General features: G+C 42.2%; 1 long non-coding RNA gene across 1 annotated transcript; it reads left to right on the top strand.

Annotated features, from left to right (window-relative positions):
- Positions 1–28244: 28244 nt before the first annotated feature.
- Positions 28245–53269, top strand: LOC120638601. Its single transcript, XR_005660333.1, has 3 exons — positions 28245–28339; positions 50937–51014; positions 53205–53269. It is a non-coding gene; the product is annotated as an uncharacterized LOC120638601 (long non-coding RNA).
- Positions 53270–72089: the final 18820 nt, after the last annotated feature.

Raw genomic sequence — 72089 nt, 5'->3', positions numbered from 1 at the left:
TAATCCCCATTTTACAGATGTGGTAACTGAGGCACAGAGAAGTTAAGTCACACAGTTGACAAGTGGCAGAGCCGGGATTAGAACCCATGACCTCCAACTCCCAAGCCCGGGCACTTTCCACTGAGCCACGGTGGGTGTGGAGAAGTAGAGAGGAAAGGAGGGGACGTGGGGAAAGAGAGACCCGTACTTTCAGTGCACGTGGACAAAACCCCGTGCTTCTACTGTTCTTACATCAACCTTATCAGTCCCCTCCGCTGGAACTGCAGGAAGCAATGGACGGATCCTGGCACAACGTCCGAATTCCGGCTCTTAGTATAGTGCCTGGCACATAGTAAGCACTTGAAAATACTATTGTTATTATAATTATTAAATTAATAATGGTTAAACCAGGGAAAGTCTTGTGGAGCAAAGGGATAGATGAGAAGGTGATTCTAGGAGAAAGAAGAGTTCTAGGAGCTAGATTTGGCCTCGGGTCATTGCCCTCCCTTTGTCAGGACCCCCCCTCCATTCACTAAATAGCTCTTATCTGTGCTGGCTGTTGCATAAAAAGGTTTGGTAGTTTAGTCTTCAAGGACTATGCAGTCTAACACACTGCTGACATAGGCAGACGCGTTGAGGACAGTCAAACGGATACATTTTTAAACAAATGCAAAAGTAAACCTATGGAAAAAAATTAGTACATTAAGGCGGGGCGGGGCGGGGCGGAGTTGGGGGGTAGGCCTAAGGGAAGTGAGCATAACAGCTACAGATTTATTATAGGATGGGTTGCAGCGAGATAAATGTTTCTCTTCCAGTTAATCGGGCGGAGACTGCATGTGAGTAACCTTTCCACAATGCAGCCCCTTAATCTGTCAGTTTTACAGCAGCAAACTTTTATGGGAAGATTTAGGCTCACAGTAGCTGGTCAGCACCTAGAAATTTTTGCTGTTGCTCAGGTAAACAATTTTCTTTTTTCTTTTTTAAACTTGCCTGCCTTCCTTTGGGCATCCTTCAACCTCTAGCCCTCACTGGTCTGGCCCACTTAAAAATTTGTGTGTCTCTTCCCACATCCTTGGGGAGTCCCTACTCTCCCAGATGTTCCATGATGCCAGCTCCCATTTGGAAGGGTCTCTTCCCTTCCCAGGTACCCTAAATCTGTGCAGAAGCAGAGATGGAGCTGGGAAAAGAAGGGGGTCTCGTGACTTCAGAGTTCGGGGTTTCTGGATGAGACAGGTAAAGTTGTAGTGAACTGGTGTTGGGGGAAGGGATCTACATATGCAGAACATCAAGCATTTCTGTAGTAATTCAAATTTAATGACTTTCCTAGCCCAGGGGGACCTGCGTAGGGCCCGGGGGATTGGGGAGGTGGGTGGAGTCTGTGTTGGAACTGCAGAGAGGGAAATGGAAATAGTGGGAAGCATTGGAGAAGCAGCATTGGACTGGGAGTCAGGTGGTCATGGGTTCTTTTCCTCACTCTGCCACTTGTGTGACCTTGGGCAAGTCACTTCATTTGCCTGTGTCTCAGTTCTCTCCTCTGTAAAATGGGGATTGAGACTGTGAGCCCACGTGGGATAGGGACTGTGTCCAACCCGATTTGGTTGTATTCACCCAAGTGCTTAGTACAGTGCCTGGCACATAATAAGTGCTTAACAAATACCATAATTATTATGTGGACTGTGCGGGGTGGCTGGAGGCTGAAGGTGCTGGGGGATTAAATTTGGACTGTGGAAAGCCTGGAACACTGGAGAGGAGGAGGAGAGGGTGGGACAAAGTCTGGGTGGATATGGGAGCTTTACCCAGTTCAACTGGAAAGGAATTAACTCTAAATTCCCCCTTTAGACTGTAAACATTTTGAGGACAGGGATATTATCTACTATCTCTATTATATTTGTACTCTCCTAAGTTTTTAGTAAGGTGCTCTGCACACAATTAGTACTCACTGAAAACCACTGATTGATAGGTTTATCTGGAGAGGTTCCTAAATCAGCAAAATTGACCCTGTGCACCTGCAGTGGGTTGTTTTTTTTAATGGTACTTGTTAAGTGCTTACTGTGTGCCAGGCACTGTATTAAGCACTGGGGTAGATAGAAGCTAAGCAGGTTGGACACAATCTATGTCTCATGTGGGGCTAATCCCATTTTACGGATGAGGAAATCGAGGCACCAGAAAGTGAAGTGACTTCCCCAAGGGGTTTTCCCAAATTGCTGGATGAGGCACAGATTTCAAGGAGGATGGGATGAGTGGGGTTGGGGGCAAGGTGGGATGAGAAAACAAAATTACATAGTTTGGCAGTTGACATTGTCAAAGGGATTCCCAGTGACCTAGTGTCATCCTAGACACATCTCGAGTATCCATCCAACTGACATGGTACTGTGAAGGGTACTACTCGCAAACTTCAAAATCGTCAGGAACAGTTTCTATACGCTACGTTGCACGCTGACTGGAAGGTTATTTTACAAAGTTATCTATATTCAAGACAGCATTTCAGACTTGATATCCTTTTAGTGAGAAATGGGCAGAAGAGCTGGAAATTGTGTTCTCAGCTGATATTTGGCTACTTGCATTATCTTTTTCCTCTAATTTGTGTTTAATATTATGAACAATGTCTCAAATGTGATTTTTGGAAAGATTTGCATATAAAGATTGTGTCTCAGAACTGCAAATCACTTAGTTGTTAATTTCCCAAGTGTGTCAGCTTGTTGTGATTTGACCGGCCTGCAACAGGTGTAGCTGTTTTTAGCTTTATAACGATAGTGTGTTTCAACTCTAGTCCTTAGATAAATTGAAAGTCAGTGAATGACAGAATCAGTGGAGACCTCAATATCTCTCCCTACCCACTACCCTTGCTGCAAACCTTTGCTCTAGAGCAGTGAATGAGTATAATAATTATGGTATGTGTTAAGCGCTTACTTTGTGCCAAGCATTATGGGACAAGGAACAGTATGGCCTACTGGAAAGAATGGAAACCTGGGTAATAGTCCCAGCTCTATCTGTTGCGCAACCTTGGGTGAATCACTTAACTTCCCTGTGACTCAGTTTCCTTGTCTGTAAAATGGGGACTAAATACCCATTTTTCCCTCCATTACTTAGATTGTGAGCCCCATGTGGGATATGGACTGTACCTGATCTGATTGTTTTGAATTTACTATAGTGCTTAACAAATACCACAATTGTTAAAGGTTCTTTGGGCCTTCAAAATGGGGATTAAATACCTGTTCTCCCTCCTACTTAGACTGTGAACCCTTGAGGGACAGGGACTGTATCTGCTCCAGTGCTTAGTACAGTGCTTGGTCTGTAGTAAGCTCTTAACAAATACCACAGTTCTCATTATTGGTATAGACCTTTAGAAGAAAAGTAGAACCACTTTCTGCTGTTCTAGACACTGGGGAACAGTTCTTGGAGGAAACCTTCATTTTTAAAAATCATTTTTAAAAAAGATTGTGGAAGGTTAGATATGGTATTTAGCATTTATTATATGTGACAGGTATTGGAGTGGATACAGATATTCTGATCAAACACAAGAACTGTCTCACCTGGGGCTCAGAGTCTGAGACGGGTTAAACAGGTATTTTATTCATAGGTGCCAACTCCATGGAGGAGTGGTGGGGCAGGGGAATCACCTCCACACCCTCTGGAGCTGAAGTTGTCACTCATCCCTGGTCTCTGACAAGACCTGAGAATTCTAGATCCAAAATGGTGACTTTCGGGCTTGATAGTTCTTTGGAGCCTGTCTCATCCCAGCCCACTTTTTGCCCCCATGCCCACAATGAAAAGTTCGGCACCTAAGTTTGGCACCTCTGAATTTCACCCCACTGAAGTAATGTCAAAAAATTCTGTTTACTGGCATTTTGGGCTCTCCTTGCACACTCTTGGGAGACTTCTTTCCACACCAGGTGATCATTTGAAGGGCACTTTAATTAATCGTTATCCCAGAAACTGTTATTAAAGAACTCAGTAAAGATTTGTCTAATTAGCGAATACCATCAAGTTTGTGCTAACATCTATCAGTGAAGAAGCTGATCGCCTGCCAGTGTCCTTGGTGGTAAATGCAGTCAATAAGCTATTCATGACTCTAGCAAGTACTTACGTTTTGAAGCCGAGGGGAATTTTGTAGACAATTTCCCCTGGCTGCCCGCAACTACATGGTTAGAATCTATAAGCTTTCCTGCCCCCAGAGAAATAAAGTGCTGAGCTAGGCAGGCCAGGCTGGGAGGCAGAATTTGCAGATAACACCCCTACCAGTAGGCTGTGAAGTACCTAAGGCTCTAGGATTTCCTTTCTTTAAGAGGCTTGAGAATGCCTAACCTATTATATTGTTGTGGGGTATTTCCATTTTACAGACCATGTGAAATAGCAATCCCAAATCATTTAGCTTTTAGTCTAATTGACACAGTGACATGAAGTTCATTGGGTTTTCAAAGAGTCTATAAAGTAGAGGAAACAGGACTCGCCTCTCCTAGTAAATCGGAAGGTCAAAATACCGCAAGACAAAAGGACATTAACACTTTAGATATAAAGATTTCTGAGGAAACTAATGTTTGCTTTTGCTTTAGATAAAGCAGAGACCTTATCTTTGTGGAGTTGAGGAAATGGAGCCAAATAATACCGTGGCCACTTTTAACTAGACCAAAGCCTGGATCTTTCTGCAGCCTGTGGTTGTTAAAGCTAGCAGAGACCCTCCCAGGAGTCGGTGTGCTTGCTGAAGTCTGTGCTGTAAAAAGTCCCCGAGATTTACAAGGAACTGCTCCATGCTAAACGAGGCACCATCTGATAAACAAGCAATTTTAGCTTCAGGCTAAATGATGCTCTTTGAGGTTTTGATTTACAATGCTGAAGATGATCTATCTATCTGCAGTTCTAGGGGAGGTTCCAACGTGGACCCTGCTGTGATCACTCATCCGTAAGTAGAAGTCCAGGCCCAGATCTTCAACTTAGGAGGTCAGAAAATTGCCAGTGGAGTAAGACAGGTTTGATTAGGTTTATTTGGATGCCAAACATACTTAAAAAAAAAAAAAAGGAAACTTATTTAGCAGGCATTTTTGAAGCCTCTTAAGCTTTCTAGGGACTTGGATCTTCGTTACTCTGCTTTTAGAGGCATTTGAAATCCAGAAGATAGGAAGATAACCTTCAAAATTGATTTTGTGGGGTTAATTTTACTTTCATTAGTTTATATTTTGAAAGCAGGGGATATGTAGTGCATTACCACTGACACTTAAAAAACAGGAAATTCTTCTAGTTTAGCACATGTGTAATTATTCCAAGGCTGGGAAATCTGAAACATGTCTTTAAAGCAAATCAAATTATAATCAAGAACATTCCAGTACTGGTTTGAGGCATTAGAAACCCCTGGAACCTGTCGTCGGCATGGCAGAGTAGGTTTTAAAGCTTGAAGCTCTGACATATAGTTTAAGATTTAATAGTCTGTAATATTTGAGAAGTAGTTGGCAAGTTGGTTTGCTTGACTGCTTTGTATTCTGGAAAAGGCCACGTGGAAGAACAAAATTAGCCAGCTGCATTTAACTAGGATGCAACTGGCTGAGCCAGGGTTCCTGGGAATCAGTGTGACCTAGTGGAAAAAGCCCAGGCCTGGGAGTCAGAGCTCCTGGGTTCTAAATCCGGCTTTGTCACTTGCCTGCTGTGACTTTGGGTAAGGCACATAGCTTTTCGGTGCCTCAGTTTTGTCATCTGTAAAATGGGAATTCCATACCTGTTCTCCCTCCTACTTAGACTATGAGCACAGTGAAAGACAGGAACTGTGAATGACCTGATTATCTTGATTCTACCTTAGAGCTTAGTACAGTGCTTGGCACACAGTCTTCTAGATTGTGAGCCCGTTGTTGGGTAGGGATTATCTCTGTTGCCGAATTGTATTTTCCAAGTGCTTAGTACAGTGCTCTGCACCCAGTAAGCGGTCAATAAATACGATTGAATATTAAGCAGTTAACAAATACCATGATTATTGTTTCTTATATTATTGCTCTTCTCGGTCCCCAAGGAAACACAGCATGGTGTCACTCAGAAGGTCATGAGTTCTAATCCCAGCTCTGCCACTTGTCTGCTATGTGACCTTGGCAAAGTCACTTCACTTGGTTCCTCAGTTCCTTCATCTGGAAAATGCGGATTAAGACTGTGAGCCCCACATGGGACAGGGACTGTGTCCAACTTGATTTGCTTGTATCCGCCCCAGTGTTTAGAACAGTGCCTGACACATAGTAAGTGCTTAAAGAGTACCAACGTCATCATCAAGGAAGGGCAAAGAGACTGAGGAGGGGGAGATCCTGGGAACTGGAGGGGCAGGGATTGTAGTAACTGAGTGACTTCTACCTATGGATTCTCTCCCTATTTTTGGTTTGGATAGACAGTCCAGCAGATTTAGCCCTTACCACATCACCATTCTCATTTAGGAAAGAACCCAAGACCGAAGTGGGAGACTTGGTTTTTGGGTCTGGACTCTATCACTGACTCAATGATAAACATGGCTGGAAAAGGCAAGTGTATTTTGGGAGCCAGAAATTTACCTTTGGAAAATTCAGTTTTGGCCAGATGTCTATATTAAGGTTCTACCCCACAAATACAGTTCCAGAGCTGGGTAGACAAAACAAATATTATTGGAGCACGACACAGTCACCCTGACACCTCCAAATCCTCTGAAATCAGCTCATCCATGTCACGTACAGAGCGAAGCAGGTTTGCAAGACCGTCCTCTCCTCTTCTTCCCCTGGCCTGGGCCCCTTCCTCCACCAAGGTGGGTGTCCTCAGAGCAGGCAGTTTGGCAGTGGGGTGAAGGAGGGATTGTTCAGGATGACAGAAACACTGGGCCACACCTGCTTCTTGTCTCCCTGTTCCACTGAACTGAAATGTGACTGAAATATTATTGTCATTCAGTCGTATTTATTGAGAGCTTTACTGTGTGTGGAACACTGAACTAAGCGTTTGGGAGAGTACAAGAATGAACAGATACATTCCCTGCTCATGATGAGCTTACAGTCTAGAGGAGGGGACAATTACAATTACAATTTAAATAAATTACAGATATGTGCATATGTGATGTGGGGATGAATACCTGGGGACACGTGATAGGAAAGTGACCACTCTTTATTTGTCTCATAAGCTTGAGGGAGTGCTCCACATTTTGTTTCCAAACTGCCCTTGATAACCCAGTGCCTTACTCATTTTCCCTCTATGTAAATCTGGCGTCCAACTGAGTTGTCAGGTGGACTCTGTGATGTCTTGGATCTGCAGTGTAAGAAATACAAAGATACAGGGCAGAGTTCTTTTATGGGCCCAATTCATTCAGTCAATCATATTTATTAAGCACTACTGTGTGCAGAGCACTGTACTGAGTGCTTGGGAAAGTACAATCCCTGCCCACAAGGAGCTCACAATCTAGAGAATGCCCACAGCTACAGAGCCAGGAAGGGAATGACATTCTCTTCAGCTTTTGTTGTTTGCCCAAATTCTTTCCCAGTATGGTTTGTGAACACCAGAGGCAAGTTAATTTACACTTTCCTAGGAGACAAGCATTTGATCCTGATTATATCTACCTCAGAACTTAGTACAATGCTTGTCACATAGTAAGCAGTTAACAAATACTGCGATTATTAGTATTTGTTTTTATTATTATTATTATTGTTCAGGTTCCACTGTCTCCCTCTGCCCTACCCAATCAATCTCACACCCCCATAATAACTTAGTGCAATTTGACACCCATCTCTGGAAGTCTTACTTGGTGGCCCATGGAAATCCCGTGAGATCATTCTGTGCTTTGAACATCGTCTATAAACTGACAGTGGGACATGGACTGTGTCCCACCTGATTAACTTGTATCTACCCTGTGTTTGACACATAGTAAGCATTAAACAAATGCAATAATAATAATAGGTTTTATCTACATATAAATTTTACACATCCTCATTTAAATTCCATAATCTTCTGGCCAAAATATCTTCCAAGTATTATAATGAAAAGTACAGAACTCTTCTGATCCTAGCCAGAAAACAACCAGAGGCAAAGGGTATTTCATTGCGTAAAGTTGAGGTGAAGCATAATGGTTTCCATGGAATCATTGCTATAGTTCTGAAATAGTGGTACCAATTCTGAAGGAGCCCCAAAGTCAAAGACCTAAGGGATTAGGCTCCCCATGTTGCTCTTGCATAGCACCCCTTAACGCTATTAGAACAAACAAATGCTTCTCTTGGGGAGCATATATCTGCCTCAAAGAAAGGTAACAGGTTTCAATTACTTACTCTATCTCTATCCTGTCGATCTTGTCGTGGACCCCTCGTCTGTTTCTTCCTTCTGGGCTGGAACACCCTCCCTCTCCATATCCCACAGATGATCATTCTCTCCACCTTTGAAGTCTTTTTAAAAGCACATCTCCTCCAAGAAGCCTTCCCTGACTAAACCCTCATTTTCTGTTTACCCACTCCCTTCTGCATCACCCTTGCCCTTGGATTTAATAATAAAAATAATAATAATGTTGGTATTTGTTAAGCGCTTACTATGTGCCAAGCACTGTTCTAAGCGCTGGGGTAGACATAGGGGAATCAGGTTGTCCCACTTGGGGCTCACAATCTTAATCCCCATTTTACAGATGAGGGAACTGAGGCACCGAGAAGTTAAGTGACTTGCCCAAAGTCACACAGCTGACATGTGGCCGAGCCGGGATTCAAACCCATGACCTCTGACTCCAAAGCCCGTGCTTTTTCCATTGAGCCATGCTGCTTCTCATGCTTCTCAAAGGATTTGCACCCTTTATTCCCCCCTCCCTCAGCCCCACAGCTTTACTGTATCTGTAATATATTTATAGTAATATCTGCCTCCCCCTCTGAACTGTACGCTTATTGTGGGCAGGGAGTGCATCTATCAACAGTTATACTGAACTCTCCCAACTGCTAAGTATGGTGCTTTGCACTCTGTAATAACTCTGTAAATTTGGTTGAGTGAGAGTGAATACTATGTGAAATTACACAAAAGAAACCTGCCCTCAGAAGGCAGTGAATGCTCACAACTAATGAGGTATAAACAGTAGCGAGTTATTCATTGCTTTTGTTGTTGTTCCGACATTTGAAAAGAACTGGTATGTCAGGCTTCTGTTGGACATAGAATGCAGGATTATGTTTTTTTTTTAAATCTTCTAAAGCTCTTAAATATGTGCTATGCATGTAAAGTATTTCTGTTGTAGGGGAGAACAGAGTTACTCTGCCTGCTTGTCTGCCTGTTGTTGAAAGAGAAAGCTGGTTAACACTACGCTTTAAAAACAAAGATGCATTGCTAAAGCATCTGGAGCCTGGAATCCCAAGCTAGAGGACAAGGCAAACTGAGTTCTTCAGCCACCTCCGCACATACAGTTATCCCTGGCAGTCATAGCTATAGTCTACTTGCTATTTCACTGCAGCAAAGATATTAGTTGTTCGAGCCCTATTGTAGACAGGGACTGTGTCCAAAATGATTATCTTGTTCCTACCCCAGCGCTTAATTCAATGCTTGGTTTAGAGTAAGCACTTAAAGTCAACTGTTATCAATGTTATTCTTATAACCAGAAAAACAGTGCAAGTTTCAGGAATTCTAATTTATCGCTATCCAGTAGTAAAGGACTTGGGAGAGAGCTGAAGAGGAGAAGTTTTGGGCTTTCTCTTCTCCAACCATTTTACAGTTCCTTTCCTCTTCTTTTTGTACTACCTGCCAAATGGTGAGATCTTAGACTAGGTGGATATGATATGCCTGTGCATACATGGGTCTAGAATCAAAGTAAGGGAATGCAATAAGAAATTTCAAATCAACAGAAGTATCTGGTCACCTGTCTTGCTAAGATTCCCGCTACTGCATTAGAGAGACTTTCTGGACAAATGAGTTAAAGAGAAATGATCACTTTAAAATGGGAGATTGATGATATCTCAGTGTAGCAATGTGAGTGGTTATGCCCAAATGCTGTCTTTTCCATTTATGGTAATGTTGAAAGATCCAAATGTAATTTTTGACTTTGGGAAAAGCCTTTTGATATCACCACTACCATCATTCTGATGGTTCTCTTTTCTTTATTAGTACTGCTTGCAACCCATCCTCAAGGCTAAGGAACTTGATGTGATAGCTGTAGATTGGCTTTGCCCTTGGCTTTCCCCTCTCTGTTTTATACTTCACCCTGCTGCCTGGATCATTTTTCAAAAATATTATTGGCTCATGCTTCCCAAATCCTTACAAACCTCCAGTGTCTGTCCCTTCCTCTCCATATCAGACTGTAATTTCCCTCTGTCTGGTAAGCTTGTAGAGAATGTGTCTACCCACTCTGTTGTATTGTACTCTCCCAAATGCTAGGTACAGTGCTTTGCACACAGTAAGTGCTCAATAAATATCATTGATAGATTGAAGCTGCAACTTCTGACTATTGGCTTTAAGGAACGCAATCAATTCTTGCTCCTTTACTTATCTTCTCTCTTCTCCTAGTAGACTCCAGTGTGCATTCTTCATTCTTCTCAAGCCAGCCTATTCACCCCTCTCCTTGCCAGCTTCTTCCTTACACCCTCCTTCCTGCTTAGAGTTCCTTCCCCCTCCACATCCAGCAAACGGCTACTCTCCTTATCTTCACAGCCTTTTAAAAATCACATTTCCAGGAGGCTTTCCTTGATTAATCTCTCATCTCCTTACCCCCTGACTGCCACTTAAGTACTTCCAAGTCACCTAAGCATATCGGTGAATATATACACACACACACAAACACACGATACCCCTATAGCAGTTATGTATGTCTCTTTAAACTCCACTGCTTCACCTTACCTATAACTTATTGTTAGTGTCTGTCTCCCTTATGAATCATAAACTCCTTGAAGGCAGGGATTGGGACTACTATCTCTAGGGCACTCTCCCAAGTACTCAGTACAGTGCTCTGTAAAGAATAAGTGCTCAGTAAATACCATTGATTTTTAATCTGCTGGGGGAGACATACAGACAAATCACCCACTCCCCCAAAACAAACACCTTACCATTTCTAAACTTTCAAATGGTCCTGCTTTGACCCAACATAAATGAGTTCTCTCTCCCTTATCAATTAGCCAGTAGTATTTGAGTGCCTACTGTGAGCAGAATACTATGCCAAGCAGTTGGGAAAGAACATTGCAAAAGAAACATGGTCCCTGCCCACAAGAGCATAAAAATCTAAGTCTCAAAAGCTGTAAACTGTTTCCTCAGCTCCTGATTCCCCCGTTCATTAACCCCCATGGTGAATGAGAGGCTAATACACAGATAGAGGAACTGATGTTTCCTGACAGTGATTTTTACTGGGCCCTTACTGTTTGCAGAGCATTGGACTAAACACGAGGGAGAGTACAATACAACAGAGTTGGTAGATAAGTTTCCTGACCACGGAGAGCTTACAGTCCCTGGACATCTCTCCACCACTTGTTCCAGTCGTAGACTCTCCCTCACCTCCTGCATTCATCGTTGCTCTGCCGCTGAAATAGTTTCTCAAGACATCTGAGCCAGAAAGGGCAAAAGGGGCAAATGGTAGAATAATATTGAAATTCAGCCGAGAAGGTGGTATTAAGAGACTTGCCAATGGCTATGCAGCCATTAGCCACTGATGTGTTCATTATTGCTTTTCGGTGAGAATGTTTTCTCCTTTAAACTATATTTCAGTTGGTTGCAGTTGTTCAGTTTTTAAACCACAACCTTGTTGGACAGAAAGAAAGTGGTATAGAGCGAGACACACACAAATAGACACTTCAGTTAATAAAATTTTCCGTCTCTAGTATCATGAGAAGGAATGTGAAAAGCACAGCTTTCTCAGACAGATGTAGTCATCTGCAACCATCTAAGAGCTGGGAAAATTGGGCTTAAATGAAATTGTCCTGACAGCAGAGCATATCTTTTGGGGCCACCCTGGAGAAAAGGACATTACACTGCAAATCTCTGAACTGAGTAGATGTGATAATGAATTCATAAACTGAGACTTTGTCTGTGAATCTTCCTGCTTTGCAAGCTGAATACCTGGACACTGTATGCTCGGTATTTTAATATTTGGGGTTAGTGGGAGGAGATGGCTAGCAGGAAGCGATGAAGCTTCCTTTCCATATTTTTATGCATTTTTGTCAACCATACAGTTGCCCTCTCCCACAGTGGACTTCCTCACAGTGCTTTTCAAAGCAAAGTGCTTCCCAGAATTCACATCTGCATAAGTTTCCAAAACGAGGCTGCTACATTGATAACCATGCTTGTCTGTGGCTAATAGTATACTACTGCTTCTGGAGGATCCTGCAAGGAGCTAAGGAATAATTGCCTGTTTTATTTACTGTTCATCTTGTTGGTGCTAAATGCTCTGGGGTTATGGTGGAGCCAGCATGAAATTCCTTTCTGGGGAGTTGGTTAATTCAAGTGTCTTGGTTTTCTGTGGTATTTGAAGAAGAGCAAGACATCTTTCTTGCTTTTTTCCAATTTGGTTACTTGAAGGAGCGACAACTGGTAACTCACAATCAATCAGTAGTTTTTATTAAGTGTTTTCTTGGTGTACAGTGTGGTATAGTGGATAGAGCATGGGCCTGGGAGTCAGAAAGTCATGGGTTCTAATCCTTGCTCTGCCCTTTGTCTACTGGGTGACCTTGGACAAGTCACTTCATTTATCTGGGCCTCAGTTACCTCATCTGTCAAATGGGGATTGAGACTGTGAGCTCCACATGGAACAAGGACTGTGTCCAACCTGAGTGGCTTGTGTCTACCCCAGCACTTAGTACAGCCCCTGGCGCATAGTAAGCACTTAACAAATACCACAATTATTATTATTACTACAGAAAGTGTTTTGGAGAGGACATTAGAGTTGGTAGACTAAAGGGCATTAAGGGACTGTCTTTTATCTCATTATATGTTAGCCTTTCTAGTACCTGGTTAGTACAGTGCTCTATACCTCACACTGTGAGCTCAATAAATGCTAGTGGTACTGTGGGCATTCTGAATCAAAATTGGAGTAAAAGCGGGAAAAGTGTTGCTTTAATCTCTCCTCTCCCTACCTTATTTCTACCCCCTGGCCCCCACCACTTCAGTATCTCTGTGTTACCTAAGCATTTGGGTATTTACACCACTCCCACTCCCTGTAGCATATATGAACAATTGTTTGTAGTCAATTTCTTCTTCTTACCTGTTTTTTAGTGCTTGTCTCCCATGCTAAATTGTAAGATACCTAAGGGCAGAGCTAGTAGCTCTGTTGTACTCTCCCAAGCATTTCATGCCATACTCCGCACACAGAAGAGACTCAGTAAGTGCTACTGATTGACTGTGTGCCACAATTGCAATGACAATGCAAGCCGGTCTTGACCTACTAGCAGCTGGATTTTTTTGTAAGGGCACGAAACCTTCAAACTCTTATTCAGAAATTCCAGTAGTTAACCATTCTACCTACCAGTTAGAAAATTGATGACAAAGTTGTCACCATTGTTCCAATCTATTCCTCTGAGTTTTGTATAACTTGAACCACTTTTACCCTATGTTTTGAGCAATCAGCAAGAAGCTTCTGAAGAATGGTGTTTTTGTGGGAGAAGAAAAAAACAGTGAGGGAATCATTGTGGGTTTTTATTAAAAAATCAAAAAGTAAAGACTGAATTCTGCATCCTCCACTTTGAAGTTGATAGCACAAGGCAGCAGTCACTGTGCCAAGGCAACAATGAGATGCGAGGAAATGTTGAATGGAAAAATGGAGTTTCATGAGTGCTTTGTCAGACACTGGGATTTAGCTTGAGTTGAAAAGTGCATTGAAAGGCTTCTGACCTGCCAAGTCGTGTGTTCAAGTGTGGAAGGATCAACACAGGACTCTGATGACATTGCCAACATCTAAAGGGAACTAGAGCAAGAATTCCCCTGTAGGGTTTCTACATGAGGTGTTGGTAATGTCACTCTCTGTAATAGTAATAACTTTGTGTGTAAATAGGCAATTGGGGGCTTTGGATGAAAGGTATGTTAAGTATAAAGTACTGTAATAACAATTCGTTGCCTCCCAGATGTTTAATGAAATTAAGACATTCAAGGGATAATGCAGAGTCACCCGGCCTCCAGGGTGGAAACCAGCATGTGGAACTCAGTTATGTAAACTACATAACTGTTTAAGTCAGAAGTTAATAGTATTCAATCCAGTGGAAACTACAGAAATAATTTAAGTGGCTAGAACAAAAACATAATTCCCACACCTCCTAAGAATGCTTTAGTATTTCTGGAGACCTCAGTTAGGTAGCACCTCTTGCTTCCTAGCAACTGTAAGATGACCCTTCTAACACTCTCTGACTTCTCCAGGAGTTTTCTCTCTCACTTCTTTCATCAACCCCACTTTTCTCCTTTCTCTTGTCAAGCAAGTATTCTTGTTGTTGTCGTGCCTCCAGTACTTTCTCCCCAGTTCTAAACCATACTTGACACTTTCCCCAAGCCCCCCCTCACTTTCTTCAAGAATCTTCGTCTGGAAACCCTGAAGGCCAAGCAACAACTGGTGAGAGGTAAAGTGCCAAAGTTTACTTGTCAGTCGAAGCTATCCAAAGTGACACTTATTCCAGTTCTTTAAGTACCGTAGATGCAGATCAGATCTTATGGATTCTGTACAGCTCCTTGCTCCTTTGTAAGCCTTTCATTAACATTAAAGAGTAGATCCCATAGGGTGTAGTTAAAATGTGACTCATGAAGGAAATGTTATTTTACAAAATTCACCTAGTAGCAGACTTCAGTTATGAAATTCTAAAGAGCTGTTTTAGAGAATTCTTGAAGGTACTAGGTACTAGGCCTGAATTCTGGAAAAGGTAAATGAAGAGGCATCTGTATCAAAAGGGAAAATGATCAACCCAAGAAATTATAGATTCTGAATTTGATTTTGAAGCCTGGAAAATATACCAATTCAAACTTCCAGAGCACAGTATTCTACGTAACCAAGATTTGCTTCCCCACATTAGAATGTAAACTGCTCATGGGCCAGGAAAGTATATTTTGCTTCTCTTGCTCTTTCCTCAGTGCTTAAAACAGTGCATTGCACTCAGTATGTGTTCAGTAAATAGCATTTCTATTGTTTATGTAACTGATCTTCATTTTTCAAACAATGATGCTACTGAAGGTAAAACTTGCCTGTATGTATGTGTGTGTGGCTGCAAAGATCCCTCTTCTGCTCAGCAATAAAACTTCTCCCCCCTTATCAATTCTCCTGCCCATTGGCCTCACCAACTATTCTAGATCTTTAATTCCTCTTGAAACTCCTGGTGTCCCCATCTGCCCCTTCTCTCACCTCCGACCTTGCAAAATTGACTGACAAAAAACCATTAGACTTGAGCTCCCCCAAATAAATCCTCATCTCCCCAGACAGAAGCTTCTGTCCCATCCTCATAATTTTTCTCTCATCTCCTGGCCTTCTATCAGATCTCCCTGCTTTCAAAATTTGCATCCTCCATTTGCATCTTTAAAACCATCCCTGCTCACCTTCTAAAATTCATTCATTCATTCATTCAATAGTATTTATTGAGCGCTTACTATGTGCAGAGCACTGTACTAAGCGCTTGGGATGAACAAGTAGGCAACAGATAGAGACAGACCCTGCCGTTTGACGGGCTTACAGTCTAATCGGGGGAGACGGACAGACAAGAACAATGGCAATAAATAGAGTCAAGGGGAAGAACATCTCGTAAAAACAATGGCAACTAAATAGAGTCAAGGCGATGTACAATTCATTAACAAAATAAATAGGGGAATGAAAATATATACAGTTGGGCGGACGAGTACAGTGCTGTGGGGATGGGAAGGGAGAGGGGGAGGAGCAGAGGGAAAAGGGGAAAAAGGGAGTTTAGCTGCGGAGAGGTAAAGGGGGGGTGGCAGAGGGAGTAGAGGGAGAAGAGGAGCTCAGTCTGGGAAGGCCTCTTGGAGGAGGTGAGTTTTAAGTAGGGTTTTGAAGAGGGGAAGAGAATCAGTTTGGCGGAGGTGAGGAGGGAGGGCGTTCCAGGACCGCGGGAGGACGTGGCCCAGGGGTCGACGGCGGGATAGGCGAGACCAGGGCACGGTGAGGAGGTGGGCGGCAGAGGAGCGGAGCGTGCGGGGTGGGTGGTAGAAAGAAAGAAGGGAGGAGAGGTAGGAAGGGGCAAGGTGATGTAGAGCCTTGAAGCCTAGAGTGAGGAGTTTTTGTTTGGAGCGGAGGTTGATAGGCAACCACTGGAGGTGTTTAAGAAGGGGAGTGACATGCCCAGATCGTTTCTGCGGGAAGATGAGCCGGGCAGCGTAGTGAAGAATCGACTGGAGCAGGGCGAGAGAGGAGGAAGGGAGGTCAGAGAGGAGGCTGACACAGTAGTCTAGCCGGGATTCTGACTGCCATCTTCATCTAGTCACATGCTGATGACTCCTTCCCCACTGCCTTCAAACATACCATGCCTCTCCCTTCCCCTTAAAAACAGAAAAACCCTCTCTGGACCCCATTGTACCATCCAGATATCATCCTATCTCCTTCCACCTACCCTCCACACTTGCCTTACATTCTACTGAAACCACTCTGTCCTTGCCAAATCTTTTACTCCACCATCATCCCCCTTGACCTCTGTAAACTTGTCTGCACACAGTAGGTGCTCAGTAAATGTTTTGATTGATTCATTGGTGATGTTGGTGAGGATCAGCTCCCTCAAAGATGAATACATTTTCATCTCTTATCAAGTGCTAAAAATAATAGAACAGAGAAGTTGTGCAAGGTACTATGCTCAAATAGAACCATAGGTAGTAATACAAACTAAATAGACTCTTTACAGTTTTCATATTTATTTGACATGATCTGAATCTGGAATAGTTTTAGCATTGCCCTCAGTGGTATGAATGATCGAATAGAAGACCTATGATTAGCAATAATGATAATAAGAATTGTGATTGTTGTTAATCTTACTGTGTGCCAAACACTACAATAAGCATGGGGGTTAGATAGAAGATAATTGGGTTGGACATGGTTCATGTTTCACATGGGGCTCACAGTGTAAGGAAGAAGGAAATAGGTAGTGAATCCCAATTTTACAGATGTGGAAAGTGAAGTGACTTGCCCAAGGTCACACAACAAGGTGAGAACAGCATGGCCTAGTGCATAAAACACAGACTTCGGAGTCAGAAGGACCTGGGTCCCAGGTCCACCACTTATCTGCTGTATGACCTTGAGCAAGTTCCCCTCACTTCCCTGTGCCTGAGTTTCCTCATCTGTAAAATGAGGATTAAGGCTGTGAGCCCCATGTGGGACATGGTTTGTGTTCAGTCTCATTAGCTTGTATCTAGCACAGTGCCTGACACATAGTAAGTGCTTAACAGATACCATAAAAAAAAGTGTCAGCATTGAGATTATAACATAGGTTCTCTGACTCCCGGGCCTGTGTTCTTTCCAGTAGGCCATGTTTCTTTCTTTGGCCCTTCCAGTGTGAGTGGCCCCTAAGGATAAAATGGTTGTTCTCCCTCCCTCCCTCTTAGACTCTGAGCTCCATATGGGGTGGGAACCATGTCTGATCGGATTATCTTGTCTACCCAGTCCTTGGCACATAGTAAGTGCTTAATAACTACCATTAAAAATTGATGTTGTTTGGTATTTTTAAGAAAAAGGATGCTACTAGAGGCAGAAATTTAAAGGGAGTATGTGGTCCATGTAATAGACTGTAGGGAATAGGTTTTATTAAGGTGAAATATTTTGTTCATTTTGATATAAAAATGGATTTTAGCTCGTAGAGAATAGCATACCAATTACATCTGTTGCGCTTCAATGTCTTTGTTATTGCACTAAAGTCGATGCATCACATTCCTCACGTTTCAGGTTAATGATTTGATTGGACTGTAAACATTTTGTTAGACAAAACTTACCCACATTACACTTCAACCTTTTTTTAAAAAAAGGAATATGCAAAAATGAATCCAGATCTCCTTTTGCATTAGCTATTTTATTAGTCATAATGTGCAAGTCCTGTTTTGCATGTTCAACAGAGTGATTGCAAACAGTTTTTGACGTGTAAATTCGCTACTGTTCTGCATGCTACCACATAGTTGGCAAAAGCGAATTGGTCTATTTGACTTATCTTCCTTTGATTTCTCTAGGAAAATCAATATAATAAAGTAATTCTTTCCTGCCATCCTCTTCTTTGCTAAGCTCTTTCGAGAACAGTCAGAAGGTATTTTTCCTTCAATTATTTCAGGCTTGTTTGCATTAAATCCTTTCAAAGGGACTCAAGTAAATGTGCTACCTTAATAAGGATGTCTCCCCTTGAAATAAGCTAAATAAAATTTTACATTTAAGGTGAGTAAGAACCAGTTATGGAGAAAATTGCTCAATATCTGTTCTATCCTAATTTCTTTTTCCATGCAAAACATGCTGTGGCTATCTATTGAGGTACGAATGTGATGATGTAGCATGCATAATTCATGCTTTTGGCCTTCAATATGCCCTTATTTTTTTCCCCCAGAATCCTACGTATTTAGATTAGGTCAAAGATTATTCTTTACTCCTATCAATAAAACTTATTTGTAAGAAGTATGACATAAAACATGTGAATACGATAATAAGGTTGGGGAGAAAAATTCTTAAATGTGTGTAGGAACACAGTACAAGATTTTTCCAGCCTCATAAGGTGTTTTTCTAGCTGGGAGGATTGTATGTATTTATTTGAGTGGCATATTTATTTGAGTTCATGACAAAAGGCAGATATAAGCTGTTTACAGTTTTAAGGCATAGTCTTGTCCCAGCGTCCTCCCAGTGAGTTCATTTGACTTTAGACTGTAAGCTCTACAGTCTCTCCCTGCTCTCCCAAGTGCTTAGTGCAGTGCTCTGCACAGAGTAAAAGTGCTCAATGAATACAATTTATTTAGGGTACTGAGTATTTGGGACTCCAGCCGAGAGTTTGCTTTGTTGGCCAGATTTTGATTGTGTGAAATGAGGACCAAATTCATTCCCCCTAGAGATGCCTTTCCTATCTTGCTCTCCAACATCTTCAATACTAAAGGAATAGAGATCCTTTCTGACTTACTCAATTCTGTCGGTATTTGTACTGGGTGACTTTTCCATGAAAAAATTCATTTGATAAGAGTCGTCTTGAGGGATGCTTTGTTTGAATTGGTGACGTGAGTCTATCTGTTGAGTTAATGAATTAATATTTTTCAGTCATTACAAGATGAGAACTGAAATAGAGAGATGAACTTGTTCAACGTACCATTTTGCCTCCTACATTTGAAAGTAATACCACTGATGATGAGGATTCCTTTGGATGTGAGTGGGGTAGGAAAGGCCAGTGAGGGGCTGGCACTTCCCATCTTGCTGTGCCCATTCTTTGAGAGGCATGGTGGTAGTACAGTTATTTTATTAGATAAACTGAACATTTTCCCAGCGTCTCTCCCTTCAGTCTCTCTCGCTCCCTCTCTCTCTCGGGACTCTGGGGGATTCCACCACCATTGACACTGGGGGCAAGTCAGTGGTTATCTATCTAACAACTCTTCCCATTGAGAATAATAATAATAATAATGTTGGTATTTGTTAAGCGCTTACTATGTGCCGAGCACTGTTCTAAGCGCTGGGGTAGACATAGGGGAATCAGGTTGTCCCACGTGGGGCTCACAGTCTTAATCCCCATTTTACAGATGAGGGAACTGAGGCACAGAGAAGTTAAGTGACTTGCCCACAGTCACACAGCCAACAAGTGGCAGAGCTGGGATTCGAACTCATGAGCCCTGACTCCAAAGCCCGTGCTCTTTCCACTGAGCCATGCTGCTTCTCCGAGAAGCAGTGTGGTCTAGTGGAAAGAGCATTGGTCGGGGAGTCAGAGGACCTGGGTTCTTATCCTGACTCTGGCACATGCCTGCTCGTGATCTTGAGCAAGTCACTTAATTTCTCACTGCCTGTTACCTCATATGTAAAATGGGGATTAGATCCTACTCCCTCCTACTTAAACTGAGCTACATTAGGGACAGGGACTATGCCCAATCTAATTGACTTGTATCTACTCATGCTTAGCACGTACTAAGTGCTTACCAAGTGCCGTTATTACCAAGTCCTATAATTATCTCTCTGCTCTTTCTCTTTCCTTTGCTACCCATCCCATCCAAAGTAGTTTCTGAAATGGCAGAGAAGTGAGGATGAGCAGAGAGCTGGGGAAACGGTGCATCTCAAGAAGGTTGGAAAAGGTTCAATCTTTGGCTTCCATGGCCCAAGAGTCGTCTGACTGGCCCTGCCAGATAGAACTGGGTTAGCCATGCTAAATTCAGAACATGGCTGATCAAGGACTGTCTCCCTGCCGTGTTTACAGATGATATAATTGTAATAAATGATATAAGCTTATGTGCTAAGCACTGTGGTGGGTTCAAGATAATCAGTCCCTTTCTCATTTGGGGCTCACAGTCTAAGTAAGATGCAGAACAGGGATTTCATCCTCCTTTTACAGAAAAGGAAACTGAGGTCCACAGAAATTTGGACTTTCCCAAGGTCATAAAGCAGGTAAATGGCAGAACCCAGATTAGAACCCAGGTCCTTTGACTCCCAGGCCTGTGCTCTAACACTAGGCCACACTGCTTCTTCAAGGAGACTACAATAGTCTCTTTTTTTCTGTTGGAAAATGGGCCAAATTGTCATGTCCCTTAAAATCTGCCTCATCTCAGTTAATGTTGAAGGATGTAAGACTTTGGTTTGCCTCCAGGTGGAAGTTTTGATAAAAGAAACAAACAATTTTGGTTCATATGAAGTAAATTACCCTCTCCTGGTGGTGGTCAACAAGGCCGGGCCAGTACCCAGAAGTCTCAATCCTATGATCTGGCCCCCTGAAATTTGTTTGACTTTAGAAGACAGAGAGAGCCCAATCCCAAATTCCCAGTTGAAAGACCTCCTAAGATAAGGAAAGACCAAGGGAAAGTCTTAAAGATGTCCTTTTGCCTAACTTTAAAATGTGCAAAATGAATGGAGAAATCCTTGGTCAACATCTCCCATATGAAGGAAGATTGTTACAGAGGGACTCGCGCTTTGTGAAGCTTTCTTTGGCCAGAGGGTGGCAGAGAACAGAGTGGGTCAAGAAAAGTAAGAATTTCAAAGCCCTTAAACCACTAATGGTTTTGAATTTACATTGAAATTTACATTGCTAGTTTATGATCAACATTATTAGCCATATATGAGCATGTAAACTGCCCAAATGCTGACAGAACATTCTCATTTACTAGAGGTTTTTCTTGGGGCTGTTCTTCCTTCAGAAAGAGGTAATCTATTTCTGTACTATAAATTGTGGCCTATTATTTGCAGAAATTTAAAATAAGTGCTCAAATACTTTTAGCTGACACGTGCAGAAAATATTTTTCAAAAGCTCAAGCTGCAGGCATAACATCACGACATGAGTGATCATTTAAATATTTCAATAGTGTCTTTTAAAAATAGGAGGTGTAAGACAATAATTCCTCCATTATATCTTAAGGAATTTGTGTCTACTCTTCCTCTCATTGGGAATTCAGTGCCCTAGCTAGAGCAGGAATAATTCTGCTTACTATCCTTTCAAAAAAACAAAAGACAACCCACACCCTTATTAATTTCATTACTTTGCCTCCTGCCATGTTTATAAAATAAGATTAATCCCCAAGATTAGATTTCAAGGGGGGACATGGACTGGAAATGTTTGCTTTCAGAGAAAGCCAAGGGGTCAGCCATGATATTGAAACCGCATCAAGCGTGACTCAAATGTCTTCTGGCAATAATAACTTTCTACCTTGTTCTGTTTCTGTCTGTACTCACCACTGGGGCCAAGCTGAAACTGCTGGGGTCACTGCTTTGAGGCTGTAGCCTCTATGAGACAGGGAACAGGGTTGTGCTAACTGTTTCACTCTGGCAAACATCATGTAGCAGGGGTTTTCCATAGATGTCTCAAGAACAAATGCTGCTCAATTCCATTTTATTCATTCATTCATTCAATCGTACTTATTGAGTGCTTAACTGTGTGCAGAGCACTGTACTAAGCACTTGAGAGAGTAAGATACGACAATAAACAGATACATTCCCTGCTCACAACAAGCTTACAGTCTAGATGAGAGGGTCAGGGGGAGACAGACATTAATATACCAGCTTTGTTAGGAAAAGTTTCCCAGCTTCACAGTTGTCAGGCTACCAATATTTGCTCTCCTTCCCCATCTCCATTTTGTGTTCAGGGTTCCATGAGTCAAACAGCCGTGCTTCCATTAAACCGTAGCAGATAACTCAAATCAAATCTCTGTGGTAAATCGGCTTTTCGGCACCTGGTGCAGTTCCTCTAATGAAGCCTTTTTCTCTCCATGATATGAATCCATTAGACACTGAGAAGCTTGAGTATGTAAAATATTTTGTTTATCTGGCTCTTCTCAAAGGTACTGTCTGTCATCATAGATGCCCGCTGTAAATATAGCAGAAGCATCTCTGAATATGTGAGGCGATTAGATTTATGGTGCACATAAACTGGAAAGCTTCTAATAACCATAATTCCTTACTTCAATCATAATACCAGTATTAGTGTCATGTTTTCCCAAGTATTTTATGTTTCTAAAAATATCTTAATTGTGGTTACCCTTTTCTTCTTAGAATATCTGTAATTTTAAAGTGAAAGAACTTTGAGATTAAAAAAAATCATCTCCCTTATGTGGGACTTGGAGCGGGGGAAGGGAAGATGAATTGCCAGTTGTCTATATTTTGCAATTAAAATGAATAAATTTCCTTGGATAAATAAAAGCCCAAGGTAATCCTGATAAGATAATTGGAAGTGCACAGGAAACAGGTTTGGGGGAGTGCTTCTTTTCTCCCAGAGAGATTTATTGTAAGAAAACCTTTGAAATTAATTCATTATACAATATATATTATTCATCTTTTAACATCATATCGGGAAGGATCTGGAAAAGGCAATTCCTTTCCCCTAACCCACTCTTCCATTCCCTTCCTCCCCTCATTCAGGTTTTCTTTCTCCAGCAGGGGGTTAGGATGCTGTTTCAGGTACCAGGCACACTTTTGCCCAATGAGCTGTGTTGGATGGGTTAACCCTTTCTGAACTTTGGCGGATAAACAACCCGTGTAGAGGCAGCATGTGTGATTTGGCCATTGGAATATATTGTTGACCCTGCATTCCTTTTGAGATATGCAGTGCTTTGCTTGATGTAAGTTTTATCTGCAATCTCTATTTCACTGGACCACATTCTTCCCTCCTTCAAAACACTTCAGTATTCCTGGTCATTACATTCCATTGGCCATTCAGACATCTTGTATTAAATTATTTTGATGTATACTATGTTAATCAATGGTATTTATTAAGCACTTACAATGTGCAGAGTACTGTACTAAGCCCTTCGGAGAGTATAGTACAACAGACATGTTCCTTGCCCACAACGAGCTTACAGTATAGAGGACTGTCTACCTATTTATTCTCACTTATCCAATTTATTATCACTTATCCAAGTTCCTTGATGGCGGGCATCATATCTTTTATATTACGCCCAAGAAGCTAGTTTACTGGCCTGCCTTCTCCTTTAAACTCTCTTGCTTCCCCATACCTGTAATTTAGTTAAATATCTGTCTTCCCTGCTAGATTGTAAGATCCTTGAGGGCAAGGATTGTGTCTTCTAACTCTATTGTACTTTCCCAAGTGCTTAGTACAAGGCTCTGTGCAGAGTAAGCCCTCAAATATTACCGGTTGATTGTTGATATCAATACTTGGTACCACTCCATGTATTTGTGGTTTTTGTTAAGTGCTTACTGTGTGCTAAGCACTAGAGAGGCAGCGTAGCCTAGTGGTTAGAGCAAGGGCCTGCGAGTCAGAGGACCTGCATTCTAACCCCAGCTCCACCGTATGTCCGCTCTGTGACTTTGGGTGAGTCACTTAACTTCTCTGTGCCTCAGTTACCTCATCTGTAAAATGGGGGTTAAGATTGTGAGCCCCAAGGAGATTAAATACCTGTTCTTTCTCAGAGTGTGAGCCTCATGTAGGATAGGGACCATGTCTGATTTAATTGTATTCTAAATACCCTAGTGCCTGGTAACTAGTAATCACTTTATAGATACCACAATTATTATTTTTACCATCAGTGGTTTTGCCAGCTGAGGATTTTGGGCAACAAACTCCATCTCTTTCAAACTCTTCTGAGGACCCACGCCTTCCACAAAGTCTTCCTAGATTAATCTTCCTAGCTTTGAGCATTCCGACTAGCCTTTTGAAGTAATTTTACCCCTAGAAATTGTCTTTATGTGCTCTTGTTGTTGCACTTACACATATTTCATGCTCTATACCTCAGTCACTTGTGGTTTCTGTCTATTTACCTGCTGAGTTTTTGTTAAAATTCGTTCCTACCCTCTCCCTTCATTAGACTGCAAGTTTCTCAGAGGTGGACTGAGTCCTGTTTCTCTTTTGTAATTCCCATAGTACTGAGTACACTGCACTCAAAAGGCACTCACTAAAGCCTGTTGCTGTTAATTCAAAAATCAGTCTTTAAATTCCAGGATGCCATAAGTACATAGGAGCCTAGGAAATGTCATTACTACGTTAGACCAATCTTCTAAGTAGCCTAGCAAGTCTTTTTTACACAGTAGGGACCTAATATCAGGAGATGGTTAAAGATGCATAGAGGGAGAGGAAAAGGTTGTAAACTTCAGGGCAGGGAATGTGTCTTCTGCCATCATTAGGAGTTCCCAAATACCTGGTAATGTGCTCTGCATACAGGACATGCTCAGAGAGTACTTATGAAGATGATGCTAATAATGTTGGATGAGGACTTGGTTCTCCTCTGCTGGATTCTACATCCCTCTTCTAGACTATAGGCAGGGAATGTGTCTACTGTATCAAACTCTCCCAAGTGTCTAGTATAGCACTAGGCAAGCACAGTTCAAAGCACTGGGGTAGATACCAGGTAATCAGGTTGTCCTACATGGGGCTCAAGGTTTTAATCCCCATTTTACAGATGAGGTAACTGAGGCACAGAGAAGTTAAGTGACTTGCCCAAAGTCACACAGCAGACAAATGGCAGAGCCGGGATTAGAACCCATGACTTCTGACTCCCAAGCCCGTGCGCTTTCCACTGAGCCACGCTGCTTCTCTAAATTGTAAGCCGTATTCTTGTTGACCACTCAGTTTTTTCTTTTAGTCCATGATTTGGGCTGAGGATTTAGCAGCTAGAATAATGATTCCATAACAGCAGTGTTCTGATAGAAGCTGGCACATACTTTTTTCCTGGGCGTGCTTAAAGTGAAATACAATTCTTTCAGTTGTATTTATTGAGTGCTTACTGTGTGCAGAACACTGTACTAAGCCCTTGGGAGAGTACAGTACAACAGTAGACACATTCCCTGCCCACAATGAGTTTACAGTCTAGAGCAGGGGAGATAGACATTAATGTAGATATTAATATAATATATTAATTTAAATAAATAAATTATGGGTATGTACATTTGCATAAATGCTGTGGGGCTGGGAGGGGGGAAGAATGAGTCCAGGGCTCTGATTAGTAGAGATAGGGTGGAGCCCAGCCCCAACATGGGATCTGGGGAACTCTAATACCCAGTTTGGAAAGGCCTTGGAGAAATTCACCATTTCTCCCACTCTGGTCAAAAATTATTTTCTTCAACAGATTAAATAATAATAATAATAATGTTGGTATTTGTTAAGCCCTTACTACGTGCAGAGCACTGTTCTAAGCGCTGGGGGAGATACAGGGTAATCAGGTTGTCCCACGTGAGGCTCACAGTTAATCCCCATTTTACAGATGAGGGAACTGAGGCACAGAGAAGTGAAGTGACTTGCCCACAGTCCCATAGCTGACAAGTGGCAGAGCCGGGAGTCGAACCCATGACCCCTGACTCCGAAGCCCAGGCTCTTTTCCACTAAGCCACGCTGCTTCCCCAGGAGGGCTGCAATGGACCATCGAGCTCCCTGTTTAAAAACAGATGGAAAACAAAATCCATCCTTTATTGTCTTGATTACATTTTCTGACCTCTGACTGGATGCTTTGCGGTTTGTGATTATTAGTCAGTCAGATAAGACTTTCAGTGATTAATTGACTCTGTCTAGTAAAAACAATAAAGACCATTTATTAAGAATCAAATAAAGGGCAAAGAGGGCTCTCTTGCTTTTTCCCAAGTACTTTCTTACCTCCTTCCCCACCTGTACCTACTGCTCTACCTGCTTAATGATCTTATTGGGCTTCTTCAAAATGGTGATAAATGAAAGAGCTCTGAAGTAGTTTTCCACGGTAGATACTCTGTAGTCGTCAAGCCCCTTGAGGGAAGGGATCATGTTTACCAACTCTATTGTATTGTACTCTGCCAAAAGCTTAGTTAAGTGCTCTGCACCTAGTAAGTGCTCAATAAAAATGATTGATAATGTCATCCCCCAAAATTGAGGAAAATAATATAAGTATATAAAACAGATAAAAACAATTTCATTATTTTCAAATGGCAATGCAAATATGTACCAGCATTAAAAGATGCTTTAGTAAATTTGGGACGTAGCGTGACCTAATGAAACAAATATGGGATGGGAGTTAGGAGACCCAGGTTCTAGTCCTGGCTCTACCATTTGCCTTCTGTACTACATTGAGCAAGTCACTTAACTGCTATGCCTCAGTTTCCTCCAAGTGGGGATAAAATATCTGTTCTCCTTCCTCTGAACCCTGTGTAGACCAGGAGCTGTTTAATCTTGTCTTGTATCTATCCTAGTGCCTGTCATATAGTAAGTGCTTAATAAAAATTGTAATTATTTTTTGGATGTATATATGTATGCAGTATTTAATGTTACTAAGTAAAAGGGCACCAAAGGTTTGGTTGAATGATAATGCTGCAGAAAGATTATCATGATTGTTAGTCTTGAGAGGGACACCCTTACAAGTCACTAGCATTGTAATCAGGTGCTCTGCAAAGGCTCCCAACCTAGATGTCTCAGGACTGAGGCTCTTCTGTCATTCCTGACAAGAGACTTCATCTGAAGGGAAGGTAATAATAATAATAATGTTGGTATTTGTTAAGCGCTTACTATGGGCCGAGCACTGTTGTAAGCCCTGGGGTAGATACAGGGTAATCAGGTTGTCCCACATGAGGCTCACAGTACTCTTTGGGTACCTCACTACTTCAGGCCATACTAGACCAGCCTTGCCTGGGTTGTAACTCTGATGAAAGTGAACTTCTCTCCTAGCTTGTCTGCAAAACGTTGAATCAGTGTTCCCCCAGTCCTCAAGAACCTCCAGTGGCTGCCCATCCGCCTCCATATCAAACAGGAGATTCCTTACCATCGGCTGTAAAGCACCCGCTCACCTTGTCCCCTCCTACTTTAGCTTACTGCTCTTCTACTTCAATCCAGCCCGCACGCTTAGCTCTTTTAATACTAACCTACTCACTGTAGTCTCAATCTCATCTATTTTATGCCGACCTCTTGCCCACATCCTGCCTCTGGCCTGGAATGCCCTCCCTCTTCCTATCCAACAGACAATTTCTCTCCCCCTCTTCAAAGCCTTATTGAAGGCACGTCTCCAAGAGGCCTTTGCTGACTAAACCCTCATTTCCTCTTCTCCCATTCCCTCTGTGTCACCCTGATTTGCTCCCTTTACTGACTGCCCCGCAGCATATAGGTACACATCTGTAATTTACTTATATTAATGTCTGTCTCTCCTTCCTACCCCCAGATTTGTTGTGGGCAGGGAATGTGTTTACCAACTCTGTTATATTGTACTCCCCAAGTGCTAACTACAGTGCTCTGCAAACAGTAAAAACTCAATTAATACAACTGATAAATTGGCAGGCAGTAGGGAGAGGGTTGATATGGTAATCAGAACCAGTCTGGTGGTGTTGGCCAAAAGGACATGAAATCTGGTCATTGTCTTCAAAAGCAAGTCAAGTGGAAGATGTGACAATTACCTTACATCCTTCAGCTTAGAGTCACCACTGGGGACCCAGCCCCAGAGAGAGAGGACGTGCATGGATTGGGGTTGGAGAGAAGCGTGGAACACAGTGGCAGATCCCTGTCAGCATAGTCTTTTACTGTCACTGTCTCCACTGCAAGCTCTGCTGGCGGCTAGAGGGGAAGCTCCTGGAGATCAGAGGGGATGGAAAGTGATGCTCCCTCTTGCATTTCACCAGATCACTGTCACAGTGGCAACCTAACAAAGCATAAGGGCTTGGGGAATTGTCACCAGAATTTGGGGGGTGGGGGGTAGTCATGTCCTAAATGGTTTCAGTAGTTCCACTTTAGTCCAATCATCCCAGCGTGCTTTCTCCCTCTCTCTCCCGATTGGCCAGAACATACTGACAGTCCCTTCTTCTTAAACAGGCTCAAGGTTAAGGAAGTGAATGCCTCAGATCCTGAGCTGATTTCACCCCGCCGCAAAAGACCCCAGGCTACTGCCAGCTTCCGGGCGATCCGAAGGGCGAGCCTCCCCATTGCGTTAGGTAAGTTTATGGAGTGTTTGATTTTTGTAAGAGAGTGAAGAGGAGTTAGAGGGGTTATTATTATCTTTAGCGGGAAATGGAAAATTGGCCAAGGGAGGGTGTTCTCACCCCTCAAGACATAATCATTCAAAGCAGGTTATTAGAGCTGGTATGGACGTGATGTTCTTCAGGGAATACTGTACTGCAGTTCCTGCCGCCTTGTTCGGCTGCACTGCTGAAAGTGTCTTCATTTGTCCTTTTGTAGCAACTATGCCTTCCCTCCTCCTGCCAGCGAAGATGTACTGGGTATCTGGTGATAGGAGGAAGTAAAGCGTTCAGGCCGTCTGCTGAGCTAGCCCACGGTGCAGAGCTGAGCTGAATGGCTCAAGCTGGCCGGAATATACCAGAGATTAGTTAAACTTCCCAGCAAAGACAATTAAGAAATGTTCCGTGCAAAGCCAACGAGATTAATCTTAGCTTCTAGCCCAGCAGGGCAAGAGTTTAAGTCATTTGGAACAACAGATCCTAAATAACAAGCCTGTTTATGGTCTTGTACTTTTCTTAGAATTGAAAATGTGATTTCCATCTAATGTGACTATCCATCAGTTGTCGAAATGTAAGGTTTTCTTATTTGTTTACATCTTAACTGTGGTAAGACAATGTGTGCATCCAAGGAGTTATTAAAATAATGACAATAAATTACCCTTGATCACTCTGGCCAGCTTCCCATGACACATTTAAAGCAGACAATCATTCATTCTCGAATCCCCTTGGAATTAGGAAGTAGATCAGTGTCTAAGGAACAAAGACAATATCATGAGCAGTAACTGAGAAAGATGAGGAATGCTTTTGACAGTGGGGCTCAGCAGAGAGAGCAGGGCGTGAGAAGCTAAGAGCCCAGATCCGAAACTCAGGTTGAGGTGGTGTGTGAAATGGTAAATAGATTTGGATAAGAAGTCCTGTCCTTTGAGGAAAACAATGAACCACTTCCATGTACCGTGTAGTGTGTCCCCGACAGGGTCCTACTTTCCGTTCTTCATGTTGGTGGGACTGTGAATGGCGGTACCCCAGCCAAAGACAGCCCACCAGCAAGGGATGATGGCATTGGGCCATTGTACAAGGCAGTAGGAAGTTGGATTGTGGCCCTCCTAGGCAAAGACCAGCCTAGCTATCTGGAGGAGGTATGGCCACCATCGGGCAGAAAAACTAGTTCCCAAATAATCCAGGGCAAAAGTCAACCCAAGCTCCCCACAGAGTGATCCAAACTAGGAAAACAAAAGTGGTTGGCCTCAACAACATCTCGCATCTGAGGCTGATACATAGTTGACCTTCATAGTCATACAGTCTGAGCCCTGACTGTGTGCAGAGCACTTTACTAAGTGCTTGGAAGATTACACGATAACAGACACATAACGTGCCCACAGTGAGCTTACAGTCTAGATGGGGAGACAGATATTAATAGAAATAAATAAATGACAGATAGGTACATAAGTGCTGTGGGGCTGGGAAGGGGGGATGAATAAAGGGAGCAAGTCAGGGTGATGAAGAAGGGAGTTGAAGAAAAGGAAAAGAAGCCTTCATCAGAGAAGGCCTCTTGGAGGAGCTGTGCCTTCAGTAAGGATTTAAAGGTGGTTAGAGTCGTTGTCTACACCGCTGTCAAAGAAGATCATCCTTGAGTGTTTGTGTTGTCATGGATGGCCTCCACACCTTAATGAACAGTCTAGTGAGCCATGCTGTTGGCTTCTATGGGACTGGGCAAGAGTGTGTGGATGGTTCAGCACAAACCATCACCACTAATGAAAAGCAGTTGAAGTGATAGTCCTTCTGTCAGTGAGATGCTTCTTACCCTCATTAATCTGGCACGACAGAATGTAGTAGATGAAAGACCAGAGAAGTAATCACCAGATATATGACAAGTGACAATGTGAGCCCGATGTTGGGTAGGGATTTTCTCTGTCTGTTGCCGAATTGTACTTTCCAAGCGCTTAGTATGGTGTTCTGCACACAGTAATGGCTCAATAAATACGATTGAATGAATGAATCTTTATATCATTGGTGTTTACAAAATGAGAGCCAAATGGCTTATGTTCTAGTAGAACAAAAGTTATTGTTATTAGGAGAAATGATATTTGAGCACCCGCTGGGTACAATGCATTGTACTAAATTCTTGGGAAACTACTACGGAAGTGCAAGTTGCATTTCCTGCCCGCAAGGAGCTTACCCTTTAATAGAGGGGTCAGACACATAAAATATTTAGATATAATGGAAGAGTAAATAATTGAATGAGCAGCTGAATATCCATGTACACACAAGTGCTGAAGATTGGTGTAAATTAGTGCCAAAGGTGGCTGCCTCTAAAAGGCAGATAACAGAACTAGAACTGAAGGTGTTGGATTTATTGAAGAAGGATTGGGCAGGAGTGTAGTTTAGTGAGAAGATTGTAGGCCTTGGAGTTAGGGGACCTGGGTTCTAATCCCGGATCTACCATTTGCCTGATGTGTAACCTTGGATAAGTCATTTAACTTATCTGGGCCTCAGTTTACTCATTTGTAAAATGGGTATTCAGTTCCCGCTCTCTCTCCCCCTTAGATTGAGAGACCCATATGGCACTGTTTCTGACCTGATTATTTTATATCTACCCCATCATGTAGTACAGTGGCACATAGTAACCACTTAACAAATATCACAGTTGCTGTTATTAGAGTGATAGGTAGGCCCAAGGATTACAAGCAGTGTCATCCTGCACATTAGTTGTCACAGGATTTTGAAGACAGTATCAGAGCCCTGCAGAATGCAACAGACAAAGGATGAAGATACAGAGAATTCCACGAGGAAGTGGGTGAAACACCTCAAAGGGTTGACGCAAAAGATGAAAAAAGAAGGCAGTGCCTAGCAAAGTTTCACTGGGAGGTTTGGAAAAGTACAGCAAATTGAATTAATAAAGCAGGTGTTAGATAATGTTCAAGACTTGTTTGATCAGACAACTAATAATTAGTTTTTGTTAAGCATTTACTATGTACTAAGCACTGTACTAAATAGTGGGGTTGATAGGTTAATCAGATTAGACACAGTCCCTGTCCCATATGGGGCTCACAATCTAAATAGGAGGGAGAACAGGTACTGAATTCCCATTTTACAGGTGTGGAAACTGAGGCACAGAGACATTAAATGACTTGCCTGAGGTCACACAGCTGGCAAGGGGCAGAACTGGGGTGAGAACCTAGCCCCTTTGATTCCCAAGCCGTGTTATTTTCCCTAGGCCTAAACCCTTCTCAATTAGACCCCAATTTGATATATGTACATTTTCATGGGAGTATTTTTTTTAAATGAGCATCTGTTTAAATGAGATTGTGTGGAGAAGGGTTAGTGGTAGGAGTGAGATGAAGAAGAGTGTGACTTATTCTCCCCCTTATTATGGGAAGGGAATATGTCTACCAACTCTTTTATCTTGTGCTCGCCCAAGTGCTTAGTACAGTGCTCTGCACATAGTTAAGCACTCAGTAAATACCATTGATGTTGATGATTCCTCAGTGTGATCTATCACATGTTCATTTTCCTTGAGGGAGAAAATATTTGTTCCCTGATCCACTGGGAATTTAGGAGGTTTACGGGGCGTAAATTTGGGTTATGCTCAAAACCTTAGCTTAAGTTTCATTATTAATACAGTTCTTGGGCACTTCCCTAAAGAGGTAGTGACGTACATGAGCCTGCTATAGAAGAATGAGAAGCAGCGTGGCTCAGTGGAAAGAGCACGGGCTTTGGAGTCAGGGCTCATGAGTTCGAATCCCAGCTCTGCCACTTGTCGGCTGTGTGACTGTGGGCAAGTCACTTAACTTCTCCGTGCCTCAGTTCCCTCATCTGTAAAATGGGGATTAAGACTGTGAGCCCCACGTGGGACAACCTGATTCCCCTATGTCTACCCCAGCGCTTAGAACAGTGCTCGGCACATAGTAAGCGCTTAACAAATACCAACATTATTATTATTAAGAATCTCTGGAGACAAATTCCTTGAAGAGGTAATGGACCCAGTTCAGTTAGATTCAGGATTTCATATTTTACTATTATACAAGTGCCATGTTTGGGTCTTTTACCTTGTATTTAAAGATTCAGCTGAGGTTTCTGAGGTCTTCATCCTCAGTGGCACTGAACAAGTCAACTTACCATTGTGCCATGATATCATTTACAGTACAGTTCTTTCATGGTATATAGCAGCATGGTATCATGTTAGTTAGGAGCAGCCTCCGTGGACAGTTTTTAGAGGTTCAAATGAAAGTCAAGTTGTCCTTTTCCAAATAGAGTTTTCCCTTGCACAATTTTTGGTGCCTAAAACCTTTGAAACTAGAATCCTGAAAGAGCAGAGCTAGTCATTTCCAAGGTACAAATGACAGGAAATTTCTCACTTTAACGTATTCCGCAAAAGGCGCCTGAGAGAGATGTGATGTAGACACCTGCCTTCATCATTTAGTCTCCACAGAGAATTCAGGAGTTGGATAATAATTTACTGAAAGCTAAAAAGTAAGCAGTTCAAAATGGCCAACTGTAGGCCATCTACTTTATGGCAGTTGTTGTATGCTCAGATGGAAGCAGAAGAAGGGCATAACTCCACCGAGGTGGTTGCTTTTCTCCCTCCACCTCCCCCATTCCCTTCCTCCACCTCCCCCATTCCCTGCCTCCACTGTGTCCAGAGCCTGCACACTTCTCTTGCCCTCCTGCATTGTCTGTGCACTTGTGTCCATACATGATAAGCACTTTGATACCCACTTTACTCCCACAGTCCTTATGTACATAGCCTTATGCTCTTCCACCTTCCCTATCTGTAATTGATTTTAATGTCTGTTTCTCCCCCTAGACTGTATGCCCCTTGAGGGCAGGGATCATCATTTACCAACTCTATTGTACTCTCCCAAGTGCTTAATACAGTTGTGGGCCTGGAATGTGTCTTTCATTTCTTACATTGTACTCTCCCTTGTGCTTGGTACAGTGCTCTACACACAGTAAGCATTCAATAAATAAGACTAGTTGATTGATTCTGCCCCATTGTCTCACTGGGAAGGGCCCCCGGAGTGTGAGAAAAGCCCAAAGGCTACCCGACCAGCAAGTGAAGTGCTGACCACCGTACACACTTCTTTCATCCTTTGTGGTGCATACATCACATCATATTTGAGCGCTTATTGTGTGCAGAGCACTGAACTAAGCTCTTGGGAGAGTAAAATACAACCTTATAACAGACAGGTTCCCTGCCCACAAAGAGCTGATAATCTAGAGGGGGAGAAAGACAGTAATTTGAATAAATAAATGAAAGGTATGAATGTAAGTGCTGTGGGGCTGGGAGGAAGGATGAATAAAGGGATTAAAGGAATAAAGGGATTTGAGCCAGTGCTGGGAAAAGGGGGCTGCCCGCACAGAGCAGTCCACTAGGCCCCCTTGGGAGGCTTTGAGGTGGTCCTTGGTCCTGTTGTCAAGAACATTATAAGGGGAAGAGAACTAGGGGAGCTGAACTTCCCTAATGGAGTCTTAGGGCCTTTGAAGCAAGCTCAACACATCCAAGTGTTGCTTCAATTCTTTTTCTCTCTATAGCGATAATAATGACAATAGCTGTGGTATTTTATTAAGCATTTGCTAGGTGCCGCTTCTAGACTGTAAGCCCGGTGTGGAAAGGGATTGTCTCTATTGCTGAATTGTACTTTCCAGTTGCTTAGTACAGTGCTGTGCTCACAGTAAGTGTTCAGTAAATACGACTGAATAAATGGTGCTGGAGTAGGTACCATACAAGATCAGACAGTTCTGATTCCATATGTTGCTCCAAGTCTAAGGGGGAGGGAGCACAGGTTTAATCCCCATTTTACAAATGAGGAAACTGAGGCACGGGGGACCAGCCTAAAATCATTCATCAAGGGAGTGATGGAGCTGGCATTACAACCCAATCAACTGATTGATTTTATTAAGTCCTTACTGTGTGAAGAGCACTGAACTAAGTGCTCGGGAGAGTATAGTATAGTAGAGTTGGTAGACACTTATCTTGGCCCACAATGAGCTTACAGACTAGTGGGAGTGACTGACATGAAAATAAATTATAGATAAGGGAAATGGCATTGGGCGGTGCGGCCTCTCCAGTGCCGTCTGATTTGTACGCTGAGATGACGTGAGGTGACCGTGAGCCAGGGATGACCTTGGCATACCCCTAGGAACCAGCGGGTAACTGAAGCAAAATTAATTCTGTAGTCTCATTTGGAAGAAGTTGCTCGTAAAACAGCTTGGCCTAATGGATAGAGCATAGTTCTGGGAGTCTGAAGGACCTGGGTTCTAATCCCGGCTCTACCCCTTGTCTGCTGTGTGGCCTTGGGCAAGTCATTTCACTTCTCTGTATCTCAGATACCTCATCTGCAAAATGGAGATTAAGACTGTGAGCCCCATTTGGGACAGGGATCGTATGCAACTTGATTAGCTTGTATCTACCCCAGGGTTTAGCACAGTGCCTGGCACATATTAAGTGCTAAACAAATACCATAACAAAACAAAGCATTCTGTAGCTTCACTCGGAAGAAACTACTCTTAAATGGCCAGAAACATAGCAGTGCATTTCCAAAGGGACATTTGTGCCTAATAAAAGCAAGGCATTGAACATAATGAAAGCAAGGAAGCCACATTACCTTTTTTCTTTCTCATGTATCCTTGGGTGGATTAGGTGGTGACCAAATGATTTGACTTCCTTATGATTTCATGCAGAGGTCACCAGGAATAATTTGTTTCTTAATATTGGGAAGTAAAAGTAGATCACACTGGGAAATCATAGTAAATAGCCCCAATAATAAAGCAGAGCATCACTTTTTCATTTTTAGCCTGCTTTCCGTAAACTTTTGGGAGAAACTGTACATGATACATGGTAGATGTTCTTTTACATCGATAAAATTGATTTGAACATGTTAAATCAAACCCACAATTAGAGTGAAATTGGCAACACTAATATGTGTTAATGATAGGTGGGCAGCCTAAATTTGAAAAACAACGATCGCAAGGCTGTTTTTCAAATTCTAGGCCTGCTTTATTAGTGCACGGGCCTAATTCCTCGAGGATGTGAGTTCTAATCCTGACTCCATCACTTACCTGCTGTGGGACCATGGGCAAGTCATTTAGCTTCTCTGTACCTCAATTTCCTCATCTGTAAAATGAGGATTAAATACCTTTCCTCCCTCCCCCTTAGACTGGGAATCTCATGCTGAGGAGGAACTGTCTGATCTGATTACATTATATCTACCCTAGCCCAGTAAATGCTTAATAAATATTATTGTTCTTGTTTTTATTAAGTAATCCTCTCTTTATACTCTGGTTGATCAGAGCCTAATTAGGACATTAGGGTATTGAATACAGTTTTTCTGGGTTTGTACTTTAAACTCCTCTGGGGTATTGGCACATAAAGTTAGGTTTTTCTTGTGCTATGGTTTTGTCCCAAACAGGCCTGGCTCTGTTTCTGAGGTTGCTTAGGATATCCTAGTCTTGGCTTCTTGTGGGCAGGAAATCTGTCTACCAACTGTTATATTGTACTCTACCAAGCATTTAATACAGTGCTCTGTTCACAGTAAGTTCTCAAATACCATTGATTGACTGATCCTGGAAACTTGGTTCAACACTACATTTTTACCAAAATAGTGCTGAGAAGCAGCGTGGCCTAGTGGAAAGAGCACAGACCTAGGTTCTAATCCCAACTCTGCCACTTGTCTGCTGGATGACCTTGGATATGTCCCTTACCTTCTCTATGCCTCAATTACCTTATCTGTAAAACAATATTAAGACTGTGAGCCATGTGTGGGACACGGACTGTGTCCATCCTGATTAGCTTGTACCTACCCCAGTGCTGAGTATAGTGTTTGGCACATAGTGCTTAACAAATACCATAAAAAAACCATCCCAAATTATGCAATCAATTATAGATGAGTAGTATGGCTAGCTACATTAATGTATTTATATTGGTTCAGAGAAGTTCCACAATAGGGTTGTTGACTTTAATCAAAAACATGTCAACCTGCCCTACTGACTCATCTGGTGGTCAGGTGACATGACCCTTCCTGACCCCTCTTTATGAGCTTTCTCACTCTTCCCACTGTGGATTTTAAAACAGTTTCCTCATTTCCCTTTTTTGATGCTATTTAAACGCTTACTATGTGCCAGGCACTGTACTAAGATCTAGCTTACATACAAGCTACTCAGAGTTAACATAGTCCTTGTCCCATATGGGACTCAGTTTTAATTCCCATTTTACAGAGAGGTAAATTGAGGCACAGAGAAGTTAAGTGACTTACCCAAGGTGACACAGACAAGTGGCAGAGCTGGGACTAGAACCCAGGTCTTTCTGATGCCCAGACCAGTGCTCTGTCCACTAAGCAATGCTGCTTCTCATGATAATCAGGTCAGACATAGTCCCTGTCCCCCACAGTGTACACAGCCCAAGTATGAGGGAGAACAGTTACTGAATCCCCATTTTATTCATGAGGACAGTAAGGCACAGAGAAGTTAAATGACTTGCCTAAGGTCACATAGGAGGCAGGTGGCAATTTATTATGTGCTGATTTATGTGCTTCCCCCTTCTGCCCACCCACGGAGCTGGTGCCATTTAGGAGGTTAATGTTGTAAAATATGAAATGGAGAATTTAGAACTATTGCAAGTGCCTTTAAATCAAAACACCTAAAGTCAAGGATTACCTTTATGAAAGATTTTTCCAAGAGGAGTTGTTTTTTCTGAGTGGTTCCCCATCATCTCAAAAGGCCAAACAAATGGAAATAGGATTAAGGAAGAGATCAGTGTTGCCAATCAAAGGGCCATTGCTTTCTGGAGGCCTGCAAAAGTGAGAGATGTTATAAATGTATTGGAAAGGAGAATTAAATACCCCAAATAATGTTCTATACTGTAAAGGAAATAAAAGAACACAAAATATTTGCTGATTGGTTTCTAAAGAGAATATATATATATATATATATATATATATATATATTTAATGGCATTTAAGCACTGGCATTTTCTGCCGGGCATTGTATTGGGATAGCCCATCAGGCCAGACACAGTCCATGACATGGGGCTCACAGTGTTAATCCCCATTTTACAAATGAGGTAACTGAGGCACAGATAACTGTATTCACAGCTTTCTAGTCGTGGCTGTTGGATAAGAGATCTTTCTGCGAGAAATGGAAGATTAGGTTGGAGAGGAAGCCGCAAGCTTGAATGTGGGAAGAAACCCAAGTTGAGATACTGAAATAAAAATGCTAAAAAGTTGGTGACGAGCGAATTCAATATTGCCATACAATATTGTCGTAATTTAAGAATGTACCACTGAAAAGGAAATGGGGCATGAGTTGAGAACAGTGCCCTTTGTAATTGTATCAACTTGACGTGCACTGTAGTGGAAAGTACTTACCAACATACCTGGGCTATCATATTGCAGGCAATATTTTCATATTTTCACCTTGTATAATGGAGAGCAGTTGAATGTTTGGATGAATACACGGGCTGTCAAGATTGTATTCTGGCAGTACAATTGCAGGATTCCCTATGGAGAGAAGTCTCTCACAAGTCTCACTTTCATGGCTAGAAGGAGACCAAGACTAGAGAAAGGATACTTGATACTGAATCCTATGGTAAAGTGATAGGAAAACTGACAGAGTTTGAAGGCTCCCCTCTTTTACTGCCCCTTCTACCTGAGTGAAGAATGACATGTAATGTGGTGGGTTGCTGAAAGCTTTAGCTAGAGTGATAGCTCTGCAAATAAAATAAAAGCATATTGAGCAAGAACCTCAGCAACAGTGGACCTGATATTATGTAAAAATTGCTATTTATTGGAATAAGTCTTTCAGGGGGTTTCAGATTCTGAAATGACAGTAGTCCATACCAGCTATTTTAGTTTTTATCAGATCTCTTGCTAATGTCAATGGCATGTTAAAAGAAGACAGTAGACAGATAGTGAAGAAAGGATGTTCATTGATAATGTGGCAGAAAAAGGAAATGAGTGCATTTTGGGAAAGGATGCACATTTTGAACCACTCACGTCTCAGGAAGATTTGAAAAGTCTTGAATAAGCAGTGACATTGACCAGAAATATGTCTAGACTTTAAAAACACCCAAAAGATGGAATGTTCAAAAAATTTGGCTTATGAGGGCCAGTGTATGCAAAGGAAGCACCAAATTTATTTTATTTTACTCTCCCAAGTACTTGGTACATTGCTCTTACTTTGCTCTTCACCAAGTGCTTCCTCAGTTGACTTAAACTTGGGCACCTCATGAACAAAACTGGATTGTAGCACTCTAGACCAATTCTGTCCCTTTAATGGCATTTTAGAGGATTTTTGAAGTATTGCTGGAAAGTTGTTTTTTTTTAAATTATTATTGGAGAAGATTGATTTCAATTGTCATGATTCCAGGAATTTCCAGTGAAATTCAGTTCAGTTCAGCTCTCAGTACTTCATGCATTATTGTTGAATTAGTGACTGGAAAAACACCACCACCAGGACCCCAGCATAGGCAAGACGTCACAACTTTGGGGGGTTCCGTTCAGGGCCAAATTAATTCAGGGGAGTATTTACTCATCCTCTGGTGAGTGTGGCCCCAGCTGCCACTCAGAGATGAGGAATGTGAGCCCCCCCCCCCCCGCATCTTTTCAGACAACACTTATGACCTTCCAGACCCTACTGAGAAGGCTGCCGCTTGGTACTTTATTAAGATGGTGCCTGAACCGGATTACCAAAATGGCTACCGAACATGCACATTAGAGAATGTGGTGCAGTCATCATCTTTTTAAGGAGCTATACAATCCTTTTCCCCCATGTGAGGCTCCAAAGAAAGTGGTTACCATCTTTTGTCTGATCCCTGTCTAGTCGGTTAACTCTAAGTTGTTTTAATAAAATGAGCACCTTGTGGGCAGGGATCATATCTACCTATGCTATTACAGTGTTCCAAGTGCTTAGTACAGTGCTCTGCATACAGAAAGCACTTAAAAATACCATTGATTGACTATGGCAGTTCATGCTTCTTTGCCTCTGTTCTTCTATCCAGTTCTCTCAGACTCCTTGGCTTGATTCCTAACTGTTTTGAACAATGTAATTGCACAGGAGGGCTGCAGGCCTGGAGTAGGCTATGCTGGACTGTATTTTCTGTAATGAATTAGCCACCATCATTCATTAAAGGATCTGCTTTGTTATGACTTTTCGTAGCCAATGGACAGTGTTTAGAGCCACAAGAATAACTGAGGCTTTAATTGTGTGCTAATGTGAGTCAAGCAGCCTGAATTTACTATTGGCACAAACATTCAAATTGTTGACAACACTGTTTGCATAATGACCTTAGTTAGGAGGGAAGCAAAGAGACCTAGAGGATAGAACTCCAACCTGGAAATCAGAAAGACCTGGGTTCTAAACTGACTTGCCCCGCTTGTCTCCTCTGTGAACTTGGGTAAGTCATTTAGCTTATCTGTGCCTCAGTTGCCTCATCTGTAAAATGGGGATTAAGAGTATATGCTTATTTGGGACAGGGACTGTGTCCAACCAGATTAGCTTGTCTGGCACATAGTAAGTACTTAATAAATACAAAAAAAAAAAAAGGAGGGTAAAGTTAGTTCAAGGCTCAGGCACCAGTTACTCCAAGAATTAAGAGCTCTCTCCTTCCTTTTTACTAGCTGTGCTTTCTTCACGTCATTAGAACCATTTTCACAATCTATAATGTTGCTTCTAATCTCTGCATTGCTAGTCTGTCTACATTTGCTAACACTACTTACAGTGAAGTGAAAAAATATTTATATGAAAACTTAGAGATCTGGTTTGAGTAATGAAACATTTTCCCATATTAAACTTGCATGAGTAATATGGTTACTATGCATTTTATTTTCAGAATCTTTGTAAGAGTAGGTTAACAGTCAAGTCAAATTAGGATCTGGCAGAAAATCTGCTTTCTGGATCCATTTTGCTTTAGAAAAACTATGGGATTTCCTCTCACACATATACTCCGGACTGCTCAGCAAAAAGGAAAGTCCTAAGAGAACTACATAGTTTTTACAATGACATCATGATTCCCCGTATTTTTTTTTTTTTGGTAATCATTATGTGCCAGTCACTGTATTAAATGCTGAGCTAGATATAAATTAATCCAACCTTATTCACTTGAATATACCCCAGTGCTTAGAACACTGACACATAGTAAGTGCTTAACAAATACCATAAAAGAAATCAGGTTAGACACAGTCCCTGTCCAACATAGGGTTCACAGTATTAATTGTCTGTCGGATATGAGGAGGAAGGGTGTTCCAGGCCAGAAGCAGGATGTGGGTGAGAGGTCAGCAGTGAGAGATGAGATGGAGGTACAGTGAGAAGGTTGGCATTAGAGGAGCAAAGTGTGCAAGATGGGTTGTAGTAGGAGAGTAGCGAAGTGAGGTAGGAGGGGTTAAGGTGATCTAGTGCTTTAAAACCAATTGGTGAAGAGTTTGTTTGAAGCAGAGGTGGATGGTGGTGGATGGAAACTGGAGTTTCCTAAGGCGTGGGGAAACATGGCCCATATGTCTCTGCAGTAAAATGATCCAGGAAGCAGAGTGAAGCACTGCCCAGAGTGGGGAGAGACCACACGTGCTTGAAAGATACCACAGTGGTTATTATTATTTCTTTCTGCAAGTATATGAGAGCTTTCAGAGGAGGGTGCTTACCAATTGTCCTCTTTTTCTATGGTTCAAGTACTTACTGTTCTAAGCACTGCAGTATCAGGTTGAACACAGTCGCTGTCCCACATGGGGCTCACTAAGTAGGAAGGTATAGGATTCAATCCCCATTTTACAGGTGAGGAAACTGAGGCACAGAGAAGTAAAATGACTTGCCCATGGTCACATAGGAAACAGCAGAACTAGGATTAGAACCCAGGTCCTCTGACTCCCAGACCTATGGTCTTTCCATTAGGCCTTGCTGCTCTTCGAGATAAACAGGAGAAGATGGGCTTAAACTTCAACAAAAGCAAATTTGACAGACATGGAGGTTCTACACTGGAGAGGCACTGGACTAGATTGATGGGAGAGAAAGCTATACCTCTAGAGGTCTTCAAAATAAAGAAAAGTGATTTCTGTACAGTCAATGTATAGTAGATCATATTGTACTTGATCCAGGTGAGCTTAATATTCACCTGCTAGGAAGAAGTACACTGGATTGAAATCCTCATAAAGTCCCCTCCAGTTCTATGATACACTGTTGAATGAAGATTGTGGATAGAAGGTCTTTGTGGTAACCTGGAAGCTCCTCGTGGGCAGGGAGCATGTCTCCCAACTCTGTTATATTGTATAATGGAATTGAATGGTATGTGCCAAGCACTATTTTAAGCTCTGGGGTAGACACAAGCAAATCGGGTTGGACACAGTCCCTGTCCAGTGTGGGGCTCACAGTCTCAATTCCCATTTTACTGATGAAGGAACTGAGGCCCAGAGAAGTGAGGTGACTTGCCCTAGGTTACACAGCGGACACGTGGCAGAGTCAGGATTAGGACCCATGACTGTCTGACTCCCAAGTCCGTGCTCTATCCACTAAGCCATGCTGCTTCTTTCTCTGTTTTACCAAACACTTAGTACAGTGCTCAGCACACAGTAAGTGCTTGACAACTACCATTTGATTGGTAGTGCAAAAGAAGTATTTTATTTGTCCAAAGTCAATTCTGCACCAATAGGAGTACACGGTGCTGTTACTTAATAACAGAAGTAGCTTAGTACTCCAAGCAGGCAGTCAGTGCTTAATTTCTAATGAAAGGGATGGCCGGTTCACATGAGCAACTGCAACCCTTTAGCTCCAGAATGTGAAAGAGCAAACCAGGAGGAGCTGAAACTAGGAATGATCAAGCCCTTGAACCATCAAGACATGACAGGTATAAGGGCTTGGCTATCCCTGTGGACAGAGGATAGGATCTTAGAGTGGTTGGCTACCTGGAGAATCTGGAAAGAATTTGAGGAAAGAACTCAAAATGAGGCATGTAATTATTAAACTACAGAGACTCCATATTCTTCGCCTAGGGAAACCATGCGTGAGGAAATCCTGAAGAGCTGGTCCCTTTGGAAGAGAAATCTACTTCAGAGATCTGCTATTTTTTTTCCCCCAAATAAAAGAAACCAAAGACACCTTTCTTCTGAAGAAAGAGTTTCTGCTTGATCTCTTCCTCTCCCAGTACTGTCCCTGGAGAAATTGTTCAGGAACAATTTATCCTTTACCCTCTTCCATAGAACACTACCGGTTGCCAAGCCCAAGTTCAGCTTAGTTTATCGGCTGCCGAGCTAACATTTGGGCATGTTGGAGCTGCAAGAAGTAGTTTTTAGTTTTGGAGTTTTTTTTTCCTCTGTTGCACTCACCTTTCACCTTCATAAATTCAGTAGGACCTATAAAAATCTGAGCTGGAATGCAGCTGCCAGCCCTGGGTCCTCAACCACCTTCTGCCGGCTTTCCCATTAGGAGTGGGATTGGAGTCAGCCGGGCAGATTCCTGCACAGCGAGGAGCTCGTTTACAGCATTTGAGGCGGAGGTTTCCTTCATTCATGTTTCATTAGCCCTCTCTGAAGAGAGCCCGGGATCTTTAACTATATGTTGTGTTGTTTGCTCCTCCAGCGTAAGACGAATGAACTTGATGCAGACTTTGAATTTGTTTATGAGTCTAAGAAGCTCAGTACAGCATTGTACACAGCTCCTAGGCTCTGATCCAGAATTTGTTTTACTACCTCCATAATGGTATTTAAAAGCCTCCCAGAAAACCAAATCACTTATTTAAAAAAACTTTTGGGGGGGTGCTTTTTTGTTTGTTTTGAATTTGCAGTGGATGCCAATGTATAGTAGATCATATCGGCGGTTGGTCCAGATATAATTTCAAGGGATTGCTAACCAGGCTGGGAGGCAAAATGGCCAGGCAGAGAGAGAGGAAGGGTCTGGGAAGCAGGAGACTCAGGTCCTCGTCTCAACTCTGCCCCTGGCCTGATGGGTGGCCGTGGGTATGCCATGAACATCCCTTTGGGACTTGGCATCCCAACCTGTGAAATGGGGTAAGATCGCTCTTCTCCCTCCCTCTTCGATGGTGAGCCACATGCCCTACAGGACTGTGTCCTATCCGATTAGCTTGCAGCTACCTAGAGCTCAGCACGTAGTGAATGCCTAGTAAATGATATATTCATGGTCCATTGGCCAGTCAGACATATGAGGCAGTAAGGGCAGCCACACTATGTGATCAGGTGAAAATTCAGTTCACTGCCAGTGGAAGTCCTATTTAAAGAAAATTAAAACTTTAAAATGGTTTGAACACATGTTTTAGATATAGTACTTGTTAAATGTCTGTATTATGGAAAAAGCAGGATCCAAGGGGAGGGAAAGAGATAAATATTGGCCAAAAAAGTCTTTCTACCAATGCCCCAGGGTAAAAGTGAATGAAATTGGTACTATATTTACTACTGGGCCCCAACTCTGTGCTACACCTGCATTCCCCCCACAACTTTATTGTATAGAACAGTATGGTTCTCATGATTTCTTAATTAAATATTGAGCAGCATATAATTAGGTAAGTTGGATGTTGTTATACCATTATTTATGATTGTTTCTTTAAGAGCACTTAGTGCTGCCTGCCTATTTAGCTCTGTGGTGGGGGTGTCAACCACAACGAGGACTGGGAAACCACCCTTTGGTTTACTCGACCAGCCAAAATCATGATGTCACGGTCCAAGAGGCCTGGATCCTAGTCTGCCTCCATCAGGGCTCAGCTCCATTCTGCTCTGTCCCCTCCTTCTCTAGCTGGGAGGGGCAGCGGGAAGCCTTATCTACTTCCAGAGGGTTGGGAACACTGTGACTGTCAAGATTGGATCCTGAGCAGTGAGGAGCCCCAGACACTGCTGGTTTTTTTTTTATGGTATTCATTTAGTGCTTACTGTGTGCCAGGCACTGTACTAAGCACTGGGGTAGATATCAGTTTATTAGTAAGACTGTGAACCCCATGGGGGAGAGGGACTGTGTCCAACCCGATTTGTTTGTATCCCCTCCTAGTATTTAGTGCAGTTCCTGGCACATAGTAAGAGCTTAAATACCACAATCATCATCATCAGTCTGCGTCTCATATGGGACTCCATCTTAAACTCCATTATACAGATGAGATAACTGAGGCATAGAGAAGTGAAGTGACTTGTCCAAGGCCACACAGTAGACAAGTGGCCGAGCCCCGTACCTGAATGTGAGCCTGGGACCAGGCTATCTGGGGCATTGTCAGAAAATGGCAGGGGAGGCAGAGTGGGGACAAGGGTCTGGCAACGCAGTGGCGGAGGCAGAGGTGTGCATGCAGTGTAATGTAAAAGTGTAATACGGACAGGGGCGGGACTGGTAAATTTATCCTTGGCTCAGGGTAGCCAAATGAACATCTGAACCTGGCCCTTGACTAAGGTCAGCCAAAAACCTGATGCCTTTGGAAGGCAAATGATTAACCTGGGTGCTTTGTGGCATCATGAAATTTGGTGATTGCTATATCTCTGTGATGGGTAGTGGGTATTTGTTAAGCGCTTACTATGTGCAGAGCACTGTTCTAAGCGCTGGGGTAGATACAGGGTAATCAGGTTGTCGCACGTGAGACTCACAGTCTTAATCCCTATTTTACAGATGAGGTAACTGAGGCACAGAGAAGTTAAGTGACTTGCCCACAGTCACACAGCTGACAGGTGTCAGAGGTGGGATTCAAACCAGTGACCTCTGCCTCCCAAGCCCGTGCTTTTTCCAATGAGCCACGTATTTGCTGGACACTTACAGGGCAGAGTCCTGTAGGAGTTATTTGGGGAAGTAAAATACAATACAGTTGGTAGACATAATCCCTGCCCAAAAGGAGTTTATAGCCTAGAGGAGAATTTGAAGTGACAATGGATTTCAAACATCAGAAGTAAAAATAGCAAAGCTACAAGTTTGTAAGTATATCTACAGCCTTTGGCCCAAATATCTTCTGGCTTAAATAGAATGAATCTTCTAATTTATCATTTTACTGGAGATGAGTGGTTGTGGCAGTTCCAGTTCCGGCTTATTTGTCCTTTCAAAGATTGCTAGATTTAAATCACTTTTTGCTTCCGCTGTTGCACTCAGATGAATTTTTAAAAAAATGCATTAGAAATGGCACATGGTGAGGTTCTTCCCAGCTGCTCAGTGTTTGGGGCTATCAGCGTGGAACAGTTTCCGAGCCCCTAAACCCAACTTCTTTCTCTAAAGTCCTTGGGCCTTCTTGGATGAGCCATAACTCAGGGAGAACATAAGTGGAGGAATAACTGATTATATATTAATCTGATATGGTCTTTCCCTACTGCTTTCCTCTGAGACATGGAGTGAGAATTAATGTTTTTAAAATACTCTTAATGTACAAAATGATGGTGATGTTATTCACAATGAAGGTAATCCTTTATAATTTTTTTTCCTTCAATTTAAGGAAAATTCCAGAGCCAAATATTAGGTTCCTGTTGTTTGTTTTCATTTTTAGAGACTGAGTACTAGAACTTCAGACTGATTTTAACTTGAAATTTGTCTGGAGATATTTATTGGTTTTTGTTTTTCTTTTTCTAATAGTGTAATCTATTTCACTCCTGTATATTGCTTTATAAGAATCAAGCTGAAATACCTCTTGTAGGTAATTGAACTCTTTCAAGATCACTTGTTCACTAAATAGTATCTGGGAAATAGGAAAGAGAATTTTTCTTTCCAAGCATGGATAGTTTACTCTGAGAACCTCTTCCCTTCTGGTAGAATCAGGTTCATGATGACTAAATGCATGTATTTCAGTAGTGATGCAGAAAATAAGTACTGATGTTTTCACACAAAACTGGGATAATACACTGGACAGCAGAAAGGTATCCAAACATGGGTCACCGATATTATAAGGAGGTAGTACTGTGCTGAGCCCGCTCCTCTAGACTGTAAACTCATTGTGAGCAAGGAATGTGCCTGTTTATTGTTTTATTGTATTCTACCACGTGCTCAGTGCAGTGCTCCACACATAGAAAGCCCTCAATAAAGTTGACCAAGTAGAAACATAGCTTGTAGCGACCCAGAATGTAAGTAACTTCACAGGATTATAGACATTTAATTTTCGGATTTAGACTCTGTCTTGGTCTCCTTCCCTCTGGATCCTTCAAGAGATTATCAAGCAATAATTCCCAGCAAATTTTATTCGGCCTTAAGGGTCGATGTGAAAGGAGTGTGCCTCGAGGAAAAATAGGAATGGTAAATCAAGAAGGCTAGTTACCCTGCCTCATTGCCCTCAGTCTAGGTGGGAAGAGCAAGGGATTAGGAATTAGAAACCAAACCTCTTATGTCACTTGAACTTTCTGTGTTTGTTTCCTAAGCTAAATGGGGAAAGATTTCTGCTCTTCCAGCTTGTTAGATTGAGAGCCCTATTATAGAACAGATCCAAGAGGGTGTCAGGCCAGGAAAGTGGTCTTGGCTTGGGCTGGGATTGAGCTTTTAGTCCCATGCCTGGGTCTCGGCAAACCTTCCCCTGCAAGTCAGCAGTCGGGAAGAAGGGCCACCAGGAGTGGAACCAAGACCCAGGAAAGGGAAAGATTTCACCTATTTCATTGTTCAATTTGGACACCATCTGTGATCGATGTTGCAGCAAGTTCGGTTTGGTTTGGAGAGATGCACTCTGTTCTGTCAGGTCGTATGTCTTCACTACGCATTTTGGATGGAACACTAGCTCAGAAGTAGGTAACAGTCTTCCTATAAATGTGCACCTGTCTGGGTACAGCATGATGCAGCGCCTGAAGAAATGATTTATGTATGAACATGGCGTGGGGCACAGGGGAGTTATAATGTCAATTTTTCTTAATGTGGGGTTCTGCAATAATGCAACCCCCATGTTATGGTTAAAGGACTGGCCATCAGTAGGATTAAGCTCCTTTTGGGCAGGGATTATATATACTGACACGATTGTACTCTCTCAAGAACTTAGTACAGTGCAAAATGGGTTTCCTGACATTTGGAAGCATCAGCTGTTAAAGCAGTCCTATACCTTTCTTGGGTGCTTTGCATTTTTGAGAAGAATCATTTTTGTTACAAATGTAGTTTCATTTTGCATTGCATTGCATGGAGCTCCTGTCAACAATCACATGACCACTAAGAGAAGTTGTGCATAAAGACTTAGAAGAGTTACGATATATGTAATGGGAGCAGATGATAGTAATGTGCGGAGCTAGCTTACAAACTATTATAAATTATGTTGATTTAAGTTAGGTTAAAAAAGGCAAAACTATTTTGTAGAAAGTAGGAAGATTGATATTTTTACTTGAGTCTGGACACTTGCTTGATTCTCATTTAAGTTGGGATGCCCTGTTGGACCTATTCATTCTGCTCCGTTATTCTGTATTAACCACCCAGGCCTGTAATATATCTTGCCACAGTTGCGTTGGTAGATGAATTGTGGTATGTCATGGCAATGATGACCATGTATGACTGTGATAACGCTAAATGAATCCATCCTTCCAAAGACTTCCTGCTATATAGTAATAATAATAATGATGGTATTTGTTAAGCACTTACTATGTGTCAAGCACTGTTCTAAGCGCTGGAGTGCCCCACATGGGGTTCACAGTCTTAACCCATTTTACAAATGAGGTGTCTGAGGCACAGAGATGTTAAGTGACTTGCCCAAGGTCACACAGCAGAAAAGTGATGGAGCCAGGATTAGAACCCCTGTCCTCTGACTCCCAAGCCCTTGCTCTTTCCACTATGCCATGCTAGTTCTATATATTCCTCTGCTCTCACTCTCCTTGGTGTACATCCCCTGGCCATTTTTCTACATAGCCAGTTCTCACCGATTCCAGCAACAGCTACATTCAAAGGATGACGCTAGGCTTGAGTGGTAATCATGGATTTATTTTATGAAAATAACTAAGATATAATAATTAGAGAACAAGCACATTGACTAACGAGGGCATTTTAGGAATGTAGGCAATGCCATCTCATGGAGAATTAGCATACCTGGTCTTGCATAAATAGGCAGATCATTGCAGTGATATAATTAGATATTTTCAGCCCCCGGCAATTTTCACAAACTGCACACCCACTTTATATCGGAAATGTGATCACACTGGATGTCAACAGGGCAGCCATGTAAACCGGATGCTGTTTAACATAATGCAGAGCTAAATGGGACTAATTTAGGGCACTAAAGACTAATTGATAAATGAGTGTAAAACATTTGCAAATATAAAATGAAAAATAGTAATGCACAGTGGTGGGAGAATTTTATCCTCACCCCAGCCAGCGGTCAGCATAAGCCCTGAAGCATGAGAATCGATTGTCTTGGTAAATTCTGTCCAATGTAATGAACTGGAAGGTGCTACTGTTAAGTAGGTAGGTTGATAGTACAAATAAGTTGAATTTTGGAGATGTTTTGAAGTCAGGTTAGCAATGTTATATAGTTTTGAAAGGCTTTTTACCATGCAGACAGAGCAGTGAAGCAGGAGATGAACAATGCCTTTGGAACTGTTCTTAGTGAAATGTATAACTGGGAGAAATGTTCTCAGATTCTAAGTCACTTATGTAGTTTCATTCCCGGTGCTCAGTTTGTTCCATAATTTTGTTCTCATTATCTAGAGAAGTCTCAGATTTGGTGTCCAAGTAATTTATATGATTCTGCTCCTTTCAACTTGAAATAATTTAGCTGTCTGCTACACTTTGAAAGAATGCCTTCTTTGCTTGTTGAAGGCCAGGTGAAATCTCATTTTTTTAGAAAGGGATCTCTTTCTGCCTTGTGGGATATGGTGCTATGAATGCCAAAGTCGTGTGTGTGTGTTGTATGTGCAGACACACACACATACATATGTATTTATACACACACATATCTATATATAGATAGGTAAATATATGAAAGGGGAGGGTGTTCCAGACCAGGAGCAGGACGTGGGTGAAGGGTCACAATGGCGAGACAGACGAGATCAATGTATAGAGATGGCAGGTTGGCATTAGAGGAGCAAAGGGAGCATGCTGGGTTGTAGTAAGAAAACAGCGAGGTAAGATACGAAGGGGCAAGGTGATTGATTATCTGTTCTAATGTTCTTCACTAGAACAGATAATCAACCTATTGCACTTTGGAAGTAATATCTATGAAAGTTACCATCAGTTCCTCCCTGAAAATTCTCAGGGTGCCTGACACTGTTTAGAACTTCTAGAGATAAGGCATTCCTTTGTGACATCACTAGGGATAGGGTTAAAGAGACTGTAAGCCTTGTGTGGGCAGGGATTGTCTCTATTGCTGAATTGTACTTTCCAAGCACTTAGTACAGTGTGCAGAGCACTGTACTAACCACTTGGGAGAGTACAGTGCAACAAAAAACACACAGTCCCTGCCCATAAAAAGGTCACAGTCTAGAAGGGGAGACAAATTAATATAAATAAATAAATTACAGATATATACATATGTGCTAAGGGGATGGGAGGGAGGATGAATGAAGGGAGAAAGTCAGGGCGACACAGAAGGGAGAGGGAAAAGAGGAGAGGAGGGCTTATGGAAGACTTCTTGGAGGAGATGTGCCTTCAATAAGGCTTTGAAGTGGGGGAGAACAATGATCTGTTTGTTATGACGAAGGGAGGGTCAGAAGTTCTCTGGTAAAGTGCAGCAAGTTAGCTTACCCCACAGCCTCTGGGCAAATACTCAAATGCCTCCTGTGGTAGCCAAACCTATTGCTGTCAATTTGGAAAAAAAATTTTTTTGAGCGCATTGCTTTAAATTTTGTAACTGTCTTTATTTCACTAAAAGCTTTCTAACCACACAGTGATTTATTTGAGCAATTCCTTGGGGTGTGGAAAACATTTCTCAGGAAATGATATGGGCAGAGCATAGAAAATACACAGGAGAGGGAATAATGTGATGCCTTTACAGGGAAGTGCCTTGAATATTTGAAGGAAAAGAATAAATAGATGAAAATTTCCCTGAATTTCTCCTTCATGCCCCAAAACATTTGTTCTTTCCACCCAGGCTTACTAATACCCAAAATGGTGATATTAAAATAAGGAAAATAAATTGTTCCATATTAAGTTAATCTTTATGGTTTTCCTTTGGGCTTTATGGCTCTTTTTAAAGACCATATCTGCTTTATTCAATTTTCTGAATACAGTTGAGGCAGAGCAAAAACGCTTATAGTACAACAAATGAATTTAAAGATGTCTGCTTCAACGATTGTAAAAATGAAGCGGGAGTTGTTGTGATAGATTTATGCTTGTTTTAATAGTGGCCGAGCACAGAGCGCTAGCCAAAGGGGTCACGTCATGTGACTGCAGTGACAAGTGTTCATTCATAATTTGATGACTTTTCTACCTACACTCTGGCAGCCTGACAGCTCAGCACCTGTTAGACCCAAGTGCTCGACAAGAAGCCCAGAGCAGTCAGTGAAATCCTGGGTGCATAAAGAGCCATTTTTCATTCAGTAGTATTTCTCCATTTTCCATGAGTGGAAAATCTGAAAGTCCCTCCAGGGCACCATGATGCCTAGGAAGAGACCTGAAGAAGTGTTCCACGTGCACGAGCCTGGAAAAAATCCCGGGGCAAGTGTATTTTTTTCTATTGACTTAACAGTGGTTTGAAAATGGTTTATCTCACTGCGTTCTTACTTTGCCTCTTCAGGTATCCTTCACTCCGCCACCCGTATTGCAGATGGCAGCTCCTCCCGTGTTCTAGGCTGGCATGGGGCTCTGGCTGAAGGTACAACTTCCTGCTCTAAATTGCCCTGGTGCGTTTGTCAGGTGGAGGCAGTTGGTAGCACGCTGGGCAGATCCCTCGTTAGTGCTTGCTGCTACCCCCCTCCCCGATCTGCCCCCCACAAATGGTGCTTATCCAGAATGACTGTTTAATAATAATAATAATAATGGTATTCAAGCGCTTACTATATGCCAGGCACTGTACAGAGCACTGATGCGCTGTACTAAGTGCTGAGTTCGATGTTGTCCCTTTAATGAACTTTGAGAATCTCCTGTCCTGGCATCTACTTGAAAAGCAGCATTCTCTGTCTTTAGGTAAGTGTTAGGATTCTGGCTCTGAAGGTAATGATTGCGGCTTTGAGGTGACTTGGTGAGTGAATAATTGATGCCCAATAATCTGGCAGAAAAAATGTCCAATTACCTGAGGGTGCCTGAAGGTCAGCATGGCATAATGGATAGAGCAAAGGCCTGGGAGTCGGAAGATCATGAGTTTTAATATGGGCTCTGTCACATGTCTGCTATGTGTCCTTGGAAGAAGTCTCTTCCCTTCCTCTGTGCCTCAGTTACCTCATCTGTAAAGTGGGGATTGAGACTGTGAGCCTAACGTGGCTCAAGGACTATGTCCAACATGATTTGCCTATATCCACCCCAACACATAGCACAATTCTTGGTACATAGTGCTTAACAAATGCCTGTATTATTATTATTAGTATAATCATCATCTAGGATACACTGTTTATTGTGGAAATACCTTCAAGCTACAAAGTCATCTCTGATGATTTCAAAATTTGTGAGGGCATTTTTGAGCAATTCTGGTGGTTGGTCTTCTCTGACTTACCCCAGGAGTCCCTATTCCTATGAGAGGCTTTCTCTTTTCCAGTAGATTGTACCATTTTCCTACTTTTCTGCTGGGTTCCTTCTGGATCTTTGCACTGCTTTAATCATTAGCTGCTCTTCTAGTTCATTTCTCATAAAAACCTCTAGGCTCCTTTTATTCTCCAGTCTTGAGGGCAGTTAGCTGTTTTGGATCAACCAATCAGTGGTATTTATTGAGTGCTTACTCTGTGCAGAGCACTGTACTAAGCACTTGGATGAGTACAATACAACAGAATTAGTAGACACATTCCCTGCTCTTAACAAATTTACAGTCTAATGGCTATTTTTGATGCTTTTCTGCCCCTCTAAATTTGGAATCAAAGAAGGTTGAGTAGGATAGTGTTATGGGTGACTGTGAATATGAAATCACAATAGTTCTGACCAAATCAGTAAACCAGATAAGGTGTTCATCTAGCCTTCCCTGCTAGTGGATTTGCCTTAAGGAGGAACTATTGAAAAAAATCCTGAGGTAATTTAAAAATATGTAATCAGTCAGTACCACTGATGTCTACTGAGTGTTGACTGTGTCTCGGGAGAACTGTTCATTCAGTCATATTTATTAAATGTTTACTGTGTACAGAGCACTATACTAAGCCCTTGGGGGAGTACAGTGCAGCAATAAGCGGTCACATTCCCTGCCCACAACGGGTTTACACTCTGGAGTGGGAACCATATAGAGCTGGAAGATTAGGGAGCCTGCCCACCTGGCCTTCTTTCCAAAGACAACATTAATAATAATAATAATGTTGGTATTTGTTAAGCGCTTACTATGTGCTGAGCACTGTTCTAAGCGCTGGGGTAGACACAAGGGAATCAGGTTGTCCCCACGTGGGGCTCACAGTCTTAATCCCCATTTTACAGACGAGGTAACTGAGGCACCGAGAAGTTAAGTGACTTGCCCAAAGTCACACAGCTGACAAGTGGCCGAGCCGGGATTTGAACCCATGACCTCTGATTCCAAAGCCCGTGCTCTTTCCACTGAGCCACGCTGCTTCTCTAACATTACCAACAGGAAGATCCTAATCATGTGTGCCAGAGTGGCTGAAAAGGCTTATATGAGGCTGATGCACTCTGCTTAAGTATTTAATTTGAGGAAACTGCATTAGTGGGCTGGTCCCATTCAGGGCCCCCCTCTGTTTTTGAGCCTGCCTCTTGGCACCCCAGTTTCCAGCAATCCTTTGTTCGAGGAGAAAAAATCCTCTCTCAATTGCAGCATGCCAGGCTATAGTGATCTCTCAACAGTTACCATCATCAATCAGGGGTATTTACTGGGAGCTTACTCCACTGTTTTAAACTGGGCTTCACTATGTCATTACAGATATCCTGTGGCTGTCCAGTCTTCTCACGTGTCCTGCCAGGGAGCTGGGTTGCTTTGGTGCCGGTAAGTTGACTGTGTTTCAGGATCTTATTGTTGGAAGTCGTGATCTGTCATATGATGCCGAGTAATGGTCACAAGTGACACTGGTGAAAGTGCTTTAGATTTTGGTTGTGTCTTCAGTAGTAGGTACAAGTCTCTCAGCCACAGAGAAGTTAAGACACCACAACGGCCTTATATACCTTTGACTTGGAGTTTGGTGCCCCTTTGTCACCACACTTCTGTTTCGCAGTCTGACAAAGACCACATGTCCTATTATATTTTATCTCTTTGTATCTCTGTGTATCACTGCACCGTATACTGCCTCGTTGTTGTTGTCTTATGCTGTCGAGTCGTGTCTGACCCATAGCAACACCATGGTCACATCTGTCCCAGAACACCCCACTTCCATCTGCAATCGTTCTGGTAGTGTATCCATAGTGTTCTTGGTAAAAATATGGAAGTGGTTTATCAGAATGAGGAACAGAAAATAAATGTGCTTTATTAAATTGAAAAAAGCATAAGAATCAATTCAATTCTCTTTTAAAACCCCAACTTTTTTTTCTTAAATGGAAAATTTAGTTATTGTTAATTTTTGTAGCCTGAATTTGGGGCTGTAAATACTTTAGTGGGAAAAGGGGAAAATTACATTTCTCATCTTCATATGTCACATCTGTTACCTTATAGTATTATCCTCATGGTATGTTCATGTGGATAAAAAAAAATTTCATCTGATCTTACTGAGAGAGGAGAGTATGCTAAGGAATAATGTAAGTGGAAATGGTCAGTGTCTTTATTAATCAATCAATGATATTTATTGGGAACTTAACTGTGTGCAAAGCACTGTACTAAGCACTTGGCAGATATGTTCCCTGCCCAAGGCAAACTTACAGTCTTTATGCAGAAATGGAAAAATCTCTTGCTCCACTTCAAGGGCCAGAAAGAAAAATTATACAGTCCCACCAACTTACTCTGGAGACTTTTCCATCACACCTAATAGAGTTTGGATGGAACAGCTGAGGTTAGAGCTGGGAAGTGGATTTTCCAGGAATCATGTGCTTATGCTACCTCCTTGCTAGGACACTTCCTGCATATATGTGTAGAAAGAATATGTGTGGAGTTGGGGAAGAGTATAAGCTGTTCTATGTCACAGCCATGAGAGATAGCTAGCCTTCAACTTGTGGGGGCAAGAAAATCCAGGATCAGGGAGATGGCAGATCATCCCTCTCTGTTTGGGGATACTCAGTTATCCAGCACAAAGGTGAGTTTCTAACTATAATTACCTGGTTATAATTGTTTTAAATAGACCCCCACCCCAATTTTCAATGCAGAAAATAACTTATGGTGTAAAAACCCCTTCAAAATCATCTTTTAATTAAGTTGCATTTTAAAAGTTGATGAGAGATGTGTTGTGCTCATTAGTATCTGCTCACCTCAGGCTCTGCCCACCCGCTTCAGGTGGTGAAAAACAAATCCAGTGGGTAACCAGCCAAGAGTAGATAAGAGGGGTCACATATCCACTTGCTAAAATTGCAGTGAAATTGTATAATGAGCATTATTTAATTTGCCTTGATTCTCATTCCCAAGGTCTTTGAGAAACAAATATGACTCAGTAACTCTTCTTGAATTTAATGTCAGGGAAAAAGTCCAGAAAAGTAGGGGAGGGTGAATTAATTTACCTTAAACTCTTTACCCTAAACCTTGTCCTAACCCTTCTTGATGGTCTCTTCTTTGTGATTCTAATTATGTGCTCATTCGTTTATTCAATTAATATTTGTTGGCAAATACAGTTCATGGCACAGTAATAACCAGTATGGTTTTGCAGAACCTAATTAATTACTTTAAGATCAAATAAGCATACTACATAGCAAGAACCAGGGGGTCCTACATATTAGAGGGTATTTGTTGGAGAAGTAGTGGTATTTGTTGAGCATCTACTGGGTTCAGGGCACAGTACTAAGAGCTTGGAAACGTACAATATAACAATATAACAGACACATTCCTTGCCTACACTGTGTTCCCTCTCCACAAGGTGTTTTGTTTCTCCTGTAGTTTCTACTTAGACTAGGTAAATCTTGCACTTAGCTACTCACCTAAGTAGAAACTACAATGTTTTCTCTTCATCTTATAACTTAAGACAAAGGCATGCTTATTTTTAAATCAGATTTCTCTAAGGTTAGTCAGGGGCTCTGAAACAGAATAAGAAAAAAACTGGAAAAAAACCCAGACTTTTACTTATCAATCCAATGTTTTCTCTACTAAGCACAGCTAAATCTCATCTGACCAAGATGTCTCTCCTGAAAGTATTTTACCTGGCACTATGTTCTAGCTAGAGAGATTAAAAGATGTCTCTCCTGAAAGTATTTTACCTGGCACTATGTTCTAGCTAGAGAGATTAAAATATATTCAGTTGGGAGTTTCATATGAACACTTATGGTGACTCTTTGGAGATTTGTTCATCATTAATTTTCAGTAATTGTTTTGACACTGTTGATCTCTCAAAGCACCAAAGTAAGCTCAAACGATAAAGAAACTGTGACTTCATTAAGGATTGTTACTTTTCAATGGGGAATACAATATTTCATGAAAAACAAAAGGAACCTTGTCATATTCTATTAAAGCAATTCCTTAACCCCGATGAAATTGCCTTAGGGCTTATTCTGCTCCTAATTACACACAGCTTAGCTTAGATTTTCGTGTAATTTAAATGAATGAAGCTTGTATTGCGTGTCTCTTATTTAAATTACTAAGATTCAGAATTTTGACCTCCCCTTTTCCAATGACCATCACCTGAGAGGTTGGAGAATCCCTATATAAACAGCATGTCTGGCAGGACTCACCAAATTGTCCTTCCATTTCTTTTTCTAATTAAAAAAGAAAGAAAGCAGTGCTATTTTCCTTGTCTGAATTTGGGTATGTGGGGATGGTGGGGGGTGGGGAAGGGTGGAAAGGGAATAGGAAACAGGCTAATAGAAGGGTTTAGAGAAGCAGCGTGGCCTAGTGGAAAGAGCATGGGCCTGGGAGTCAGAAGAGTTGGGTTCTAATCCTGGCTCTACCATCTGCCTGCTGTGTGTCCTTGGGCAAGTCACTTAACTTCTCTGTGCCTGTTCCCTCATCTACAAAATTCAGTGCCTGTTCTCCGTGAGCCTGTGTGGGACCTGAATATCTGGAATCTATCCCAACACTTAGTACAGTGCTTGGCTTGTGGAGCACTTAAAAATGCCACTATTATTATGATTAGATTCTAAAATTATGTAGAATAACACCAAAACCCCCCTTCCTTTATCCTGTTCCTTCCCATTGCAGTCAGTAGATTTTTTTGGGTGATAGAGATAATTTTTTTAATTTTTTCCTGTACCTGGGGTGAAGGGCTCCACCTAAAAGCTTCTGTACCCTGAAGAAAGAGAAGGAGCATGACCTAGGTGGTAGAGCACAGGCCCGGGAATTAGGAGAATCTGAGTTCTAATCCCAGCCCTGCCACTTGTCTGCTATATGACCTTGGGCAAATCATTTCACTTCTCTGTGCCTCAGTTTCCCTCATCTGTAAAATGGGGATTAAGACTATGAGCCCCGTGTGGACTGCGTCTACCCCAGCACTTAGTACAATGCCTGGCACTTAGTAAGCACTTAACAAATGCAATTTTTTTTAAAAAAAGGTGTGGCTTATGGCAGGGTTAGGGTAGGGAAAGTGGAATTGGTCAGGATGTATTTCTAATTCTGTAGGAGAGATGCGTGTCTCTTCTGCTCTTGCACAGAGTGAGCCTTGGGCTAAAGTGATCATATTTTTAGAAGCTGTAAGGGAAAAGAGGTGCGACCTCTAGATTGTAACACTGATAAGTCAGGAAAGACTAAATATATATAAGTGGAGAAAGAGGGAGAAGACAGTTGTTTGTGGGAACACAAAGGTGACTCGTAAGGATAGGTGCTAAGAGGATAAGGGATAGGGAATAGAGGGGGCAAAATTAGGTGGATATAAAAAGAGAGGGCAGTAGAGGTCAGATAGACTCATGGCTCAGATGCAGACATTCCTCCTGAGGTAGCAGCAGTTAATTCCTGATATTTCACCCACGTACTCCTGCACATCTGCCATCAGGTCTGAAGAGTCAGCTCCCGCCATCCTGGCCAAAGGAAGGATTTTAATTCTTCTGGAAGCTTTTTGGGTGGTTGGTCAAAAACCCCAAAGTTTGTGACTCTACTGCCCAGCGCGGGATGTGTGAACGAGGCAGGCTACCCTCATCGAAAACCCTCTCTCGACCCCACTTCCGCTTCCAGTTATCGCCCTATCTCCCTACTACCCTTCCTTTCCAAGCTCCTAGAACGAGTCGTCTATACTCGCTGCCTAGAATTCCTTAACTCCAATTCTCTCCGGGACCCCCTCCAATCTGGGTTCCGTCCCCTCCACTCTACCGAGACTGCTCTCTCAAAGGTCACCCATGACCTCCTTCTTGCCAAATCCAATGGCTCCTACTCTATCCTAATCCTCCTTGACCTCTAAGCTGCCTTTGACACTGTAGACCATCCCCTTCTCCTCCACACCTTATCTCACCTTGGCTTCACGGACTCCGTCCTCTCCTGGATCTCCTCTTATCTTTCTGGCCGTTCATTCTTGGTCTCCTTCGCGGGCTCCTCCTCCCCCTCCCATCCTCTAACTGTAGAGTTCCTCAAGGGTCAGTTCTTGGCCCTCTTTTGTTCTCCATCTACACTCACCCCCTTGGTGAACTCTTTTGCTCTCACGGCTTCAACTATAATCTCTAAGCAGATGTCACACAGATCTACATCTCTGCCCCTCTCCTCTCCCCCTCCCTTCAGGCTCGTATCTCCTCCTGCCTCCGGGACGTCTCTACCTGGATGTCTGCCCGCCACCTAAAACTCAACATGTCCAAAACTGAGGTCCTTATCTTCCCTCCCAAGCCCTGTCCTCTTCCTGACTTCCCTATCACCGTGGACGGTACGACCATCCTTCCCGTCTCTCAAGCCCGCAACCTCGGTGTCATCCTTGACTCGGCTCTCTTGTTCACCCCACACATCCAATCCGTCACCAAGACCTGCCGGTCACACCTTTAATATATCGCCAAGGTCCGCCCTTTCCTCTCCACCCAAAAGGTTATTTTACTGGTACAGGCTCTCATAATTTCCCGGCTGGATTATTTTGTTAGTCTTCTCTCTGATCTCCCTTCCTCCTGTCTCTCTCCGCTCCAGTCTATTCTTCATTCCGCTGCTCGGCTCATCTTCCTGCAGAAACGCTCTGGGCATGTCACTCCCCTTAAAAACCTCCAGCGGTTGCCTATCAACCTCCACACGAAACAAAAACTTCTCACTCTAGGCTTCAAGGCTCTCCATCACCTTGCCCCCTCCTACCTTTCCTCCCTTCTCTCTTTCTACTGCCCACCCTGTACACTCTGCTCCTCTGCCGCCCACCTCCTCACCGTCCCCTGTTCTCATGTATCCCGCTGTCGACCCCTGGCCCACATCCTCCCGCTGTCCTGGAATGCCCTCCCTCCTCACCTCAGCCAAACGAATTCTCCTCCCCTCTTCAAAGCCCTACTGAGAGCTCACCTCCTCCAAGAGCCCTTCCCAGACTGAGCTCCCCCTTTTCCCTCTGCTCCCTCTGCTGCCTCTCTGCACCCCCTTCACCTCCCCTCAGCTAAGCCCCCTTTGCCCCCCTTCCCTCTTCTCCTCCCCCTCTCCCTTCCCCTCCCCTCAGCACTGGGTTCGTCTGCTCATTTGTATATATTTTTATTACCCTATTGATTTTGTTAATGAGATGTACATCCTCTTAATTCTATTTATTGCTATTGTTTTTGTCTATCTCCCCCGATTAGACTATAAGCCCATCAATGGGCAGGGATTGTCTCTATCTGTTGCCGAATCGTGCATTCCAAGTGCTTAGTACAGTGCTCTGCACATAATAAGCGCTCAATAAATACTATTGAATGAATGTGCAATCACAGACGTTAGCTTCTTTCACTTCCTTTCTTTACCTGGTCTGGTGGAGTGCAGAGAGAAGGGGGCATAGGAAGTTTGCTCTGCTTTCCTGGCCCCATTTTGCCTGGGGAGTTACTCATTGTGAAGGATTGGATTGAGAGGTTAATATTAAATTACAATTTGACCCTGAACAGCGAGCAGCTGTGTTCCAGGATCATAAACCGCAACTGCCAATCTCTGCTTAAATTTCCCAGATTCTGAGATTCAAGCTATACTCCGATCATTTTGAGGTTTGATTTATGTGGCAGAGATAAGATGCCTATTTCAGAATATCCAATTGTTCAGTCTTTCAGTAGCATTTATGGAACACCTACTATATACAGAGAAGTCGCTATAGAAGTCACAGTCCCTTCCCTCAAGGAGTTTGCAGTCTAAAGTGAACGGATTACAGATTAAAGCTATTTCTCGAGTGCTTACTGTGTTCAGAGCACTGTACTAAGTGCTTGGGGGAGGGTACAGTACAACAGAGTTGGTAGACAAGTTCCCTGACCTTAATGAGCTTACAGTCTAGATGGGGGAGACAAAATGATGTTATGTTTGGAAAATATTTGAAGTCTCCAATTGAATTTGAGCATTATGGAAGCTGCTCATCTCTCCATATCTTCCCTTCATTGTTGTAAAATAATGGGAGCCAGCCTGGTTGGCTCATTTATGTCATCGTCATGCCCATTGAAGACTCTATTCCAGTTCCTTGTAGTGGTCAACTTACTCTTGGAGCCCCAGATGTGCTTTTTTGGTCATATTCATCCTGATTGCTTAGAAAAAGAAAAAAGAAAAAAGTGAGCAAAGTTTATATCAGACCTCAATACTGATTTATTAAATTTGCTGTGCCAGTGTATTATCAATCATGTCTTTCAACTCTTCCCCCGAGCCCCTAAAGAAAAATGGCCATTTTTTTTTCTGTCTCTCATTCTCTCTCTTTCTGGTATATAAACTGAGGGAGGCCAGATTGATAAAAACAAATCACAGGTTATTAATCTACTGAACTTACCAGCAAGGCTAATTTTAAAAACTTCGTTTAGTTAGGAGCTGGGCAGGGACTATGTCATATTCTCTGCCCCAGTAGTGGCAAGAACACTGTGGGTGTTCAGCTCATTTGAATAATAATAGTGATGTGGTGACAAAAGTTGCAGTAAAGACTGAACATTGGTAGTGGAAAATTGAGCCAATACCCACAAGGAAGGAGAGGAGTTGTCCTTATATGCCTCTTGGTCTTGGGGAAGCCCAGGGGGTATAATCACGTGGTGTGTTCATGACGACGTTACCTGAGAGGTATCTCATAGGCATATTTTCAGTGCTCACCACATGGTTTGTTCAGTTGTCCACCTCATCTTGCATCTGATACTTATGCTTCTGTAGCTGAACCTTTTCTTGTGAGGAATGCATTTCCTCTAACCAGCCCACCCGCTGGCACGGAAGGAATATTTTTATAGAATCAGCCGATAAAATTTCTTGCTGATGAATGGGTAGGTAATAGGGGTTTCCTACATGCTTTAAACATTGGGTGTCTTTATACATGTACACAAGCTCCCACTCATATTTGGGTCATAGAACAGTTTAAGCGATGCGTTGGCCACGTACATGCCTGTCAGTCTGCGTAAAGAGTTACGTTTAAAGCAATCAGAGACATAGAAAAGAGCTGGCAGAGAAAGGTCTCTGAATGAAATCACTTTTATTTTGAGTTCACTTACGGACACAATCAGTTTATACTATTTCAGGAGCTATTTCAGAGAGGACTATATCTTGAGATTAATTTGAAAATGCATTTTTAAAATGGCAAAATTTACTCTTCACATTTCTCTGAACAAGGGATTCTGTGTAATAAAGCATTGAAAGGAGTTCAGTGGCTTGGCTGCCACCTACTGATTGCTGTCTGGCACAACTCGGATTGTACTTCAGGAGGCAATCAGGAGTTCCTGATCAAATGATAAAGAAAAAGTATTTTAACAGATGTAATTATTTTGAACAATGCAGAAGTCACGGAAAGGATGCAATTGACTCCATCCCCAACCCTCTCTCCCTAAACAGTGTGCGCAGCCCACAATACTGAACATACAGATCCGATGAAGGTCAATAAGCTTGTGTTTTGGATATGCCTTTTAACCCTGACAAAGCTTCAGTTCAGCAAAAACGCCCTGCATATCAAAAAAAATAAAAGGAATGAGCTCATCGAGCATATATTTTGATTTTTAAAACAGCAAAAAGGAATCTTTAAAATATCTTTCTGGGTTTCTGGCTTCGGTAGTTACCGAAAACTAAGACCTCTCCCTTTAGCTGAACTAGGAAAATGGATAAAATATTAATCAGTTACTTAAAAGTGTCCCATTCCTTAAAAAAAGAGTTCTGACCATTTTTATTCTTAAATTGTGGGAAATATACTAGGTTATTTTTACCACAATTTGGAAGTCTGAAAAGTGGCACCGAATGCTTTTTTATCTTATAATATTTAAGATGTCTATTTTATAAGAGAAGTCCTTTTCAAGTTTCACGGGTGCAATTTAGATTATCGTAGGCTCTAGTGGAGGGTACTTTGATAGGCAGCTTTTGGAGTCCTTCATAGGTTATTACAAAGTAGAGTTATCGGATTTTTTTAAGACTTCCATTTAATTGTGTATCGTAGAGGATAGAAAATTGCTGAGGAGTTGATAAAAAGTACTATATTGGTCCAGTTCCACACTTTTTGCTATCTTTACAAACAGTGGCACAACTACTGATTCCACCTAATGTGTAATTGCATCTCTAAATGCATCAAGAAAAACCATATTTGTGGCTGTTTTGGCATCATTTTAAAAAATCTGCATCCTAGTAGATTTTATAGTTAAAAAGCACACTGACTAGAAATCAGTAAGCTTTAAATATAATAGTGATCTTTTCAGTAAATGTTGCTGTCAATCCCATGAAAAGAAATGGATAAAACAAACATTAACATTCAATAAATAAAATCACTTTCATGTAAAGTAACACTCAAAATAAAAATATCCCACGTGTCCCAATAATTACCAAGTTAAAAATGAATCTCATGTATGCTTGAAGTATTTCTCATCAGTGTCAGCCTGTGAGACTGACTCCCTTTGTATGCACATGCAAACTCACACACACTATTTTAAAATTTGTCCCAGTGATGATGTTGTCACATATAATGACAAACCTGACCTTGTATCCTTATTTACAGTGACAATGAGAGAATTAGTAAAATTTCATGAAGATCCTATTAATGAATTTAGGAATGATACTAACAGATTTGCTCAGGCACTAGATTATAGCTTTTTTGAGGTGATTCCACACCAGGGAGATAATGAGACCAATCCAAAGCAAAAGAAAAATGGTTTTACCTGAAATATTGGCAAACTAGCTGAAAGAATAAAATTAAGTTGACCTTTCAATAGATGCCCGTTTATTGATTTCAAATCACTTTTTTTTTTAACAACACTGATGAAGTCAGTTTGAATACAAGCATATATGATATCGTGGGCAAAACCGTTTGTATTTCTTTTGTGTCATTACTGAGAGATTGAAGCAAGTCTCACCTAAAGGTAGCGATGCAAAAATAATAGAACCCCGGTCTGCTGTGCAAGAGCAGAGGAAAACAAGAGCTTCATATTAAAGTGCCTTCTAGGTAGCTGACATGACGCATCTAGTCAGACGTAAATAATGACAGACGGAAACTATCATGAGGTCTGTGAAGCATCAACAATGCTGCCATCATTTTCTCTCTAACCTTGCCTTGCTGGCGGCTCTCAGACTTACAGGCTGAGAGATCATTTAAAAAGCAAATCCTAATTATGCTGCCCACTGTAACAACAGTCAGCGAGATTGGCATCAATTTAGCTCAGTTTAGAAACTCTGAATCACAGCTATTGTTGACTCCTGACACCCTAAACTCCCAGTGTTTTCTCCCCCCCGGAGCTGTTTCTGTGTCTTGGAAAACGGTTCACCTATACAGAAAGAAAAGAGTCAGTCTCGGTTATGCAGCTATGCAGTACTGTGGTCATAATCTCACGGACTGTTCTCATTTTCTCGATTGGCTCATTGGGTATAAAATGCCTGTGAGATGTTTTTTCTTTCCTTCTATTATTTGGCCCACATTATTTTGTGCATTTTATTTACACGTAGGAAAACAGAATAAATAATACTCCCCATGTCCCTGAAGCTTAAGGGTAGCATGGTTATGGTTCAGATAAACCCATCTGTACATGGCCGCCATAATCAATGTGGAATGGCAGGACAATTTTGCAGACACATCGCCGGGAAAAAAAAAGTGATCTGTCTTGTCTAGATTCAATAGAATCTATTCACCAACAAAGCCTACAATAAAACAGTAGCACATTTTATTTGTTGCGACAGTGATGACTTTTCAAGCCAGTGGGAACCAAGGCTGATGTGCAATAACCTAATGGCATTATCGTCTTGCAGACCAGCATGTGGCTTTGTTTGGGTGCTGGTGAAGGGCCCAGGGGGTTGGGGAGAGACAGCTGATGACAGAAAAAGCAAAGAGATCAAACTGCCTGGTTCTGATGGGAAACGTGTCCTGATGGATTTCCGGGCGTTTCCTCTCTCTCTACTTGGCCCAACCAGATTTCCTACATTGCAGTTTCATTGTTTCTAAGGAATTGGGGAGGGGAAGGAGAGTGTGAGGAGGATGGGGGAGAAAAGGGAGGGGAAGATGGGGTAGAGGATAGAGGAAGGGGTAGAGAATAGCCCACTGTGTTGGGAGGGAAGACTAGATGTTGTTCAGCTCGCTCCCGCCATGGAATGTCTAAACTCAGGAAAAGGTGATGCCAAGAATAGAGTAAATAATAGAAGAGAGCAATGTTTTAAAGAGTTATTGCATTTTTAAAGTTATAAATATTCATGCAGTTGTCGACTGTTAAATAAAATAGAGGGTGCTTAATTCGGTTGTTGATATCAGGTACTGCACAGGTTGATTTCCCCAGGCATAAGTGAAAAATGTACTATTTGGACTTAAATTTAGATTTAATAAATAGCTAATTTAAGATCTTGTTCTATATGCAAGGGTATAATCACAAGACATTCGTTTTTAAAAGGATTCATTTATTCTTGTGAGCTTAATTATTGCAAGGAAACTGTGAGCAATTTGTTTTTTACCAGTGTCTGATTTCTGAGAATGGTTATTAAATATTAAATGGATGCATAATTCAGGCAATTAAGAAAGTAATCACACAAAGTAATGTAATGGAAGTTAATTATTACTGCATAAGCAAATAGTTCATTAATGCTAGTAGTTGCTATGGCTGCATTCTTAATACATGCAGAATTGAAGCATGAATCCTCTGTGTATTCGAGGCTGTACCGGGAAGTGTAGAGCTCCAGAAAGAGTATTGCTAATGAAAAGCTAAGGCAAATAAGTCCATATTGACCTCTGACTTGTCTAAATAAGAGGGATCATCATTACTTAAGAGAGTTTTATCGAAACCATGGCTTCCTTAAATGCTTATAATCTTTTTATTTTGTAGAACAAACCGTGGCTTAAATCAAGGCAGAACTTAGGGAATTGAGCTTGTTAAAAAAAACTACAACAACAAAAAAACAACCCAACAATCCTACTTCCCGTGTAAAAATACTTCCGAGTGGTGTTCCTCTTGTTAAAAAGCCATAAAATCATTAGATGTAACTTAAAAGGATTGTTCAGTTTTCATTACGAAAGCATCAAGAGTCATCCCCCACTCTTGTTAGAGGCTGTCACTCAATCTCTGGTGGAAATTTGATGTTTTGGTGAAATTCCTACCTTCCTGGATCATATTTAATTAAAACTATTTTATATCAAATCAAAACACACCAACACACACACCAACACCCAAATTTGCACACACACTCTTTTGCTCACAGCACTTTGTGGTCCCTCAGTGTAACCACATTAGAGGCAGACCAAAGAAACTGAAAAGAAAAGAGAAATGGTTTGTCAGGCAGTGCCCTGGAAAGATCCAGGGAGGTGCCTCTGCACCCCGAAATGGGCTGGACACACAAATAGGCCCATTTTTTCTTTGTAAGTTTTAGTTTTTCTGTACTTGCTGCCTTCTCGCAGCCACCCATCAGCATGTGGAGTTCTCCAATGTGGTGTTTCAGAAAGGGTATGATATATTTTCCAGATCTGATTTCTAAAGATACCAGATCAGAGATTCATTCCTCGAACCCTTATAATAGTCAATGGGTTGTTTACAATCAAGGAATCAGAGCTATGAAGAAGATTTCTCCCTCATGGATTTATGACCTCACTTTAGGCCATGTTTTCACTTTAATTCAAACTCCCTCTGAGTGACCGATCAATATATTTTCTGTAACTGTGGATGGCAACATGTTCAAAGACTGTTCTCCCTCCCATTGAGTCTGGGAGGCCCAGTGTGGGACAGGAACTGTGTTTGAGCTGACTGTCTTGTATCTACCTAGTATGTAGCACATTCCTGGCATATACTGAGCACTTAATAAATATCATCATTTTTACTATTAAGAAGCAGCGTGGACTAGTGAATAAAGCACGGGCCTGTGCGTCAGGAGGACCTGCGTTCTTATTTTGACTCTGCTACTTTTCTGCTTTGTGACCTTGGGCAAGTCAATTCACTTTTCTATGCCTCAGTTACCTCATCTGCAAAATGGGGATTAAGGTTGGGTGCCCATGTGGGAAATGGACTGTGCCCAACTTGATAAACTAGTGTCTACCCCAGTACTTAGAGCAGTGCTTGTGTGCCCGTTGTGGGCGGGGATTGTCTCTCTTGCTGTATTGTACATTCCAAACGCTTAGTACGGTACTCTGCACATAGTAAGCATTCGATAAATACAATTGAATGAATGAATATAGTAAGCACTTAACAAATAGCACATTGATTATTATTAGTAGTAAATAGTAGTATTACTAAGCCAGGCAATTGGGATCGTTTTACATTATTTTCAGTGGACACTTTGTGGTTTATGTGGGTTGTGGGTGTGCCTCACCCATTTCACAGTACACCTTCACCGCGTTCCAATGCCTTAGTCACACACGTCTCTTTGGACTTTCTATCATGAGCTTTATGTGTACTCCAGGGTCAGTTCTCCCCCATACTCTAAAATCATCCTTTCCTCTCTTTCCCCTGAGCCTCATGCTGGTGGTGCCCAGGGTGTTCCCCTCTCTAAGCTTCAAACTGGGGCCAAAATCCTCCTCCTGGCCATTGTAGGGGCTGGTAGTAGGTCTACCATGAGTTGCCAGCAAGGAGAGCCCGCTACCATAAACCACACTCAAGCAGAGTGGGTACACATGTCTATAGGAGCGTGAGTCTGGTTTCAATTATCCGCATCGATGCTTGCCGCCATTAGCACGGATGCTTTTCTCGGCCAATGGCATGGATAATTGAGAGTTTACTGTGTTTTTTTTTTTTAACAACACCGGGGATTTCACACCACTTCTGCATTTGGTTTATAGCAACACTTAAATTTTTTCTTTTAAATTGATCCTCTCTTCCTTCTGTCCTGTGTCAAGGGGGGATGTAACTTTTCCCTAGAGTGTGGGTTCATCACAATTTGGAATTTGCACCATTGTCTCTGATGGAATCTGCTCCTTCTAGGGTCAGGGACATGTGGAGAGGTTGCATGGAGGTAGGCCAGGCCTGGAAGTAGGTTTGCTGGGAGCTTCAGAATGGGCAAAATCGGTAGTTTTCTGGGCCTGGAGAAGCAACATGGCCTAGTGGATAGAGCACAGGCCTGGGAGTCAGAAGGATCTGGGATCTAATCCTAGGTCAGATGCCTTTCTGCTGTGTGACCTTGGACAAGTCACTTTACTTCTCTGTGCCTCAGTTCCCTCATCTGTAAAATAGGGATTAAGACCGTGAGCACCCTGTGGGACAAGGGAATGTGTCCAACCTGATAACCTTGTATCTACCCCAGCTCTTAGAACAGTGCTTGTCACATAATAAGCACTTAAATTCTGTTATTATTATTTAAAAGAGCTGCTGTTTTTTCAGGTTTTAGTACCCATAAGGGACCTATACACTTTAAGGGGATCTTCTGCCTTTTTCTTCTCTACCCTCAAAGACCCTAGGCAAGCTGCCATTTTAATAATAATAATAATAATGATGATGATGTTGGTATTTGTTAAGCACTTACTGTGTGCCAACCACTGTTCTAAGCGCTGGAGTAGATAGCAGGTAATCAGGTTGTCCCACATAGGGCTCACAGTCTTCATCGTCATTTTACAGATGAGGAAACTGAGGCACCGAGAAGGTAAGTGCCCAAGGTCACACAGCTGACAAGCGGCAGAGTCAGGATTAGAACCCACAACCTCTGACTCCCAAGCCCGTGCTCTTTCCACTGAGCCATGCTGCTTCTCGATAGGGAGGGAGAAGAGAAGGGGAGAGAATTGGAAAAGAAGGAACCTGTAAAAAGAACTCCTTGGCTTCTCCAGTGCCTTTTTTTTGACTCAGAGATAGGGAAATTTGAGGCAGATGCAGCAAACATTAAGCACAATTCAACAAGGATCAACTTTTTGGTATGCATATTACACATGGGACTGTGACTCCCGCATTGGCTTTTTCAGCCACATTCACACTCATAGGTGAACTTCATCATCAGTGGTGTCTTCTAATATGAAGGACGATTGTATATATGTGTGTGTTCATATCTGTAATATAGTATATTATATAGTTTCTCCTCTGGGCAGGAACCATGTCATCTTCTCTAATATATTCCCAAGTACATAGTATAGTGCTTTGCATATAGAAGGCACTCAGTTGTTTTCTCCCATCTAGTTGTACACTCTTCAGACTCCTCACTGCACTCCTCCTCCAATCTATCCTTTGAGAAGCCGTGGAAGCTGGCATATTGGATTCAAAGTTGGGAAGCCTCTGTTCTGATCTGTGCTTTACTCTAAGGTGACTTTGTGACCTTCGGCAAGTTTACTTAATCTCCCAGATGATGAGTTTCTCCACCAGGGAGTCCTTCCCCTTATCTCCCTCGTTCTGAGAATTGATGTCTCGGAGTACTTAAGCTCCCTGGGGTAGACGTATTCTAAATCATCTCAGGTCTGAATTTCCCGGGGAGAATGAGAAGGGAGTAAATCACTCACTCTTTGGTGCTTGCTCAAGTGCTCCATTTGGGCATATGGGAAGTAGCAATTTGATATATGGTGCCAAAGTTCTGAGCTTTGAAAGTGACCTGTTTATCGACACCTAATGATCAATGATATATATTGCTGTGCAAGGCTCTCTACGGAGCATTTGGGAGAGTACAATACAGTAGAGCTGGTAGAAGCAGCATGGCATAGTGGATAGAGGATGAGCCTGGGATTCAGAAGATCATGGATTCTAATCCCGGCTCCACCACTTGTCTGCTCTGTGACCTTGGGCAACTCACTTAACTTCTCTGTGCCTCAATTCCCTCATCTGTAAAATGTGCATTGAGACTGAGAGCCCCAAATGGGACAGGTACTGTGTCCACCCCAATTTGCTTGTATCCATTCCAGCTCTTAGTACAGTGCCTGGTACATATTAAGTGCTTAACAAATATCATAATTATTAAATACCATTATTAATTAGACACGATCCCTGCCCACAGTGACCTTACAGTCTAGTGGAAGAGCTTGCAGTTGCTACTCAGGCACACCCTACATTATTTAGCATTGTTTCAGTGTTTTAGGGCCATGTTCTCCTCCCTGCATCCCCAAGGTGGGTGAGACCAGCCATAGAAATGGCAGAAAGACACCCAAAAGTGTCTCTCTTTTGCTTGCACAGGGGATGGGATGATCCCTTTACCCTCATCCTTCTAGACCGGGTTGCCCCCAAGATATTTCTGTTTGGGAGCAGTAATGGGACTATGTAGCTGTTTACTGGCTGGGGATGCCTTGGGACCCCATGATGATGGCACCCCTTCAGACTAGAGCTGAGTAATTGGCTGTCAGAGTCTAGGGGAAAACTAAGTTCCATAGTTGGTAGGGGACCTGGAGGAAAAGGGTTGGGCCCCTGGAACTGCAGAGGGAGACCTGGTCGTGTTGTGTTTTCAGGCAGTCAAGTTATCTGTGAAGCAAGTTCGATAGCGCTAAAATGCCATGAAAATGTTTTTAGGAAACGTGTGCAGGGGAGCGTAAGGAGGATAAATGCAGTATTGACATAGAGTAGTGTCTGAGCTCATTCACGTCTTCACTTCACGAAGTATAAAACAATGACTCCGGGACAGATTTCTTTGTAACGGAGGGTGACAAAAAAATCCAACTTTCCAACTGATTTTGTGGATGCGCTATACCCTCCCTAAGCAGGGCATAAAGCTTAGGGGAAATGTGTTGAAGCAGCTCTATTAAAACTGCAGCTCTGTACTAAACCCTGCCTTATCACAGTGGGGAAAAAGACCTTATAAGGACTAATGACTAACTCCCTACATCATTTCTAATGTATCCCATGGTGCTAACTTCAGCACACCGGCCTCTACCACCGGTAAGGTAATGAGAATGGTGTGTGAGTTACTGACCATGGAAACCATTCATAATGTTCATCATTTGAACATTGTTGGATAGGTCAGTGAATATGATTCATTGAGCAAAAGTGAGCACGGTGTCCTTTTGAGGCATACTGTTAAGGGTAGATGGGCAAATACATTGTTCAAAACACATTACACGTGGATGGAAAAGTCATGGAATTCCACTGAAAGTGGGCTCCAGTGGTCTAATCTAGATCCCCATTGATTGGAATTTTAAATATAACAAGCCACCATCAGGGCAGATCAACAAAAGCCCATTTCTTTAATCAGGTAAAAAGACTGCCTCATTCTGCCTGAATTACTCAGGCAGCAAAGAGGAAAAGTTCTTGTGAGGGAGTTATTCAGACTGCCAGACATTTCACCTCATCTCTCTGATAAATGGCTTTAGCAATCCAGGTAACTTTTTGCGGTGCTGATAACAATAATCATAATGGTATTCGTAAAATATTTACTGTGTGCCAAGCACTGTACTTAAACATTGAGGTAGATAGAAGATTATCAGGATGACAAGGTCTGTATTTTACATGGTATTCACAGTCTAAGATGGATGAAGTTTTTTAGTTTTTTTTTTATGGTATTTGTTAAGCACTTACTGTGCACCTGGCACCATTCTAAGCCCTGGGGTAGATGCAAGATAATCAGGTTGGTCACAGTCCGTACCCCACTTAGGGCTCACAGTCTTAATCCTCATTTTACAGATGAGGGAATTGAGGCACAGAAAAGTGAAGTGACTTGCCCAAGGTCACACAGCAGACATGTGGTAGAGCAGGGATTAGAACCTAGGTCCCCCGACCCTTAGGCCTGTGTCGATTCTCTAAGACATGCTCCTTCGGGTGAGTCAACTGTGGCATAGAGAAGTTATTATTAGTAGTCAATAATTATGGGATTACTCACTATGTTCCAAGCACTGCACTATATGCTGGAGTAGATAAAAAAATAATTAAGTTGGACACCGTCCCTCTTTGGCATGGGGCTCACTGTCTAGGTAGGAGGGAGTAGGATTTAATCCCCATTTTACAGATGAGGGAACAGAGGCACAGAGAAGTGACTTGCCAGAGTTACACAGCAGGCAAGTGGCAGAGCTGTAATTGCAGGTTCCTTGACCCTGAGGCCCATGCTTGTTCAACTAGACCATACCGCTTCTTCATATGTTTACATTTTGAGAGAATCAATCAGTGGCATTTATTGAGCACTTACCATGTGCAGAGCACTGTTCTAGGTGCTTGGGAGAGTACAGTGCAACAGAGACAAAAATTTGGTGGATCTCTAGAATAGTAATTTCTTCTTCACACATTATTCCCAATGGGATTGCAATGTCAGTGACACTTAACTAAGATGTCAAAGAATGATATGTTTTAAGAAAAATTGCATACTCTGATGTAGCTAGAGATTATGCATAATGGAAGTATGGTAAGCTGTACTACAATTGCTTATTTTTTTATATGGGGGCACCCATTAGTTCATAAGGGCTCTTCTAAGCGTAGTCCTTTCCTAATTGTTACTCCTCTGAATCTGCCCTCTCCAGGATAAGATGAAAAGCATTATGCATTCTTTCCTATGAATGTGAGTCTCTGAAAAATGCTCCATGGAACCTCCTTGTTAATATATTCATTGCTTCACATTTATCAGTGAAAGTATTGCTATTATTAAAAGTAATTGACCCAACAAGATTTGACAATTCCAATGTTCATTACCCATTATAAAAGCAACCATTCAGCTCTCCTTAAAATTACACCATGAAGTGTTCAGCAAAATACCTGAACATAATCATCCTACAATAGTTAATGGCTACAGTACGTGAGATTTCTTCTAGGTTTCTCTCGGGAATCACCCAAAAAGCAGGAATTTTTCAGGCAGTGATGGGGTAGATCATTTTTTCCCAGTTTGGATTGTGGCTTTTTGGGGATCTACTTCCTTATCATTACCTTACCATTTGAAATTAGAGGCAGCATTTTATCTCTTAGCGGTATACATTTATAGGCTGGAAGAATTTCAAATTAGCCTTTTGAATTTGGCTCTTTTTAACAGTAACTTTCACAAACCCGTCTGAAGAAATAATTAAAGCAAGATCAGTTTACCTCACCGCTGAATTTCCTCCTTAAAGTAGAGGAAAATCTCCTAGAATCTAGCAAAAATCCAAGGAAGGATGAAAAAATCAATGGAAATAAATGAAGGCAGTTCAGTTTCATTCTTCAAGGAGCTATTAGGAGGCTTGTTGGAGAACCTCCCAGCTTAGGAGGATGCATTCCTGAAAGCACTTCCCTTTGCAAGGTTGGGTCTTTTTAAAACCTCCAGATCTTTCCGAGTTGAAAGCTTAAATTGGGTGTCCCAAGTCTCTTTCGTTTGGGGTAGGCATGGGATCAGCATCCTGGGAAAATCCAGTTGGCTGCCAGGAGGGAGAGGGATAGG

The sequence above is a fragment of the Ornithorhynchus anatinus genome, chromosome 9 (assembly GCF_004115215.2).
Source record: "Ornithorhynchus anatinus isolate Pmale09 chromosome 9, mOrnAna1.pri.v4, whole genome shotgun sequence".
NCBI classification, from domain to species: Eukaryota; Metazoa; Chordata; class Mammalia; order Monotremata; family Ornithorhynchidae; genus Ornithorhynchus; species Ornithorhynchus anatinus.
This window is presented reverse-complemented; position numbering and strand designations above follow the sequence as displayed.